This window comes from Euphorbia lathyris, chromosome 9 (assembly GCF_963576675.1).
Source record: "Euphorbia lathyris chromosome 9, ddEupLath1.1, whole genome shotgun sequence".
Classification (NCBI taxonomy): domain Eukaryota; kingdom Viridiplantae; phylum Streptophyta; class Magnoliopsida; order Malpighiales; family Euphorbiaceae; genus Euphorbia; species Euphorbia lathyris.
The window spans coordinates 24,878,206-24,950,294 of record NC_088918.1 but is presented as its reverse complement, the minus strand read 5'-3'; the positions used below and the strand labels follow the sequence as shown (position 1 = coordinate 24,950,294).

Below are 72,089 nucleotides of genomic sequence, written 5' to 3'. Positions count from 1 at the left end.
TTTTTTAGTGGATAGAAGAGGACGCAGCGGGGGGTTAGCTGTCTTATGGAAGGAGGATATTGGCCTTATATATCCTCCTTCTCTTCATAGCATATTAAGATGATCATTAACGATAAAGAGATGGGTCATTAGAGATGCATAGGGTTCTATGGACAAGCTGGCCAAAATAGGCATGAGGAGTCGTGGGATCTGCTACGTAGGCTCAAACCTTTATCCACTTTGCCTACTGTTATGATTGGTGACTTCAATTGCCTTCGTGATCCCATTGAGAAAGGGGGAGGGGCGTCCTACCCTATTGTGTTTTGTGAGGCTTTCAATCGAGCCATTGACGAACTTGGGCTACAAGACATTAATCTGATTGGAAGTCAATTCACTTGGGAAAGGAGCCGTGGATCACCTAACTGGGTACGAGAGAGGTTAGACAGGTGTTTAGTGGATGAACGTTGGGCGGAAAGGTATCAAAATGCTTCTTTGATAAATTGTATTACTGGATATTCGGATCATAATCCGATTTTACTCAAATTAAAAGCTGCACTGGGAACTAGTAGGAAATGCAGGTTTTGCTTTGAGATGGCATGGATCAAAGAGCATGGTTTTGACGAATTCGTAAAAAATAATTGGTCCAATCAGCGTAATCTGACAGTAACAGAAAAACTGGCGGCTGCGCTGTTTCAATGGAACAATGGGGCAGAACTTATAGGCGGCAATTCTCTGCAAAATTGGCAATGATGAAGCGTCAGATGGAGGTTCTGTGTGACAGGGTGGACACAAGCTCGGTAAACAAGTTCCTTGAGGTTAGAAGTATATTGAATGAATTATTAGCGTAGGAAGAGACTTACTGGCATCAAAGGGCAAAAATTTACTAGTTAAAGGATGGTGATCGAAACACTCGATACTTCCATTCTTGCGCACAGACCCGTCAAAAGAAAAATCATCAGTCAATTAATTGATGAAAATGGCAGCAGCATTACAGTACATCATGAATTATGCGATCACACCGAATTACACTTTCAGAACATTTATTCACCTTCAAACATCACAGATTCAATAGATATAAATGTGCTTGATGTTGTAGTGACGGAGGAGATGAATCGAAATATGGTTAGACCCTTCCAAGAAGCAGAGTTCAAGAAGGCGCTGTTTCAGATGTTTCCTGATAAATCCTCGGGTCCTGATGGCCTCAACCCGGGGTTCTATCAACACTTCTGGTCTACAATTGGTAAGGATGTTGTCAGAGCGTGTAAGAGTTGGCTAGACTGCTGTGAATTTCCGGATGGATTAAACACTACAACTGTAGTTTTAATTCCAAAATGTGATAATCCATTGAAATTGGGGATTTCAGACCTATTTCGTTATGCAACGTTATTTACAAGGTGTTAGCAAAGGTACTAGCAAACCGTCTAAAGAAGATCCTCCCTTATATAATCAGCGAGAGTCAGGCGACTTTTGTCCCAGGGCGATCTATTACTGATTGTGTACAGATGGCTTTTGAATCTTTACACCACATGAAGAGGAATCAGAGAGGGCAGAAAGGCAATGTGGCTCTCAAAATTGACATTAGCAAAGCCTATGACAGAGTTGATTGGAGATTCCTCGAAGCTGTTTTAAATAGAATGGGCTTTCACCCCAAATGGGTTGAATGGATTAAACTCTGTGTCACATCGGTAAAATACCACATTGCTGTAAATGGGGACATGGTGGGTCCTATTTCCCTGGTAGAGGGTTGAGGCAAGGGGACCCATTGTCTCCTTCCCTATTCGTTCTGTGTGCAGAAGTTTTATCTAAGCTCTTATCTAGAGCCGAAGCTGATAATTTGATCACGGGCTGTAAAATCCATCGCAGAGCACCATCAGTAAAACATATGTTCTTCGCTGATGACAACTTCTTATTTTTTGGGGCCACTGTAGATCAAGCAGAGGTGATTACAGACATTCTTGCCCGGTATGAAAAAGCTTCAGGTCAGGCTATCAATTTTAACAAATCCGGTATTTTCTTTAGCCCTAATGTGCATAATGATGTCAGTCAACACATAAAGCTGCTGCTTGGTGTTTCCAATCCTCTGGATACTGGAAGGTATCTGGGCCTCCCCTCTCTTATTGGGAGGTCCAAAAGGAATGTTTTTGGTTTTCTGCTTGATAGGTTGAGGAAAAGATTTAGTAGTTGGGGATTCAGGTTCTTTTCAGGGGCTGGGAAGGAAGTTCTTATCAAAGCTGTTGCTCAGGCCCTTCCAACCTTCTGTATGAGTACTTTCCTGCTACCCTTATCTATATGTGATGAATTGCAGAAAATGATGAACTCATTCTGGTGGGGTATGAAACCGAACGGCAAACGGAATATCCATTGGTTTGATTAGTCGAAGATGTGCCTTAGCAAAGGTCAAGGGGGAATGGGTTTCCGTGATTTACACTTGTTCAACTTAGCCTTCTAGGAAAATAAGGTTGGAAACTGGTTTCTGCTCCAAACTCATTGGTAAGTAAGATATTCAAAGCAAGATATTTTCAGAACAGTACTTTCCTTTCTTCAAATTTGAGTAATAATCCTAGTATGATTTGGAGGGGTGTTTGGAGCTCGATCCCGGTTTTAAAACTTGGGTTAAAATGGAGGGTGGGGAATGGCAAGACAATCCGAATTTTGGAAGATCCTTGGATTGAGGTTAACGGCCAGTCGAGAGGCATCATGAATGCTGATAGTATGGAGATGAACGCTAGATTGAAGGATTTATTCATGGAAGGTTCTAAAATCTAGGATAGGGGTCAAGTGGAATCTCAATTCTAGGAAGTGGAAGCTGCTGCGATTCTAAAGGTGATATTGCCTTATAGGGAGATGGAGGATAGGATGTTATGGATGCATACTAAAAATGGAATTTACACCCCAAAATCAGGATATAAAGCACTCGAATCTTTGCGAGTAAACGAAGTTGATTCCATGGGATGGAGGAGAGTTTGGTAGTTAAATCTACCTCCGAAAGTGAAGCATTTTTTTATGGAAGTTCTGTGCAGGTTGTTTACCTATAAGACATACGCTTCAGGCGAGGAGAATGGCTATTCAAACGGAGTGTTGTCTATGTCTGACCGATATAGAACACAGCTGGCATTTATTTACAGATTGCCCCTTCGCAATTAGCTGCTGGGATGAGGCCCGAGTTACTGCTCCGAATGGTCTTCATGGCACTGCTGCAGATTGGTTCTTCGAGTTATGTGAATCAGCATCTGATACTGACCTTATTAAAACCGTGCTGGTTTTTTACACGATTTGGCAGCAACGAAACGAACTGATGTGGAAGGGAGTGGTGCAACAGCCTGCTGTATGCTGGACGCATTGTCTGGGGTTTTATGAGGAGTGGAAATCGCACAATCTGCAGGTCCAATCGATTACCGATACAGCAGTTCGTCCCTAAGTCCGGTGGAACCCGCCGCCTTCTAGTCATCTGAAATGTAACATGGACGGTGCTGTCTTCCACGAGCAACAGTCGGGGGGCTTGGGATGTGTAGTTCGGGACAGCCAATGTAAGGTAATTGTTGTCTGCAACTCAAAGGTAATTGGTGTAATGGAACCTCGTTTAGTTGAAATTCTGGCAATCTGAAAAGCACTGGTCTTAGCAGCAAACGAGGGTTGGGAGCGAGTTATTTTCGAGTCTGATGCACAAGGAGTGGTCTCTAGTATTCTCAACAACAACGAAGATCTTTCAAACTACGGTTGCATAATACAGGATTGTCGGGATATTTTGATTTCTAAGCCGGGTTATTCCGTCTTATTTATACCTCGGTTAGTGAATACAGCTGCTCATGCGATGGCAAGACAGGATGATTCCTTAGCTAACGATTATATTTCTTTTTCTGAACCGAGTTGGATCGGTGATGCCATTGTAAGAGACATGTTTTTTGAAGTTTAATAAAGTTTCTCTCTGTTTCGAAAAAAAAAATACTAATAATAAACAAGTTACAGTATTAATAGCTGAACCAAATATACCCTAATTATATATTTTATCCGACAAACTCAAAGCTTGAGCGGATGGGGTTTTATTTCTTTTAGCGGCTAATTAAACTAGGCTCATTTTTTTTTTTTGTGATTTCTTATAGTATATAGGACAGATACAGTGGAAGTGAGATAAATTACTCACTCAATTTTAACCACTCTAATAGGTAACTTACACTCATGACCATTGAATTTTAGTCATTTTCACAATATGCCTATTAAATTTTAAAACATAACATAAAAGTCACTCAACTTTTCTAATATTATGGCATTAAACTTCAACCACATTCTCAAAATTATTGTTATTTTAAATAATTTTAATTCTTCAAGTGTTACATATATTGTAATTATTAAATAATTAGTCTTAGAAAATATGTTATATACTAGCTTTTAGTGGTATTTTAGGTTAATTATGATATAGTTTGATTAATCAGTAATTATTTTCGACACTTAATTTTTAATTTTATGAAACGAACACTTAAATCTTATATTATATCATGCCCCATCAAGTTAATTGTCAGTGAACCATTAACTTGCTCCAAAGATGCTAAAACCCAGAGTAGACAACAATTTGTCAACTGTTTGATCTAGTGTGAAAATGTAGCAAACGCATAGTTACTTTTTGGCTAAACAAAATGGAAATCGAGCTCTAGGTGTTTTGAATGATAATGAAATATAGGGTTTGCCATGAGGCATATAAGAAAAGAGTAAAAAAATGAAAAGAAACAAATTAGGAATAGATCGGTAATATAAAAGAGGCATATAAGAAAAAAAAAACATGTGAAATCAGCACCAGAGATACAGTAAAAAAGACATAATACAAACCTCAAAATTGAAATCGCAGAAGAATTAAAGAGGTCTGTAGACTAGTCTGGATCTAGTGGTACCACAAAGACGAAGGACCAAACACATCTGACACCGAAACATGAAAGCATAAGGACACACTAAATAGGAAAAGCCTCTTTTGCCAGCGAGAAAACGTGACCGCCACCATGGAAGTTAGGGTTAGGTCAAGGGAGGTAAAGAAAGAGAAAGGAAAAAAGGAGAAAGAGACGATTGCGAAGAATGAGAAAGAAAAGGGGAATATCGCATCTCTCTCCTCTAGAAATCCAACGACGTTATTAGTGGGTGCTGAAGGAAAAGAAAAATTATGGTGATACCCTTATAAATACAATAACGTTTTGGTGAGGGACTAAGATAAAAGCAAATGATGGTGTTACCCTCCAATTATGAGTGAAATGGGAAAAATATTGAGTAAAATGTGTAAAAAGGTGGATTGCAATATAATTACAAATTGAATAGTGAAATCCAACTTTTATATATCTATACTATATATAATTACGGAAGCAGAGAGAAATGAGAAGAAGTGTTTTAGAGGTCTTTTTGATGAGTTGTCAACGTATTAAAAAAATTAGATTAAAAATATTTAATTAATTAAAAATAAATATTACGGAAGCAGAGAGAAATGAGAAGAAGTGTTTTAGAGGCCTTTTTGATGAGTTGTCAACGTATTAAAAAAATTAGATTAAAAATATTTAATTAATTAAAAATAAATATTTAATTAATTAAAAATAATAAATTTATATTTATAATATATTAAATAATTACTAGCTTATTAATTAAAATAATAAAAGAAAGCAAGAGTTACAGGAAGATGAAAAAACACAAAGCAAAGGAAATCCAAAAGTCACAAATAAACTTCTATATAAAGCATGATAGATAGTATTCCACCATTATATTCATTGGTCACGATAGATAGTATTATATTTCTGAAGGTAAATATTCGATTTTTTCATATGTTGTAGTTATTTTGTTCTCAATTATGTTGTTGTTTTATTTTTAGTAAACAATAGTTGCTATAGTTTCGTCTTTCAGATTCATTTCTGTTGTTACCCAGGTTCTATATCTCTCGCTATCTTATCTATGTTTTCTTTTTTATTTGTCTTTTTTTTTTCAAACTGATAGCTTCAATTGAAGAAATCCGACAGAAATAGAAGATGCATGAACAACTAAAACCGGAAAACATAAAAGTGTCAAAAATTACAAGAAATTCTTATGTTTCTCAAGGTAATTATTCGATTTTTTTTCATATGTTGTAGTTATTTTTGTTCTCAATTGTGTTGTTGTTTTCTTTTTATTAAACAATAGTTATTATAGTTTCATTTTTCAGAGATGAAATTCCATTTCTGTCGTTACCCAGGTTCCATACCTCTCGCTACCTTATCCATGTTTTCTTTTTTATTTGTCTTTTTTTTCAAAATAACTAAAATAAAGATTTTGTAAATTTGTATTCTTTTTTAGTATATGTTGCTAGGTGTTATCGTTTCGATTGTTAACTCTTAACTAAAATTTAGATTTTCGACTTTCTATGAACTCAAATTTTGGCTTTCTCAATTGTGCTGTTGTTTTATTTTTATTAAATAATTGTTGTTATAGTTTCATCTTTCAGAGATGAAATTCCATTTCTGTCGTTATCCAGATTCCTTACCTCTCGCTACCTTATCCATGTTTTCTTTTTTATTTATTTATTTTTCAAAATGACTAAAATAAAGATTTTGTATATTTGTATTCTTTTTTAGTATATGTTCCTAGGTGTTATCGTTTTGATTGTTAACTCTAACTAAAATTTAGATTTTCGGCTTTTTATGAACTCAATTTTTAGTTTTAATTGAAGTTAGATTAATTTTTCTAATTCGGAACATGTTGAAACTCGCTCATTTTTTTAGTTTGAGTTTAGCTAATTGATATGGATTGTATTTTTTATTTTTATGCATTTTGGTACAAATAGATATAAAGTTTCACACGATAGTTGTTCATTGAAGTTTGAGACATATTAAATAAAATATTAAAGAGATATTGGAATATTATACTTACAATGAAGTTTATTTCAATATAAATTATCTTATATTATTATTATTATTATTATCAAGAAGTTATTTTTTCTCAATTTTCTAGACAAGGAGATTGTAAGCGTCTAATACGCTTGATAAGATGTTTATTCTTGAAGAATGTGGATTATGCTAGATACGAATTCAAAATCAAGGTAAATAAAAATAAATTTTGATGCTCAAAATCCTAAAAATGTACATTAATTATAGATATTGAGATAATTGATTTTGCAACATTGGCTTATATAATTTTTAACTATTATATTATGGTTCGTACAAAATTGTTAGTATTTTAAGAGTTTTTAACAAATGAAAATGAAATATGATCATAGGACAAATTATTGAAAAATATTAATTAAGAAAATATTATTATTTGAATCTCTTCAAATTCTCAAATGTTGAGCATAATTATTCTAATTAATATAATTAATTTCATATATTAATTATAAAACGTTTTTTTATACTGAGTGGTTACAATTGCGATTTAATTCTATTTAACTAAAATTAATTTATGGACTTAATACTTCATTAAGAAAAAATAAAATGTCTCGACATTCTCTCTTATTTTTAAAAAAAAAAAAAAAAACTCGACAGGAAGATGGTTCTCTCCTAATTATCTTTTTCGTCCCTTCATTTTTTTTCAATTCTTTTGTTTGTTTTTCTTATTTACAAAATTCAAGAATATATAATTATTAGAAAATATTAATGAAGTCAAATAAGTGATATCTGCGAGTATAGCTGATATTCTATATAGTGAAAGAATGAAGAACAAATTGATCGAATGTCTTGATGAAATATTACGAGATGAAAATAGGAGAATTCATCATCTTAAACTGATTCAATTAGATATATTGGGTTATTGTAGCAGAATGAATAATTGAATTCGAATACTTGGTGATCATGAAATTCCATCAACCAAAATAATTATCATCAAGATGAATTTGTGACTAATTCTTACGAATTTTATTTTTTTTATATGTAACATATTGAATTGATAAAGTTTCTTCATATGCAACATTAGAAAAGTATTGATTGTAATAGTTTATAGAATAATATATTGATGTTGCTTCCATTTTAACATAGATTGTAATTCTTTTGTACCGTAGATATAATATTTAATTTTAATTGTAATTTAATTCAATTTTTGTTTAACCTATATTGTAATTTTTTTGTATCGTAAATATAATATTTAATTTTAATTATAGTTTAATTCAATTTTTGATTTTTTATTATATTCTAATATATTTCTTAATTAATCTGCTATTTTATTATTATTGTTTCACAGAATATTTGGAATATGAAAATGAATTAAAATTCCTAAAAAGTAAAAATCATTGAATTTTGTAAAAATAAATAAATCATTCATCTTTAGTTAAAATTCTATAAAAAAAAGTAGTCAATTATTTTTAAAATTAATTTAATTTGAATTATCATTAAAAAATATATATTAATTTGAAATATACATAATATAAATTTTTTTCATAGCATGATATAAAATTATTTAAAAGTAAATATGTCAATTTATTTATTTATCTAAATTATATAAAAGTTTCATATCCCGTGCATCGCACGGGTTTTCGACTAGTATTAAATGATTATAATTAATTTTAGGTTAAATTATATTTGTAAATTTGTAAGTAGAGAAATAATATCTTTTCTTGTAGAAAAAACACTTACTTTATAAATTTAGCAATCAAAAGAATTTGACTACCTTTATCAAAAAAAAAAAAAAACAAAAAAGAATTTGACTACCACGGTTTCAGTCAAATAAGTCAAGAGTCAAAGAAATCACAATGGACATGCTGGGATTTGAATTTACACGTTTAATGTGTTAAATAGTAAATCTCAACGGATTAATCTCTCTATTTAAAAATATTTAAACCACTATAAAAACCCAACCTCATCAAAATACCACATACGCTCTCTCTTTCTATCCTTTCCGATTCTTGTCAGGAATGGATTGTGAGGGAAACCAGATTCCGGTTACTCAATCGCATCCTTTCCGATTCGTGTCCGGAATCGATTGGGAGAAACCCTAACACCACAAAATCCAAGCGATTCCTAAGGCCTTCTTTCATCTCAGTGAAAATCACTATAAACTCTTTCTTCGACATCATAAGTCATGACCATACCACCACTCTCTCTGATTCTTTCTAGATTTCCGATTGTACTCTCAAAAGTGAGTTTGTGGTTGTTTTCATTGAGAATTCAATTCGAAGACTCTCTTTCTATCCTTTCCGACCCATGTCCGGAATGGATTTTGAGGTAAACCAGATTCCGGTTAGCCAATCGCCGTGATATGCTGTTTGACGACGCCTGCGTCAAAGATATGATGGAAACTCTGTCTCTCAGGTATAAAGTGTTGTTATTTGCGTTTTGATTTTGGTTCTTTAATCTTTATGCCCTAATTTATTTTTGTTTACTTTTTTTTTTCTGATGCATTTGAAAAATTGGCCAAGTTTGTATTCTTTAGGATTATTCTTGTTTTTTTTTTTTTACGAAATGCTGGATCAATTGGCCAAGTTCATATTCTTAGTTCTCTTTAGAATATTGAAATTCAACCAAATCATCAAGAAAACTAAAGAAGTCGAACAAGTGAAACACAGATGATTTTATTCAAGAAATCTTGTTAAATATATATTTTTACATGTAATATATATATATATAAATAATTATATAGAAATTGGTGGTATTCCAACGAGGTTGATTATGGTTCTTATTTAATACAAGAAAATATGAGACTCTCATACAACCAAACAATAAATCCTATCAAGAAAACTAAAGAACACTAACAAATGAAATGAAACATAGAGGTTTTATTGAAATGAAGTGAAGTCCACTATATAGATATGAATTCTATATGTAATTTATTCATACAAAAAAATTATATGTTAGTTTTATTTGTTATATGCTTGTTAAGTTATGTTGTTTCTATTTTCTTAGTAATAAATCTGATTTTGAAATTCAAATGCTCTAATATAATACTCATCTTGCAGTTGAGAATTTTGATAATAGGCTTGATAACCATTTTGTTGCTGAGTTTGAGAGTAAGCACAAGAAGGATATTAACACTAATGGCAGAGCTTTAAGAAGGCTTAGATGTTTGTGTGAAACAGCCAAAAGAACTCTTTCTTCAACCTCACAAACCACCATTGAAATTGATTCACTTTTCCAAGGTATCGATTTCTATGCTACTATCAAGGGAGCAAGATTCGAAGAATTGAACATGGATCGATTTATTGAGAAATGTATGGATCTTGTAGAGAAATGTCGCCTCTATTTCAAGATAGACAGGAGTCAAGTTAATGATGTTGTTCTTGTTGGCGGATCAACTAGAATTCTAAAAGTTCATCAACTCTCCAATATTTCTTCAATGGAAAAGAGATCTGCAAAAGCATAGACAATTTGGGTTTATGCTTTTGCAGAACTCTTTTTCATCAAAGAAATGTTGGAGAAGTTCTTGAACTTTTGGAATTCTAGTTGATCCGTCAATAAGAACAACATCATGAACTTGATTCTTTTCTATCTTTGAATATGAGACATTTCTCCGTAGGCTCCATAATATTTTCTTTATAAATTCATATTCATTCAAATGTTGCTATTGTGATGGTAGTATAGAAATCGATACTTTGGAAAAAGGAATCAATTTCAATAATGGTCTGTGAGGTTGAAGAAAGAGTTCTTTTGACCCTTCCACATGAAGTTCTGAGCCTTCTTAAAGCTCTGACATTAGTGTTAATATCATTTTATCCTTCCTTTTAAACTCAGCAACAAAATGGTTAGCAAGCCTGTTATCAAAATCCTCACCTCAAAGGTAGGAGGGGGTGTTTGAGAGCTTTTTACAGATTGATGGGAACTCTGACTCTCGGGTATAAACATTTGTTACTTGTGTTGCGATTCATAATCCTTATAATTGTTTCTTTAATATTTTTTTTTTCTGATGCATTTGAAAAATTGGCCAAGTTTGTAATTCAAGCAAACCATAAATCCCATCGAGAAAACTGAAGAAGGTTTGGAAGTTAATTAGATAATTTTTCAAGTCCAGTATAAATCAATTTGTATGTGTTAGTTTCATTTATTTTAAATGGGTCTACGGTGCTTGAAACTATCTAATTATGACCTTTCTTATTCAACGTTATCATACTCTAAGAAGTTTATTTTCCGTTTCTGATATCTGCCAAACAATTTTTAAGGTTTTCATGTTTCTATTTTCTTAGTAATAACTATTTTATTGCATATGATTTTGAAATTCAGATGCTCTCAGGCTAAAATAGCCGAAGGACATCTTCCAAAAATACATGTAAGTTATTTAAGGTTTTAGTCAATAAACAAGCTGTAACAAGTTTGTATATTAAATTAATCAAACTTGTTGAGAATTCCGCTAAGTCTCCGGCTGTGGAGGTAAAGGCTGCAGATGCAGTTTCAGGGTCAGGGAAGACCACTGTGAAAGAGCCAGATGATTCACTCCAATTCGGGGTCGATCCTACTGCATGTGAATTTGGCAGCCACCCCTTTCTACCCAAACAGGAGAAAGCTCCTGAGATCAAGAAGGAGAAAGTCAGAGGGGAGAAGAGGAAGGAGCCAGCGTCAGAAATGGATGAGATCATCCGTGACATGGCTAAGCTGATAGAAAACGCAGAGAGAGCTGCAGGGGGTCAGCTTAAAGGGAAGACAGCGAAAGAAATTCTGTCGGAAAAGCAGGCAGAAGACCTGGCTCGTGATCTGGAGGGCTTCATGTTCGAACCAGAGATCGAAGAAGCTGAACCAGAACCTGAAGATGTTATTCAATCTTACCACGCAATAATATAGAAATTTAGTCTTATGGTTATTAGTGGAGAGCAGATTTAGTTTATATGTAGAAAACATTCTTTTCCTTTCAAGAGTCAAATAAACAATAAATCAAGAGTCAAATACTGAGATGCTGGGGTTTGAATTCACACGTTTAATGTGTTAAAAAGGAAATCTCAACGGATTAATGTCTCTATTTAAACCATTATAAAAACTCAACCTCATCAGAATACAACCAATCTCTGTTTTTTCAAGGTTTGAGTTTGTGGTGGTTTTCATTGAGAATCGAATTTGAATACTAGCTCTCTCTTTCTATCCTTTCCAATTCTTGTCCGGAATGGATTGTGAGGGAAACCAGATTCCGGTTACTCTATCGCATCCTTTCTGATTCTTATCCGGAATCGATTGGGAGAAACCCTAACACCACAAAATCCCTCTGATTCTTTCTAGATTTCTGGTTTTACTCTCCAAGAGTGAGTTTGTGGTTGTTTTCATTGAGAATTCAATTTGAAGACTTTTTCTATCCTTACCGATCTTTATCGGAATAGATTCTGAGGTAAACCAGATTCCCGTTACCCAATCGCCATGATATGTTGGAAATTTTGACTCCCAGGTATAAAGTGTTGTTATTTGCGTTGTGATTTTGGTTCTTTAATCTTTATGCCCTAATTATGAATCGCTATCATACTTTAAGAAGTTGATTTATGGTTTCTGATATCTGCCAAAGAATTTTAAAATTTTCCTGTTTCTGTTTTCTTATTAATAAATATTTTATTTATTGTATCTGATTTAGAAATTCAAATGCTCTGAGGCTATAATAGCTGAAGGAAATCACCATGCTCTTGCTATATGTTGGCTTTACAAAAATGTGAGCAAAATACACGAGTTATTTCCCATCTTGTTGAATAAATGTGGTATCAGGTGCCAACTTGCCATTCAGTTTTCAGGTATTACTTTATCATGTCATTCGAGTAAAGGTTAAATATTTCACTGTTTATGTTAACCGACCCCGAATCATTTTGGAACTAAGACTTTGTTTTTGTTGTATCCTCAATCAAGTAAAGGTTATTATTTCCTTTGATCTATTGACAAATTATGTATGCTCAATCAATCAAATAAAGGTTATTGTTTCCTTTGATCTATTGACAAAAGAATAAAGGGTCAAATTCACCGAGGAATGGTCAATTTAGCCTAGATCAATCTTTTTCAGTGAGTTTCGATAAGTTTCTATTAGAATTAATTGTTCGTGACCTATACTCATATTTCGTGGATTTATAGAGATTTTTTTTATTAATGCAGTTTTTGCCTTTATTTATTTTTCTCATATTTTTTATTAGAAAAAAAAATTTAATTTTTTTAGTAGAATTAAAATTAGGCAAAAAGCATCCTGAGGCCCCTGATCTTTCATTGTTTGGTGCATTAAGCCCTCGATCTTTTATTTAGACACATTAAGTCCCTGATCTTTCATCATTTGGTGCATTAAGCTCTCGATCTTTCATTTAGACACATTGAGCCCTTGATCTTTCATATATGAGTGTATTAGGTCCTTCCGTAAATCAATTAATATATATGTTTATTAAGGGCATGGTTAGGTTTATATAACTGTACCGTTTCGCATTTTCTCTGGACACTGCAACATTTTGGAGCTTTTCACGAAAAGCTCTTTTCATGAACAGTTGTTTGTAGTTACTTGTTATTGATAAAATTACCCTTCTTATTTCCACAAAATGTGCTTCAATTTTAACATTATTTTTATTTTTAGAACGTAATTATCGAAAAACAAGGTTTTATTGTGTTCAATAAATTTTTTATTTGTTATTTAAATTATTTTTATTAATTTGTATAATATATTTTTTATTTTAGAATTTGTTATTTTTAGAACATCATTTGTTGTCACACCAAACATGCCCTTAATAAACCTATATATTAATTGATTTATGGAAGGACCTAATACACCCATATATGAAAGATCAAGGGCTCAATATGTCTAAATGAAAGATCGAGGGCTTAATGCATCAAATGGTGAAAGATCAGGGGCTCAATGTGTCTAAATAAAAGATCAAGGGCTTAATGCACCAAATAATGAAAGATCAGGGGCCTCAGGATGCTTTTTGCCTTAAAATTATAAATTCAATTAATTCTTATCTAAAATTAGCTACGTTCTCTTTATAAATTAAATATAATTTATAAATTAAATATAAAGAGAAATTTATTTATGTTATTACTTAATATTATTATTTCATTAGCTAAAAATTTGGAAAAAATAATTATTTATAATAAATAAAAGAATAAATTTTATACAACATGTATCAGTTCACTATTTCAAGGGTGTTTAAAAAAATACTGTTTTGAGGGATTTAGTGAGATTTTTGCTTCTGTTTTGAGGATTTCTATCAGAATTAATTGTTCGTGACTCATACTCCTATTTTAATTAGGTATAAAAAAATATATTAAACATTCAATGCTAATTTTGGCTAGATTGACTTTGCATGCTAATAAGTTTAAGAGCCAATTTGACCCTTTATTCATTGGCTAATGCTTAATGGAAAGGCTAAGAAACTCAAAACACATATGATATATGAAATTGCAACCTGCACAACAGCTCCATAGGCGACTGCTTCATCTAATGCTTTTGCAGAGCTTTTAGATGAAGCAGACACATATGGAGTTGTTGTGAAAGCTGCAATTCCTTGCGGTGAATGGGGAACAAAAGGTTCAAGATTTGTTTCTCCTGGATGCAATTCCTCTAAGCCTCTGAATTGAGACTTCTATGATAGTCTCAGTTCCAAGGCTGAAAGGAGTTACATCTAGGAGAATTAAATTTTGTACCTTGTGATCCTTTTCATCGTAAAAAAATTGCAAACTGCTAGTAACTCCGTAGGCGAATGCTTTATCTAGGTTAATGCTTTTGTAGAGCTTTTAGATGAAGTAGTCGTCTATGGAGTTGTTATGCAAGCTACAATTCTTTGTGGCGATGGGAACAAAAGGTTCACGATTTGTTTCTTTTGGATGTAACTCCTCTCAGGCTCTCCTATGACAGCCTCAGTTCCGAAGCTGATAAGAGTTACATCCAGGAGAAGCAAATTTTGAATATCACATCCTTTTAATTGTAAAGAATTGCAGCCTGTACAAAGCTCCATAGGCGACTGCTTCATCTAAAAGGTTCAAGATTGTGCAAGTTGCAATTCTTTACGGCGAAGGGTAACAAAAAGTTCAAGATTTGATTCTCCTAGATGTAACTCCTCTCAGCCTCGGAACTGAGACTCGCCTATGGAGTTGTTATGCAAGCTGCAATTCTTTGTGGCGATGGGAACAAAAGGTTCACGATTTGTTTCTTTTGGATGTAACTCCTCTCAGGCTCTCCTATCACAGTCTCAGTTCCGAAGCTGATAGGAGTTACATCCAGGAGAAGCAAATTTTGAGTATCACATCCTTTTAATCGTAAAGAATTGCAGCCTGTACAACAGCTCCATAGGTGACTGCTTCATCTAAAAGGTTCAAGATTGTGCAAGTTGCAATTCTTTACGGCGAAGGGTAACAAAAAGTTCAAGATTTGTTTCTTCTAGATGTAACTCCTTGCAACCTCTATATTGAGACTCCTATGATAGTCTCAGTTCCGAGGCTGAGAGGAGTTACATCTAGGAGAATCAAATCTTGAACCTTTTGATCCCTTTCGCTTATGGAGGTGTTGTGCAAACTGCAATTCTTTGCGGTGAAGGGGAACAAAAGGTTCAAGGTTCAATATTTGTTTCTCTTGGATGTAACTCTTCTCAGCCTCTAATTGAGACTCATATGTGATGCTCATAAAATATATAGCAGTTAACAGGACAAGTATATCCTATCGCAACAAGTAATATTGTGCTAAGCACGAGATCGAACCACAAAGACTATTTGTTATAATTAGTAAATCTACCTAGGCTGGTCTAACTATTTAGAGGGTTGAATAATGATTTGGGTTTTTGATAATTAACTAAACGAATTGAAAGCGATAAGATAATAAAATAAAGCGAACAATTAACAGGGCAAAAGGTGAATTAACGGATGGCACAATCTAGGTTGAGGAATTCTTTGTTTAAATCCTAGGTTTAGGAATTTTTGTTTAATTTTAGAAATTAACTTTAGTTGTTGTATTTTTGTGTGTTCGTGGTTTTCTTCTTTTGTAGATACAATGGCAAATCAAACAAGAAGATGTCTCCGCCGATGAACTGATACACTCCCCGAGGAGGTGGAGCCAATTCCAGGCTTCGTTCGTGCACGGATTGTCGATGATCCACCCCGCCCTCCTACTGCCACTGCACCACATGCCAACCAATATCACCCATGCGCATTGTCTCAAAGGTTTAAGTGTCCTTTCATTTTGCTTTCAGTAGACGAGGGTAAATTGTATAAGAAAATCAAGAATTATGACTGTGCAATATCTCAATTTTTTGATTGGGATTGGCTAGAAAAATGTGGGTTTCACGAGCGTTGAACACGCTTATATGCAGAATATGGGTTGGCTTGTTATTGATAGACGTCGTCGTCCTTTGTCTCCCTATTATATCTTAGAGTTCTACACAACTCTTAGTTTAGAGACAAACGACGACGGGGATAAAATTTTACATTTCCGTTTTAATAACAATGAGTGTGCTTGGGATGAGGAAATAATGAACAAGGCCTTCGACTTTAAGGAGGCCGATGTTACTAAGTGGGAAAGAGATTTATCCCACAAACAGTACTTCACTGAAATATCTAAGGAGACACGTTACAGTAAAACCACTGCCACTAACACGAGTTTGACGGACCCAATAGACCGTCTAATGCATAAGTGGATATCATTTAATCTGTATGGTTAGAGGGATGCTGACAAGGTCACTCAAACAGACCTCCTCATTTTGTGGTGTATGAAAACGGGTCGTCATGCCCGGATGGCCCACATCCTTTGGAGCCAAATGGCTAATTTCCTCTTTACTAAGCGGACTGCATTCCCATTCGGAGCTATAATTACACGCATGGTATTTTGCGAAAGGCTTCATGTCGAGTTAGCCGAAAAACCCACTATTCTATTCTTATTACTTAGTCCATCTTATCTGCATAGAGCAGGAATTATTCATAACTCTGGTGTGTGGACTAGAGATTTTAAGGCAAGTGCATGTACAGTTGGAGCCAGTTCTTCTAGTGCAGGTTCAGCCAATTTGATGGAAACGAGTTCTGAGGAGGCAGATGAGGATTACCAACCGGGTTACACTGGCGAATTAGATGAACGGTTGGAGCAGGCCATTGTTGTGGGCGAGAAGAATAGAGCGGATATCCAGGCGCTTAATTATGATTTCAGGATTTCCACTTGGATTTCAACAGCTTGGCGAGTGACATTCGGGGTTGGATGGATCGCCACCCCTAGGGAGTATCTCTATCCTATTTTCTTTCTTACACTTTACTTTATGCTTTGCTTTTTGCATTTCTAGAATAAATGCATGTCGTAAGTGTGGGGAGGATGCAATAGGATAGAATAATTTCTATGGGTGTCAATGGTATTTACGAAGGCTCGGGGCTTGTAATGTGGCTATATGAAAGAAACGGATGAATGATTGGCTTCAAATGGGCTACACTAAACGCAATGTAAAGAGGGTTTTTGGCCAAAACAAAGAAATGGTATGTAACACAAGTGGTAGCTCCACCCGTGTGCCTCACGACACATCCGTGCGCTTTGTCAGTTAAGTATCACTGTCTTTTCCTCCTGGAATCCGAGGCAGAAGGTAAGAGGTTCGAATTACTATCTGGTAAGACAATATCTACCACATGATATTTTGATTTTGCTTTGTTGGAGAAATTAGGCTTGCATGATAGTATTCAGGAAATTGCCGAAACTGTTGGGTGGTTTGATTTGTTGAATTTAGAACTAGACACCTACCCGTTTCTAGTCTGAGAATTCTTTACTTCTTTCGCTTACACTGTTGATGAGGGAGTTAGTTCCATTAAATTCCGTATATTTAACAATTCACATACTGTCACTGAATCTTTATTTTGTGAATTGTTAGGGCTTGACACTGAGGGAATTAGCGATTGGTTGGAGGATGTGTCTGCCAAGTCTTTTTGGTTTGAGATGTCCAGTAGCATTGAGGCAGGGTCTAAGAGTCAAAAAAATAAATTCATCAAACACCCTGTACTTCGTCTGATGCATAAATTCATCTCCTATTCTATTACTGGCAAACATGACAGTCATAAAATAGCAAATGTAGAGCTGTTACTTCTTTATTGCTTGCGGGATGGGATTTGTGTAAACTTGCCTAGGGTCGTGTTTTCCACCATGAATGAGGTGGTGGCTAAACAACGATCCAACTTGGGATTCGGTCACTTTGTGACTCGATTTGCCCAACATTTTGGCTATTCATCTAGGCTAACCGATCTTATCTCTAATAGTTCTCTAACTATGGATTTTAATTTTATGGTTAAATCTAACATTATGAGCAAAGATTGGATTCTCTATACAGAAAGCGAAGATCCTCCGAAAGTCAATAGATAAAGGGCAGCAGCAAGAAGAGGAGAGTCAGACACTGGTCCTTCATCCTCAACTGCACCACAAGGAATAAGCATGGCTCAGTTTGAGGCACTCATGGCCTCCAATGCCCGAATTGAGGCATCAAATGCTAGGATTGAGAAACAGAACGCACGGATTGAAACCGAACTTACTCATGCCACTTCACTTCACCAGCGAAACAGTGAACATATAGCAAACTGACCCAACATCATCCTTCAAGAAAACATGTTCTGGTGTCACATCTTTGTACTTGAAGGTGTCGCAGTATTCCATAAACTTGTTGAGGTGTGCATTGGAATCCTCATGGTAATCCCCACCAAACTGACCCGAATTTTGGATCATCTGTATCATTGCCGGTTTGATCTCGAACAACATCGCGGTGATCTCGGGGTCAAGGATGCTCGAGGTAGCAGTAGGCCTCTTCGCCTTAAGCAACTCCATAATAGATATGTCTGCCATCGGTTCCTCTTCACAACTTTCCTCGGGGATTCCTGTATTAAAATCCTTGTTGGCTCTCTGTCTAATCAAGGCTGCCTGGCGTTCTTTCCTTAACCTGCGAGAAAGACGATCAATATCAGGATCAAACCGTAATGGATAATCACTCCGAGAACGTCGGTTCATAGTAAGCTAAACAAACAAATATACCGATCAAACTTAAACTAATCACAATTATAATAGTCCCCGGCAACGGCGCCAAAAACTTGTTATTTGTTCACTGTTTCATTGGTGAAGGGAGGTGGCATGAGTAAGTTCGGTTTCAATCCGTGCGTTCTGTTCCTCAATTCGGGCATTGGAGGCAATGAGTGCCTCAAACTGAGTCATGCTTATTCCTTGTGGTGTAGTTGAGGATGAAGGACCGGTGTCTGACTCTCCTCTTCTTGCTACTGCCCTTTGTCTACTGACTTCCGGAGGATCTTCGCTTTCTGTATAGAGAATCCAATCTTTGCTCATAATGTTAGATTTAACCATAAAATTAAAATCCATAGTTAGAGAACTATTAGAGATAAGATCGGTTAGCCTAGATGAATAGCCAAAATGTTGGGCAAATCGAGTCACAAAGTGACCGAATCCCAAGTTGAATCGTTGTTTAGCCACCACATCATTCATGGTGGAAAACACGACCCTAGGCAAGTTTACACAAATCCCTTCCCGCAAGCAATAAAGAAGTAACAGCTCTACATTTGCTATTTTATCACTGTCATCTTTGCTAGTAATAGAATAGCAGATGAATTTATGCATCAGACGGAGTACATGGTCTTTGATGAATTTATTTTTTTTTACTCTTAGACCATGCCTCAATGCTACTGGACATCTCAAACTAAAAAGATTTCACAGACACATCCTCCAACAAATCGCTAATTCCCTCAGTGTCAAGTCCGAACAATTCACATATTGTCACTGAATTTAATGGAACTAACTCCCTCATCAACAGTGTAAGCGAAAGAATAAAGAATTCTCGGACTAGAGACAGGTAGGTGTCTAGTTCTAAATTCAGCAAATCAAACCACCCAACAGTTTCGACAATTTCCTGAATACTATCATGCAAGCCTAATTTCTCCAACAAAGCAAAATCAAAGTATCGTGTGGTAGATACTGTCTTGCCAGATAATAATTCGAACCTCTTACTTTCTGTCTCAGATTCCAAGTGGAAAGGGCAGTGATATTTAACTGACAAAGCGCACGGATGTGTCGTGAGGTACACGGGTGGAGCTACCACTTGTGTTACATACCATTTCTTTGTTTTGGCCAAAAACCCTTTTTACATTGCATTTAGTGTAGCCCCTTTGAAGCCAATCATTCATCCGTTTCTTTCATATAGCCACATTACAAGCCCCGAGCCTTCGTAAATACCCTTGACACCCATGGAAATTATTCCATCCTATTGCATCATCCCCACACTTACGACATGCATTTATTCCAGAAATGCAAAAAGCAAAGCATAAAGTAAAGTGCAAGAAAGAAAATAGGATAGAGATACTCCCTAGGGGTGGCGATTCATCCAACCCCGAATGTCACTCGCCAAGCTGTTGAAATCCAAGTGGAAATCCTGAAATCATAATTGATCGCCTGGATATTCGCTCTATTCTGCTCGCCCATAGCAATGGCCTGCTCCAACTGTTCCTCTAATTCGCCAGTGTAACCCGGTTGATAATCCTCATTTGCCTCCTCCTCAGAACTCGTTTCCATCAAATTGGCTGAACCTGCACCAGAAGAACTAGCTCCAGCTGTACCTGCACCTGCCTTAAAATCTCTAGTCCACACACCAGAGTTAAATGGTGGGTTTTTCGGCTAATTCGACATGAAGCCTTTCGCAAAATACCATGCGTGTAATTATATCCCCGAATGGGAATGCAGTCCGCTTAGTAAAGCGGAAATTAGCCATTTGGCTCCAAAGGATGTGGGCCATCCAGGCAGGACGACCCTTTTTCATACACCACAAAAGGAGGAGGTCCGTTTCAGTGACCTTGTCAGCATCCCTCTAACCACACAGATTAAATGATATCCACTTATGCATTAGACGGTCCATTGGGTCCGTCAAACTCGTGTTAGTGGCAGTGGTTTTACTGTAACGTGCCTCCCTAGATATTTCAGTGAAGTACTGTTTGTGGGATAAATCCATGTCCCACTTAGTAACATCGGCTCCTTGAAGTCGAAGGCCATGTTCATTATTTCCTCATCCCAAGCACACTCATTGTTATTAAAACGGAAATGTAAAATTTTATCCCCGTCGTTGTTTGTCTCTAAACTAAGAGTTGTGTAGAACTCTAAGATATAATAGGGAGACAAAGGACGACGACGTCTATCAATAACAAGTCAACCCATATTTTGCATATAAGCGTGAACACGCTCGTGAAACCCAAATTTTCTAGCCAATCCCAATCAAAAAATCGAGGTATTGCACAGTCATAATTCTTGATTTTCTTATACAATTTACCCTCGTCTACTGAATGCAAAAGGAAAGGACACTTAAACCTTTGAGACAATGCACGTGGGTGATATCGGTTGGCATGTGGTGCAGGGGCAGTAGGAGGGCGGGGTGGATCATCGACAATTCGTGCACGAACGAAGCCTGGAATTGGCTCCACCTAGGTGGAGTGTATCAGTTCGTCGGCGGAGATGTCTTCTTGTCTGATCTGCCATTGTATCTACAAAAGAAGAAAAACCGAACACACAAAAATACAACAACAACTAACCCCTAAAACAAAAAGCACAAAACACAAGCAAAAATGAAAAACTTGTAAAAGGAATTAGTAAAATTAGCCCTAACACATGCAAATCCTAATTAGGGAAGTTAGCACTAAAAACAATCAAATCCCTAATCTACCAAAATCAAAAGAAGAAATAAACATGGTAATACCTAAAACATGTAAAATCCTAATTTTCCAAACCCAAATCAAGAAACCAACAAGTAAAATCACAAAAATTAAACCAAAAGAAAAACTTACCAACTAAAAACCTTGAAGAAATGAAAGGGAGATGATGAGAGGTGGAGAAGGTTTGAAGGAGTGAAATATTTAAATAGTTGAAATTAGAACGGATTTTGGGTATTTTAATGGTTGGGAGATGAAAAGATGGGAGTTAGGAAGTTGTATGGGTAGGAGAGGGAAGAAGAGAGTTAGGGTTTAGGAAGAGAGAGCAAATGAATTTGGATGAGAGAGAGAATTGGGTGATATGGTGGTGGTAGGGAGTAGAAAGGTTAGTAAATAGGGTTAAAAATGAGGATTTAGAGGGGTTGGTTCGGCCAACCTCTTTATGAGCGGCCCAAGATTTGCCTTGGGCGGCTCGTCTCGTCGAGACACCGTGGCTGGGCAGAAATGCCGCCGCGGCGTCTCGTCGAGACGTCCCGCTGTCTCGACGAGACATCCTTTGTCTCGGCGAGACAAGTTCTTATCTCGCCGAGACAAGGACGAAAACCCTTTGAATATATATATATATATCTATATTTTTATTTATTCTATTCTGTTCATAAATAAATACCTGTAATAATGAAAACTAAATTTTAATAAAAACTAAAAGAGAAAAAATAACTAAGGATAAGTAAGTCCTAATAAAGAGAAGTTAATAAATGAGATAGTTTGATAGGAAATTAAAATGAAACAAAAAGAATTGTTCAAAATTGTACTCATCTTTGGGGTGCCTCCCAACACCGCTCGATTTTATAGTCTTTAGAGCGTAAGACTATCCTTCCCCCTCAGGGTGCTGGTGTTGTTCTTTCTCTTAGATTTGGCTCATTGTTCGGTGGCAGTTGCCCTGTTGCTCGTTTAGAATTCATATTTGCCAGCTGGCTTATCTGAGTTTCTAGGCCCTTGCAGAAGGCCTCATTGTTGGCTAACCTGCCTTCCATGGTTCTAAGAATCTTCACCATAACAACTATCTTTTCCTCCATTCCACTCTTGGGTCTCTGCCGCTGATTCTGGTTCTGCTGAGGTGGTGGAGCTGCAAATCCTGGTGGTCCCAAAGCTGCTTGATTATTGGACCAACTGAAACCTGGATGGTTTTGCCTCCAATGAGTGTTGTATGGTCCAAACTGCTTGATATAGTTCACAGACTCGATGACCATTGGGCACTCTACGTTCTTGTGCCCGCCACTGCAAACCTCACACTTAGCAGCCACTTCTGGTGTCTTGAACTGAGCTACCAGGAGATCCATCTTTTCGGTCAGTGCTGCAATCTGTGGATCAGGTTCTGCAGGTGTACTCAGGGCAGCAACAGCAAACACTCCCCTGCTCTGACTTGGCTTCTCTATCTACCAATGTGCACTCCTCTCGGCCAGCTCCTTTACCAGACTGTAAGCTTGAGCTGTCGTCTTGTTGAACAGATTACCTCCCGCTGCTGCATCAAGTGAAGCTCTGCTAGCTGAAGTGATGCCTGAATAGAACAGGTCAACAAGATGGTGCACCTCGAAACCGTGGTGGGGGAACTTCCTCAAAAATTTCTGGAATCTCTCCCAAGCCAGATGCAGGTTCTCACTCTCAAACTGCCGGAACGATGTGATGTCGCTCTTGAGCTGTGCAGTCTTTGACAGAGGGAAAAACTTTGCCAAAAATGCGGCCATTGTGACATCCCAATCCGTGAGAGATCCTGGTGCAAGTGAGCTCAGCCAGTCTGCAGCATCATCCTTCAAAGAAAATCTGAACAGCTTCAAGAAAACCTGTTCTGGTGTCACATCTTTGTACTTGAAGGTGTCGCAGTACTCCATAAACTTGTGGAGGTGTGCATTGGGATCCTCATGGTAATCCCCACCAAACTGACCCGAATTCTGGATCATCTGTATCATTGTCGGTTTGATCTCGAACGACGCCGCGGTGATCTCGGGGTGAAGGATGCTCGAGGTAGCAGTAGGCCTCTTCGCCTTAAGCAACTCCATAATAGATCTGTCTGCCATCGATTCCTCTTCACAACTTTCCTCGGGGATTCCTGTGTTAAAATCCTTGTTGGCTCTCTATCTAATTAAGGCTGCCTGGCGTTCTTTCCTTAACCTGCGAGAAAGACGATCAATATCAGGATCAAACCGTAATGGAGAATCACTCCGAGAACGTCGGTTCATAGTAAGCTAAACAAACAAATATACCGATCAAAATTAAACTAATCACAATTACAATAGTCCCCGGCAACGGCGCCAAAAACTTGATGCTCGAATAATATATAGCAGTTAATAGGACAAGTGTATCCTATCGCAACAAGTAATATTGTGCTAAGCACGAGATCGAACTACAAAGACTATTTGTTATAATTAGTAAATCTACCTAGAGTGATCTAATTGTTTAGAGGGTTGAATAATAGTTTGGGTTTTAAAGTAAACTAATTAATTAAATGAAATTGAAATAACAAAATAAGCAATAAAGTGAATAATTAACAGAAGGTGGACAAACAGAAGGCACAATCTAGGATGAGGAATCCTTTGATTAAATCCTATGTATGGTTCTGGGAGTTTAGATTTAAGTTTTACCAGTGATTGACGGTACTTACCCTAATGAGAAAGACAAATGTGATCAAGATTCATCTAACCTATTCACATGCATTCGGGTGACGGCTTGATTAGGCATATACCCTAGGTCAATAAGGATGGTAACGGGTAGTGTACCCGCGGGTACCGGCACTATCCGACCCTAATGGGACTACCCGTACCCTGTATAAAAGGATATGAGAAAGGTATGAGATCAAAAAAAATTACCCGTTAGTTTAATGGGACGGGTATGGGAATACACCCCAGGGTACCCGGTACCCGTCATAATTTTTTTATATATTAAAAAATATATTGTTTTTTAGATGTAATATTTGAGATTTTAAACCACAACCTTTTGTTTTTCAACCATTGAGTGATACCACTAAGCTACTTATTCTTATTGATTAATGTTCAATTTGTTCAATTTTTAGATAAATGATTTATTAAATTTATAATTTGTTAAATTTGTAATATTTTTTATTTTATTTATTGATTTTTAACGGGTAAGGGTACTCGTGGGTACCCGCGAATTAAATGAGAAGGGTATGAGATGTAAAAATATATCCGTTAGGGTAATGGGAGGGGTATTGGTAATTAAAAAATAAACGGGTAAGAGTTTGGGATTGACACTACCCGCGGGTACCCTACTCGTTGTCATCCCTATAGGTCATGCAAAGCATTAGGCCTTTTGACAATTAAGACTATAGCCGTAGACCAGTCACAAAGCCTCACTCCTAGTGGTCTCTAGCGGATCAGATTAACCCAGATTCCATATAGACAATTCTGTGGTCAGATTCCATTAAACACATTATTTACATTAAACAGACTAGTTGTCATCGATTCTCATTCTAGCATAAATCTTATTCCTCACATTATCTAGGCATTAAGCATGCATAAACTGATCAAATCAAGAGTGAAAACAATAAACCCTAAGCCCTAATCATACTTAATCATTCAACCAATTTCATCCCCATCCTAGATTGGATGGGGATTAGCTCATAGACAAACTAGTCATATTAATCATGCAATTGAGAATAAATGAAAGCATTCTTGATGAAATGTAATAAAGATAAAGGGATTGAGAAAGTGATTCTAAAACACGTTCGTCTGATTACAATGTAAACAAGGTAGATCCTCCACCCTTTGAGCTTGTTCTTCAAAGAATTAAAGCTAAACTACAAGACATGAACTAAAATTGGAAAGCTGAAATATATTTAAAGTAGCTAAAGAATAAAATCTGTCTAATCTCTCCGAAGAACTAAGATTAGCTCGCTATTTATAGACATAGCGAGAAACCCTAGGTCTCCGGGGGTACATAGGTCATTTCCCATAGTTAAAAAGGGGTTTTCGGACTTTACATTCGAGATTTCAGCAAGGGAGAGGCGTTTTTGCGTCTCTCCCGCCTCGTCTCGTCGAGACAAAGACGAGTGCCTGTCTCGTCGAGACAGTCAGTGTCTCGACGAGATAGGCACTAAATTGGGGCTGATTGTCCGGTTTTTCTTCGTTTTGGTCCTTCGGCTTCCGAAATTTGCTCTAATGGTCCCTGACGAATCCCAAAAGTGCTCCGACGGTCCCTGAATTGTCCGGAAATGCTTTTAAAGGCTCGGGTCTGGTTCGGAAATGCTCAAATAGTCCTAAAAACACATGAAAATACAGAGAATGCCATAAATAACGGAAATTGCTAATTTTAACTAAAAGATAACAAAACGATACTGAAATTGAATGGAAATAAAGCAAAAACGAACTAAAACGATCATTAAAACACTATAAAAATGGGAGCTATCACTATGACAGTCTCAGTTCTGAGGCTGGGAGGAATTACATCCAGGAAAAGCAAATATTCAACCTTCTGATCCCCTTAGGTGCGAAGAATTGCAACTTGTATAGCAGCTCCATAGGCGACTGCTTCATCAAGGTTTATGCTTTTGCAGAGCTTTTAGATGAAGTAGTCGCCTATGGAGATATTGTGCAAGCTGCAATTCTTTGCGGTCTCGGTCTTTGAATTGAAACTCCTATGATGGTCTCAGTTCCAAGGCTGAGAGGAGCTACATCCAGGAGAAGAAAATCTTGAACATATTGATCCCCTTCGGCGCAAAGAATTGCAAACTGCACAACAGCTCTATAGGCGATTGCTTCATCAAGGTATATGCTTTTGCAGAGCTTTTAGATGAAGTAGTCGCCTATGGAGCTGTTGTGTAAGTTGCAATTCGTCGCGGCAAAGGGGAACAAAAGGTTCAAGATTTGTTTCTCCTAGATGTCACTCGTCTCAGCCTCTGAATTGAGACTTCTATGATAGTCTCATTTCCGAGGCCTAGATGAGTTACATCTAGGAGAATCAAATTTTGAACCTTATGATCCATTTCATCGTAAAAAATTGCATCATGCACAGCAACTCCATAGGCAACTGCTTACCACTAGGAACAGTAAAAACAAATTCTAAGGAATCAAAAAAAGTGAAAAATTGAATCTATCTTCAACGAATCACACCTACCCAAAAAAAATATTTTGTTTTGGTTCGACAAATAATCATATATGAGATAGCGAACGATATCAATTTAGAAACACTTCTCCCAGGATCTATTGCAGGAAATAGATAATCTGAGTCTCAATTCAGAGGCTGAGAGGAGTTACATCTAGGAGAAGCAAATCCTGAACCTTCTGATCCTCTTCGCCGTAAAGAATGCAACCAGCACTGAAGCAATCGCCTATGAAGATGTTGTGAAAGCTGCAATTCTTTGCGGGGAACAAAACGTTCAATATTTGTTTCTCGTGATGTAACTCCTTTCAGCCTCTGAATTGAGAAACCTATGACAGTTTCAGTTCTGAGGTTGAGAGGAGTTACATCTAGGATAAGAGAATCTTGAACCTTTTGATCCCCTGCATCGCGAAGAATTGAAACCTCCACAATAGCTCCTCCATAAATGACTTGTTTATCTAGATTTTTGCTTTTGCAGAGCTTTTAGATGAAGCAGTCGCCTATGGAGCTGCTGTGCGGGTTGTAATTCTTTATGGCGATGGAGATCAGAAAGTTGAAGATTTGCTTCTTTTAGACGTAACTCCTCTCAGCCTTTGAATTGAGACTGTTCCAAGGCTGAGAGGAGTTACATCTAAGAGAAGCAAATCTTGAACCTTCAAATCCCCATTGCCGTAAAGAATTACAACATGCACAGCAGCTCCATAGGCGACTGCTTCATATCTAGGTTTATGCTTTTGTAGAGCTTTTAAATGAAGCAGTCGCCTATGGAGCTATTGGGCAAGTTGCCATGCTTTGTGGTGAAAGGGAACAAAAGGTTCAAGATTTGTTTCTCCTGGATGTAACTCACTCCTCTCGGTCTCTAAATTGAGAGTCTTATGACAGTCTCAGTTCCGAGACTGAGAGGAGTTACATCTATGAGAAGTGAATCTTGAACCGTCTAATCCCCTTCGCCCCAAAGAATTGCAACTCTATAAGTGACTACTTCATCTAGGTTTATAGCTTTTAGATGAAGCAGTAGCCTATGGAGAGGTTGTACAAGCTCTAATTCTTTACGGTGAAGGGGAGCTAAAGCTTCAAGATTTGTTTTTTTCTGGATGTAACTCCTCTCAGCCTCTGAATTGAGACTCGTATGACAGTCTCAGTACCGAGACTGAGAGGAGTTAAATCCATGGGAAGAAAATTTTGAACCTTATGGTCCTTTCGTCGTAAAGAAAGAGTTCTTTTGGCCCTTCCAAATGAAGTTCTTAAATCTTTGACATTAGTGTTAATCTTATTCTTAAACTCACCAACAAAATGATTAATAAGCCTATTATCAAAATCCTCACCTCAAAGGTAGGAGGAGGTGTTTGAGAGCTTTTTGCATATTGATATTCTGATTTTGAAATGCATATGCTCTCAGGCTAAAATAGCTGAAAGAAATCTTCCAAAGATGTGAACAAAATACATGAAAGTTATTTTAGAGTTTGTCAAGAATAAAGCTATTAAGGTTATTGTTATGTATAGAGTTATAGAGGTTATTGTTTGTAAAGTTGCAACAAAAGGCTAATTCTTCACACTATGTTGCATTGACATAGACATACACAGGAAAACATTATTTTTAAAACACAACTTTCATAAAATAGTCTTCAAACAAAAACAGATACGAATATGAAAGGTACTAAAGAGGAGTGTCCGTGCAATATAATTGCATACTTGGTCCAGGGTGCTTGAAACTATCTAATATTCTAAGAAGTTGATTTTTCATTTATGATATCTGCCAAACAGTTTTGAAGGTTTTCATGTTTCTATTTTCTTAGTACTAACTATTTTACTGTATCTGATTTCGAAATTCAAATGGTTGGAGGGAATCTTCCAAAAATGTGAACAAAATACATGTAAGTTATTTCAGAGTTTGTAAAGAACAGTATAGAACTATCAAGGTTATTGTTTTGTGTTTGTAATTTAAAATATTTTCTGTTTATGTATAGCTTATTGTTTTTCAAGTTTGTATATTAAATTAATCAAACTATTATTTAATGTTGTATTTTCTTTTCTTTTTTTTTATTGGGCAACTAATCTATATATTTGTTGTAGAGTTATCTGAGATTCTACTTCTAGGATGACTGGACTTTCTACTTAACGCAATAACCTATATAACTCTAATGGTTTATATTTAGATTAATGGTTATAATCTGATCTAAGTTAATTCAATCTTATCACGAAATAATGTGCAAAAACTTAGTCTTATGGTTATAAGTGGAGAGAAAATTTAGCTTATATGTAGAAAATATTGCAATTTTAAGTCTAATTGTTTACAATTGGTGCAATTTCAAGCCTAAATTGATGAACAATGATTTTTTCATTAAAAAAAGATGTGAGTTTCAAGCATTGGATGACCAGAAACATTGGAGTTGGAAGAGAACATGAAATTTATTTAAATCATGTACTTAAACCGATTACACGACAAAAAGTTTTAATGTTTGGATTTCGGTTAACAAGCAATGGGTCATTTTTAGGTACCCAAAATGAAATGCTAATTTTTGTGCCACTCGAAAATGTAATATATAATAGGTTTGAGAAGCTTGCAAGTGTGAAAGTTGATACGAAAATAAATACACTAAGGAAAAAAGTAGACCTATAGTAAGAGCATCTCCAAGAGACTCTTAGTGCACTTTCTAAAAATAATATAAATAATTGACTCTTAGTGATTTAAGAGTGGTTAAGATATATCATCTCCAATAATGCTCCTTATATTTTCACTCCTTATCTATTATTTTATTATTAAGATTATTATTTATTGTTATATTACTAATAGTGTGAGAAGAGAGACTCATCAATAATAAATTATTAATAAAAAATGAAGTTATGAGGCACTAAGAGGTGGAGAGAGGCTCTTTATTAATAGAGATGATGGTGAGACTCTTAGTGATTTAAGGAGCCACTAGGAGGCTGTTGGAGCTGATTTTTTATTCTCACTCCTCAAATTTTAACTTAAGAACCAATTTAAGAGGCTGTTGGAGAGGCTCTAATCCATTCGTTAAAAAAATAAAAATGAGTGTACATATTCTAAAAAAATACTATTAATTCTTCCTATTATATAGGTCCATCAAATGATAAAAAAAATGCATTGAATGATAAAAAAAATATACAACATCACAGACGGTAGTTTAGTGCTAATTATTTTATTTTTACATTCAATAAGTTGTTTTTGTCGATTAATACAATTAGGACATTGTAGAATACGATATTTAACAATATATATATATATATATATATATATATATATATATATATATATATATATATAATTTAACATTAGGATTCTAATAATTTAACATTAATTTCAATATATAGAGAGAAAGTCTAATGTATTAATTAAGGAGAGAGAAACATGATGTGTATTTATTAATGAGTTATTTTTAATATATTAATTAAGGAGGGAGAAACATAATGTGTATTTATTGAGTTATGATATATTGGTTCCATGATATGAGTTGATATCATTGAGGACAAAAAAATAAATTCATAATAAAAATAATTATTTTTTTTGTTCATCATCACTTAAGCGGTCCCAAAACGGTCAAGGTGGCCTAGTCGGAATACAGGTGGCTAAAAACCGTCTTGAGATTAAAAAACGCCTAAAGAAAGTAATCGGAGAAAATCGAAACGAATTTTTGATTTTAAACACCTAAACGGTCGGCCTTGGTTTTGAACAGCAGCTAAATCCTTTAAAACCGCAAAAATTAAAATGTTTAATTTTATGCTTTGGTGGACTGGTTTGTTTAGCAATTCCAATTAAACCGGTTTCACCCAGCCGAGTCAGTTCTAACAACATATTTTTACAAAAGGAAGAAAGAATTTAACTTCCAAGATCAGGCCACACAGTCAAGAGCAGAAACAGAGAGCAAATTGATTCAATGGGCGTCCAAAGCGGAGCCACTATCCAGTTATCGACGGAGTCCATTCCGATAATTCAAGAAGGCATTTATCTGATTCTCTCCAGATGGTTGGCTCTGCAACTCGCCGTTGAAAATGGGTGAGGCGGCCCAAATTCCCGCTATTTAGCTGAGCACCTCCGCTCTGATATATTCTCCTGGTTCACGCACTCCAAGGTAACTCAGCCTTTCGCTTGAGCATCACAATTTTCTGCTCTAGAATCTTTTAGCTGAAAATGCACTTTTAATTGCCTGATTGGCCTTTAATCCATCATTTTGTAATTGATTGCTTGTGGTTTCCGATCCTTAGCCTTTGTTTGGGAGTTTGGAGGTTAATGGAGGTGAGAGTTAAAGGAGGTAATGGAAAGGGAAAGGAAGTGATGAAAAGGAAAGTTAACAAAAAACTTGTTTGGGAGTTTATAGGATGTAAACGAGGTTAAATGTTTAACCTCGTTTGGGAGTTTAAATTTGAAGAGGAAGGAAGGTTAAATTTACTCTGTAGAGACAAGAAATTTTAAAAAAGTTTACGTTACTCCCATTAACCCCCAATTTGGAGGTTAGAGGGAGTAAAGATTTAACCCCATTAACCTCCATTTACTCCCAAAAAATAACTCCCAAACAAGGTTAACTTAATACTTTAACATTCTATTACTTCCATTTACTTCCATTAACCTCTTCCCAAACAAGGGCTTAATTCTAGTATAAACCACGAAGTTTTCAGTTTTCTCGTGATTGTTCTTTAATTAAAGAAATGTGTAGAGTTTATTGTTCTGTAGTGTGTGAATTTCGTGTAGAAATGTAGACGTATTAAATTCTATAAATCAAGAGTTTGTAGCTGCAAATCACATATAAATGTAGATGAAGTGTGATTTTAGCTGTTTTTAATATGATGCAAGTTCTTTTTTTCACTCTGACAGATCCACTTTACATCGATGATTTTTCTGGGATGAAGGTTTGCTTTCTCTCGTTACAATGATTGAGGATGGCATTGTGGAGGAGGTATGCCTTCTTTCATATTATTTGTCGTTAAATGTGTATAAATTACAATTGTTATACATTTTGCACTCTGATGATGTATGCTCGCTCATGTTACATGCTTAAAATTAGGGATGTCAAATGGATCATTATCGTGTTATGTGATCCATATATTTTACATGATTATATGATTATTATAACATAAATGGAACGAAAATGTGTCAAAGAATCGTGTGAAACGGATTATCTCCGTAAATATGATCTTTTCGTGTTAGAATTGACAACCTTAAGTCACACAAAGGAAAGAGGGCTACAGTATTGTTGTGTATACCAGGCCGATTTTTCTAAATGTTATTTTCATTTATACATGTATAGATCTTTAATTTGTTGCTAATCTCATTCAAAAGTTGGCCCTTTTTAATTCACGTATCTGAAACTTAGTAGACTTGTAAATTGCTTATGTTACTTATACTCCTAAATTTATTTTTATATATAAATGGTTAAGACACTGCAATTTAACTCTGCTAGTCCTGTTGCTGCAACTACTACATGAAATGGATGCCAAGATCATGTTGGTTTCCTCATTTATTATCTTAATGTTTCAATAACATTTGTATTTTGTACGCTGTTTCAATCAATTTGAGGTTGCATCAACTAATCTTCATATATTTTTTCTGAATTCTTCTGAAACACAATAAACTATTCTATCTGCCATGATCTGAACTTAATGCCACTCTATGCAGGTACAGAAAAATTAATGATCATGCATGAAGAGTGTTTCACGGGCAATTACAACTATATTGGAAGGTTGCGTCAAGCAGCTCCTAGAACAAGTGGTTATTAACATGTCAAACAGGTGATAATTAATATGTTCAATTCTATGCATAGAGTTTAGTTGTTTCTTTTGTGTTCTTCTGAAGTGTACATGAAGTCCTAGTTGCAGTACCATAATTCCGAATTTTGCCAAGGATAGTACTTTAACAGTCCTAGTATAAATTCATTCATATAGTGCTATTATTATATGCTGAATTTATATACCAAATGCCCTCTAGTTGAGTTGAGATTAGAAATATGAATTTGTTGATGTCTTTCTTTGCTATTTGACTTCTGAAGCATCCGTGAAGTCCTAATCGAAGTTTTTCATTGGAACTTCCTTTGATTACTGGGTATTTAGTGATATGGTATGCCAGAATTTGGAAGTCAGATGATAGCTTTTGCTTTGGTTTTCTCTTATAATTTGGCTTTTGTACTTGTCAGGCCACTGATGATGATGACGATGACGATGACGAAGATGAAGATGAAGATGAAGATGACAATGATGAAGAAGAAGATGACAGTAACATTGGGGATAATAGATAAAACATGATGGTGTATGCACCAGAATTTCAGGTTGATAAGCCAAGTGGTCAGGAGGCTCAAGAAGAAGATGGATGGACAACAGTTAGAAGTAGAAGGACTTAGGTTAAACAATTCAATTCATCATGTAATTTATCCTTCTTTTTCCTTTTCTGGTTCTTCTATATTACAAATATTCCTATGAAATATGCCATTCCGGGATTCCGGTTATGCAAAGATAGCCTCTATATCAGAACTTCAATGTCAAGCATAGATGCCTAGATCTTATTCTTGCCCCATTTATTCTAGTATGAAAAACAGCATTCCAACCCGAGTTTCTTGACCGGACATGCTGACATCCGGTACCCGAGGACATAACATCCTCGAGCTACCCTGTAATTAAAGAGTCTGTGTTTCTTGACTTTCTAGTGCATGCAAGAAATACACCCTTATATCCTGCAGCTCATAAGGCCTTCCCAAGATTACTGTAATACTTTCCACCAATTCCTACAATTAATAACATATCAAGATTGGCCTAAACTATATCTCATATTTTTTAATCAAGTGAACTAACTGTTTCTCTTCCTGTTTCACATTGCATCTCAAAACTTTTGTCCAACAATAATCACTCTTACCCCTCTCTAGAATGACTTCTAACATTGCCAAATTCCTCCTACTTTCACTCTCACTCCTCACCTTCCACCCTCCATCAACATCCCAATCCTTTTCCCCTTATCTCGGCCGCCGCGGCCAATGGCAACTCTTGCAATCAAACATAGGCATCTCAGCTATGCATATGCAGCTAATGCACGATAACAAAGTCATGATTTTCGACCGAACAGATTTCGGGATGTCTAACATCTCTCTCCCGGACGGCCGTTGCCGGTTCGATGCCAACGACCAAGCTCTGATTATAGATTGCACAGCACACTCCATTCTCTACGACATTCCCACCAACACGTTCCGCCCCCTAATGCTCCAAACCGATGCTTGGTGCTCGTCCGGTGCTATTCTCCCTAACGGAACTTTAATTCAAACCGGTGGATTCAATGATGGTGATCATGTTATTCGCTCATTTAGTTCGTGTTTGAATGAGCAATGTGATTGGATTGAGTTTCCTAATTATTTATCACAAAGAAGATGGTATGCAAGTAATCACATTTTGCCTGATGGAAGAATTATCATTGTTGGCGGCAGAAAACAATTCAACTACGAGTTTTTCCCTTCAAATTCTCGCACTTTTCGGCTAAAGCTTTTGCGACAGTCTTACGACTATCGCGACGAGAACAATTTGTATCCTTTTCTACACCTCTTACCGGACGGAAACTTGTTCATTTTCGCTAATACAAGATCGATTTTATTAGATTACAAACGAAATCGTGTGGTCAGAGAGTTTCCGATGATACCTCACAAGGTTCCTCGCAATTATCCGAGCAGTGGATCCTCTGTTTTACTTCCGATAAACGAAAACACCGACGGAATCGAAGCTGAAGTTCTGATATGCGGAGGAGCTCCGAGAGGCTCGTATCACCGAGCGGAAACCGGAACCTACATTGCTGCAGCATCAACATGTGGCCGGCTAATGGTCAGTGATCAAAACCCTAAATGGACAATGGAAACCATGCCTACAAGCAGAGTAATGAGCGATATGATTCTCCTACCTACCGGCGATGTGATTATAATAAACGGTGCTCAATCCGGCACGGCAGGGTATGACGATGGCCGTAATCCTGCAACGATTCCACTCATATACCGTCCGGAAGGCCTCTCGACCTGGCGTTTCTCAACCATGGCGGCATCGTCGATCCCGAGAATGTACCATTCGACGGCGATTTTACTTCCGGACGGACGTGTTTTGGTCGGAGGAAGTAATCCTCACGCCAAGTATAACTTCACTGCATTGTTTCCTACTGATTTAAGTTTAGAGGCGTTTTCCCCGCCGTACTTGTCACCGGAGTACAGTCCAATTCGACCGACGATTTTATCTTTGAACAATAGATTAGGATATGGAAACAGTCGATTTGTGGTGAGGTTTCATGTTGAAGAGTTTTTATCAGAAGAAGTTTTATCTGTAAGAATAGTTTCGCCGTCTTTTACTACACATTCGTTTTCCATGAATCAAAGGATGGTGATTCTCCGGCTGCTTTTGGCTTCATCTGAGTCGTCTAATACGCATACTGTGGATGCTCTTGGACCATCAAAGGCTGAGATTGCACCACCTGGATACTACTTGTTGTTTGTGGTGCATGCTGGTATACCTAGTAATGGTGCATGGGTGAAGATAGGGTAATTAATGGTGATTGTATGATATATAATTTATCTAAATATATGGAATTTTTTCTAAGTAAACTTTAGTTTTGCAATTTATCAGTGTTGGGTGTTGGGTGGTAATTTCTCACATGAAAGCATGGTTTATGACTAGAAACTGTTTTTTCCAAAGATTTCAATCATATACATGAAACACGAAATTACTATCTCTAATTTTATATAATATAGTAATATTATACATAAATCCAAGAGTTAGGAATTTAATTTAGTGCTTGATCGAGACGGTCCAAATGTGTAGATTGCTTCTCATACTTTTTGTATTGGGTACAGTGGTGGAGCCAAAAGCCGAAGTTCGGGGAGACTGTGTTGTACGAATAACATTTTTTTCAATAACGATTTATGACTTTGATTCTTACTGAAAATATATTATATATAAAAGATACTCTGTAATTTTTTCGATATTATTTCACTAGTGATTACTTGAGTTTTTTTTATGAAAATGCTTATACTTTCAGTAGATAGAAAAAGAAAAACAAGTACAATAAAACAGTAAGGAATAACACCTCACAAGATCCACGAAGGAATAAAAAAAACTACAATGAGCAAAACAAACCATTAAAGGTAAAAAGAACACAAAAAAAACAATAAATCATATATTTCCTGGAAATCCAAATCTACAAAAATAGCATCTGCATTCCAATCTTCATCCTTTAAGCCCTTCCGAACATTTGAACGTGAGTCCTTTCTTTTGTTGCAACCATATTGATATATTGATCTACGGACAAAATAAATCGTTTCCGCTCTTGCTAAATCTGAAAAAGGTATAAATAAAATAATTATCGGGAGCAGATACACTTCAGATGGATAAAGAGATCTAAAAAGATATATGAACACCAATTAAAAGAAAATAAGAACAAAAAAATGAAAAATCTAACCTGGTGTGAGGAAGAAGAAGGAAGACAAACTTCCTTCTTCCTCCTTAAAGTAAAACTAGAAGAGAGAATAAAGTTTGAAGGAGAAGAGAAAAGGAGGTAGTTATTGTTTTGTCTTTTTTGTTGCAGAGAAAGAAAAGAGGAGTTCGTAATTACTTGAGTTAAAATCTAGAAAAATTTAGTCCAATATGACTATTAAATAGCCAAACCAATATTTTTAAATTTTCGATAACGTATGAATAAAATTGATATTAATTAAAAACTTTAGAAATAAATTTATATCAATTCATATATTAGGGTCAAATGTACAATTTTTCAAAAATGTTACCTCATTCCAATACAAATAAAAAAAAGTAAAAGGACTAGAAATAGAAAATTCTAGAAAAAAACAAGAGATTTCTTGTTTTTCTTTAAGGGTAAATTACATCCATGGCCACTGAACTTTACCCATTTTCACATTATGGCCACTCAACTTCATTTCTTTCCGGTATGGCCACTCAACTTTATACTTTTTTAACACTGATGGTCACTTAACGCCTCAAAACGACCATTGACGGCTAAAAACAAAAATCCAAAGCATTAATGATATTCTAAAGAACTTTAATTCTTGAAAATTTTCGTTTTGAGGTTATTTAGGTGTTGTTTGGTTATGAGAGAGAAAGTGAATTTTTAGATAGAGAAAGCTCCAAAAATATGATTTTTGAAAATAAAAAATGTGGTTTCATGGTAAATATCGTTCTGAACAACTTTAATTCTTGAATATTTTCATTTTGAGATCGTTAACGATCATTAACGGTCATTTTGAGAAGTTAGTTAAAATTGAGTGGCCACCGTGTTAAAAAGTGTAAAATTCGGTGGTCATAATATAAAAATGGGTAAAATTCAGTGGCCATGAGTGTAATTTACCATTTTCTTTAAGTTAAAGAGATTTCTTGATTTTGTTTAAGTTAATAGGATTTCTTTCTATAAAAAAGGATTTCTATCTTTAAGAATTAGGGTAAATTACATCCATGGCCACTGAACTTTACCCATTTTAACATTATGGTTACTGAACTTCAATTCTTAACAGTATTGTCACTGAACTTTACACTTTTTAACATGTGTGGTTACTCAATTTTAACTAACTCCTCAAAATGACCACTAACAACCTCAAAATGAAAATATTCAAGAATTAAAGTTGTTCAGAACGATATTTACCATGAAACCAGATTTTTTATTTTCCAAAATCATATTTTTTGGAGCTTTTTCTCTCTAAAATTTTACTTTCTCTCTCTTAACCAAACAACACCTAAATGATATCAGAACGAAAATTTTCAAGATTTAAAGTTCCATAGAATTGAAGTTCAGTACCACAATGTTAAAATGGTAAAGTTCAGTGGCCATAGGTGTAATTTACCCTTAAGAATTATGTAAACAATTTAAAACAAAAAAAATTACAAATAACAATAGAATAAAACTTCTATATAGGAATAACCTTTATTTTGTTATAAAAAAACCCGGTCCCAACTTGAACCAGTTATAAATAGGAATAACCTCCCAAACGTTATTTGTTATACATTTTTCAAGTTCCACCTTTAGAAACTATGTCTCTATATAGTAATAGTTATATATTTATATGTATATATATGTATATTAAGAATTCAAACTAAATTATAAAATATTAAAAAAAACTATTGAAATTATACAACTTGAAATTATAAATATTTAGTATTCTCATTGGTGTTTACATTTTTCCCATAAAACTCTTCCAATTATCTATATATTGAAAACTTAAATTCTAAATATTTAATTTGTTCCATTAATGTCTATTGTTATACATTATATATAAACCATGCATGCCTATAATAAAAATTGAAAATTTTATGTGGTGAGAAATTTTATTATACCAAACTCTATTTAGTAATAACCTCTCAATTGTTATACAAATAGTCTGGTCCCAAGTATATTCATATATAGAGGTTTTACTATACATATTAAAAGCAAAAAAACAGTTTCCAAAGCAACTTATAATAAAAAAAAACAGTTTCCTCCTTCTTTTACCTTCTCTCATATTTATAGGGAGCAAAATCGCGTGGCGGATCGCTTGGCAGCTGCTGGGCATGGGGTGATGTTAGGTGTTTCTACCATTTCCGTTTCTCCTTCTTTTCTGTTACCTTCTCTTCTTGAGGATAGGATTGGGGTCAGTCTTCCTAGACTGATCCCGGGTTAGGTTTTTGTTTGATTGTTTTTTTTTCTTCTCTTCTTACAAAAAAAAAAAAAAAAAAAACAGTTTCCAAAGCCATTAATTGAACAACATAAAAAGAATAATACTATAATAAAAAAAAAAATCATTGTTTATCTTCTGGGCATCATCATCTTATATTTTTCTGCGTCTCCGTCAGTCCTTCTCTTCTTCACCTCTCCCTCATTTTTTCTTCACCTACGTGAGTCTTTCTTGTGGCTGCAATATGAAATAGGCAGATGTATTAAAAATGTATTCCGCCATGGCTGGAGGGGCTCCAGCCATGGTGGCTCATGGCGGAGCCCGGAAGAAAAACTCCTCTCTAGAGTTTTCCAGTGAGGCCGGAGGGTCGGTCGAACCTCCCTGCCCCCTCTGGCTCCGCTCCTGATTGGATAGATTTCTAAATACAAAAATTATTTTTATACTTTACGTAAAATTGAGCATAATGTCTAAAATTTCAAATTGAGCCTCTCGAATTTATCTGTTCTAATTTTTAGACATTTTCGTCTTTTGTACTTTCTTCACCCGACTATGTTTTTACTTTTTGGCTGCCCGCTTGCCATTCTCTATCGTTTTATAGACTCATGGACCCAAGACCTTTGTCAACATAATTTTGAAAACACCCTATTACGCTTACGACGGATACCCGAATGACGTTGGCTTTCCAAACAAAATGTCGAATTGGGTTGCTTCCACTACAAGAAAAAGGGGTATTAGTAAGCAAAAATTAATAAGAGTATTAAATACCATTGTTAAAAGTATATTATCAATAAATCTAATAAGAGTAAATCCTATAATTATATTATTAGTAAGCAAAAAAATTTTTTGTTAAATTTTACTAAAACTTCCTCTTATTAATTCATTATAAATTAAAAAAATATATTTTTATTTTTGTAGGAAATTAAAAAACCCCTTACTAATTGTAATACAAAAAAACAAACACTTATTAAATTCTAATGGTAAGAAGTAAACCCCTTAACGAAAAAAATTTCATTTACCGCCCATATTTCCCCCTCAAATTTTCGTTGCCCCCAAAACGCATCTCGCTCTTTTTGTTTCGGGAAACCCAAAATTTCAAAACAAAATTTCTTCCCTCTCCCCAGACTAAAATGCATCGATTGTATGCAAAAACCTCCATATTGAATAGAAACCCTTTCAATTTATCTTTGCAGAAGCCCTAGAAGAAGAAATTATTGTCTTGTATTGAACGCCCAATTACCTCCGCCGGTGGTTGGGTGGCCGAATACACTAACTTGATAGGCCTTGTCAAGCTTTCAGCTCCAAATTCGACATTGTAACTGGTTCAACAGTTAATTTTCACTCAGGAATCTGGCTCCTCTTCTCACACACATCTTAAGGTATTTCTCTTTAACTATCCCCATTCCTATCTATTTGGTTATTGTCTCAAATTGAAGCTTTATAATCGAAAAATTATTCAAATTAGGGTTATTGTGTTAAGCTCAAGTTGATGTGTAGGCAAAGTTTGTTTTGATTTTTATCCTCGTTTCCTTTACGGTCGTAATTTAAGTTATGCTCTGTTCTGCCCTTTGGGTTTGATATGACTTGTGCATAAAATTATTTCCAAGCATGTAGGCTATGTTATGTCCTTTGGGTTTCAATATGAGTTCTGCCCTTTGGGTTTCTTTTTAAATCTGATCTATGTTCTTCATATCCAGAATATTAAAGTGACCTTCCTAGATGATTTTTTAGACACAAATAGATCTGAAAATGAGGTAACTATCATTCTAGCTCTGTCACCTGGTTGCTATTTTGCACAAACACTTCTCTTTAGTAGCCTTATGTGTTTCTTCTTGGTGTCTGTTTTGGTTTCAAGGCTCGCTATGTCATAGAAATGACCATTTTTTTGTACTTGCAGCATTGCCTGGCTATAATATGGACATATGGACTAATAAATAATTAGATGGAAGGAGTATATCTTTTTTAATCATGTTGAGGTATAAATTTGTAGAAAATAAGGTAACTTTCCAGTTGCTTGTCCTCAATATAACTATATATGAGGCTCTATAATATTTGTTTGGAGGAGCTCTCAAAGTTCTTCTCATTATATTGCTTCCATAGTATAGTGGGATTTCAGATTGGTTCTTGGAATGGCTTGGTCTTCAAAGTTCTGAAAAGAACATTAATTAATTTGTATCAGTGAATGAATTCTAACCAATTAAGTGTTATGATGATATCTGCTTTTCGCTTATGAGGCTGCTTGTGAGGTTACCTTATTGTCTATGTTTGTTTCCTTTTCCTCAATGATCTAATATCTTTCTATTTTGTTTCATGATTTGACCACATAAAACATGAGAATTGAGGCTTACAGTTCGGAATTCGTAATCTCTTCTTTCTTTTTTTGGGAAAAATTATGTAATTGCCTATTATTCATCATGTTTTTTTCTTTCATTATAAAAAATGATGATAAGTGGATTCAAGCAGAGGGTCTGGAGTCTCTTTCAAACGGTGAGCTTTGTGAAGATTGTATGGTACGTGGCATACTTTGTTTGTTATCTGTTGATGAAATATGACAACAGGTTCTAAGATTAGACTTTTGTGTATTTTGCTTCTATAGATGATTTTACATGTTGGTGTCTGCTAATGTTGATATGTTATTCGTTAATATGAATTTCAATATCTTAATTTATCAGCTTCCTGAATCTTAATTGCAGCTTCGTGACTGGCTGGATCTCTCTCGCAATCACTCTGTTCCATCTTCTCTTTTGATCATGTCAAGCTAACCTAGAGCCCCCTAGTAATCCTTTTTACTCCTTTTTCTGCCAGATAAACGCATCACGTGTATATGCTAGATTTCAGTTGCATGTGAATCTTCTGGTTTGAAACCTTATGCATGGCCTTTACTGTGTCTGGTAAGTTGAAACCAGAGGAAGATGTTCAAGCAACACTATCTTCTGTGCCTAATGAGCTTGTAGATACTTTTGGTGTTACATCTTTACCATCAGAAGATTCTATTTCTGAAATGAGGAAATTGGAGTACCTTGAGATGCAGGAAGAGCTTATCAAAGTTATTATGTTTTTTATTCCTGTTCTTGGCGACATCATATCCTCAACTGCTCTCTTAATGATATGGGAATACAGTGTGATGAGTTTTCAAGATTGTTTGTGTCTATGTTAGATGTTTTTGCTTTTATCTTGTTGCACTAATGTTAGCCCATGTGTGAGCCATATAGGTGATGATTGCTCTCATGTTTTTTTTGATTTAGCCATGATTCTGTAACTACCAATAATAGTTTAACTCATATCCCATCCTATCCAACCTTGTTCATATGCTGATATATTACTTTTCTGATTTGGTTTTCCGGATTTATGTATCTCTATCAAAAGTGTCATGCTTTAGTATTTGTTTATATGTTCTTGGCAACTTTACTTCTTGGATTTCCAACTTTAGTTGTTACTTAGCATTACTGCTTGCAGTACATTCTTGTTTCTCATACACTATTGCAGTTTTTGTATAACTGATAGAAATTAAGTTGATATTATGTAACTCTCTTTATAGTTGATTGATAATATCACTTCTTAATTTTTAGTAGTTATAACCCATTCTCACCATGCTCATTGTCTGATTTAAATTTCTTTCTACTGCACTTGCTATGCTCCCATGATTCATTCTTTGTTGTACTAATGCTATTCTGAATTATTATAACCTCTGCTTGGTGTTTTGGAGTTGTTCTTATTTAACTCTTCATCAATGATCGGATACCCATTCACATCTTTTGAATGTTTCATTGTGCTCTATTATATTTGTTTCTATAATGTCTCCTCCTCCCGCAGTTAAAATGGGCTAATCTAAATCCTTGGTAATTTCCCTACTCTTGGGTGAGGGAAGGAGAGGTAGACCCAACTCTGGTGACTGAAGTACAGGTGAACCAGAAGTAACCATTTCGAGTGCAACATGTAATGACTTCAAACAATAATTTGATGGATTTCATGTGTCTGTACAACTCTAGGACAGAACGTACAGTACTTGTGTGGATCTCTAGTACTCATGTTAATATGTTTTTGCATTTTAACGCAGAGACGCATAGGACTTGCTCCTCTCCAGTTGTTCAAGATGAATACGGTTATTGCAAAACCAGCTACTGAGCCAACATTGCAAAACCTCAGGGCAGGACCGTAGTTATAAAATTCGATTGCTGCCTCTTTATGACACATATTACTTATATTGTATTCCAATCTCCTCTTATCGGAGGCAAATATAGATATGTTTATCAGATGGTGGATTGATATGTTTTATTTCATATCTAAAGCTATCGTTTCTGTTAAGTGATGGCTCTTGTGAGTTTAACTGTTCAGAGAAACTGGTTCAGGAGAGAGTACACATCTCTCTTAAATATTTATCTTTCGTGGTACATTCCTTTTCCAGTTACTTTGTGGTGGATATGCAATATACCTTATGACTATATGAAAGAGAAGAAGCACAAATACACTAGACTACTGGTAGTGTTTTGCTAGTGCATGTTATCTTTAGTCTTATTGGGTCTATTTTCTTGACATTTTTTTGTTCTATTGCCTTTTGGATTTCAGGGTCTTGACACATTGAATCCAAGCTGAAGCTGGTGATATTGCTTACTACCATGTGATATTCCTTCCGACTTGATGCATGTTCGATTTTTCTTGTTTCAGTCTATGACTAATGAGGTTGATGCTACATTTGTAAATACAAATTCTCCCAGTTGATGATTTTTCTTTTCTTTTCCTTTTTTGGGGTGACAGATTGGAGAATACGAAGAAACAATAGGAACATGCTTGGTTTTCTCTGAAGATGGTGAGTAAGCTTGTTCTTTCCGTTAATAGTTAAATGCTAGTGCATGTTATCTTTCTAATCATGCGTTTATCATGCTCCAGTTACTGAGATTAGCAAGAGATAAACTACGAGTTCCATCATTTTATAGATTTCCTATTTGTTCATTTACATATATGATAATAGAGAATCGAAATATAAATCCCCCATATCGGATTAACAACATTACTCACACTAATACACAGACACAGAATTAAGAAATACATAAACTAGGAAAGGAAGAACGTACAAGGCAAAGCCTCTGCTCAAAGGCAGTCAGACAGAAATTACCCAAAATATCAATAGCCAAAACATACTACCAATTCCTACTTATATTCAGCCTATTACCCAAACTATCCTCCAGCTCATCTTCCTAAATAACCAACTACTACTACCATGCAACTCATTCCCTGTTTTGACCTGGTCCTAAGACGTTTCCTTTCTGGTCTGAAAGTCTATTCTCTTCTCCCTTGCCCTGCCACTAGCCTAAGCCTATGAAAAAGTTTAGCGCTTTAATCTTGTCTTCAATAAGGCTCCAAATTCATTCAAATCCTTCCTTTTAGCTCAGCTGGTTATCATCTCCTTTCTCGAAACCTGAAGTCTCTACTTTAGGCCACTACGCGCATATCCATTGCCTAAGAGGATCAATATAACATAAGAAAAGATTGGTAGACATTGTTACTGATATCGAAAGAAAAGTTGGAAAAATTGGGTAATTTCATGAATTCAAAACCCTTCTTCTGTGTGTGTGTGTTTGTATATAGCTTCATGATAACAAGGGAGAAACTTCTGATCGGAGCTCGTCCCTGTGGGGGGCGTCGTTGGGTTCAACGGGGGAAACTCCGATGCTAAAGTCAGTATAGAATATGGAGAATAAACTGTATTGACAAAGCTTAGAGAATATAGAAGAGTGTGAGTACCTTGATAGCCCAGGATAGTAGGCTATATATAGTTGAGAAGTTCGTAACCTCTAGGTAACTAGAAAGTCTCCATTAATGCTCATTTAATGGCGGTTACAAGTTATTCTTAACCTGGTGGGTAAGACAATTAATGATCCATTTAATGATCCTTTATGGCCGAACCGGCGACCAGCCGTTACCAAGGTGAATGGAGAGGTTCGCCTTAGAGATCCGCCAGCGGATCTCCTAGAGCTAATCCAGGGAGATTTGCTAGCCGACTTCCTTTGCTACGTGGCATACTTAAAGGCGAATATCTCTTTTAGTCCTCATGATAATATCTCGATGTTATCAGAAGCCCCCCCTAAAATGCCTTTAAAGTCCTTTAGGGCTTTTGGACTTCTGCGCGCCGTCATATGCTCCATCATTAATGTGCACTCTGTTCAACGCCATTTGATGGTCGACACGTGTGGTGGCACACTGTCCTAGGAAAGTTCAAAAGAAACCTTTTTCCTCTTCTAATTTCTCTTTCTTCTTCGTTTCTTCATCTCTCCCCGTCTTCGAAGCTTTCCTTAGAAGTTTTTCAGAGATCTTCAAACTTCTACGTTTCCATGTAAGTGCATTTTCCTTTTATGTTGAATGTTTAGAAGTTCATCCTCATCTTCTGGGTCGACTTCTGAACTTTTTAACTCGACATCTCCTCCTAAGATTGAAGTAGATTTTAGTTGGACCACTTCATCGTCGGAAGACTCCCAATCTTCTGTAGGTGCGATTAATTCCGGTTTAGCTGAGTTTAATAACTCGGCGCGTAACCATTATCAGACTCGTTCCACCAGAAATCCCTCTTTCTTTTCTTCTGTTTCCGGTGCCGTTCCGGCCGGTGCTCGTAATCGGTTTCTGGATTCAATGGCCACTTCTTCCTTCCTTGTTAGGAAAAAGAATCCTCGAGCGGAGTCCACTCCATCTCGTATGAATGCTGTGGATCTGGCGAATCTGGTGGATCGCTTTCCGTGGATCAAAAATTACGAGACCCAACTCGCTGCTTCTCATCAACGTCCCTCCAATCCGCCTAACGGCTTCCTTACTGTATTCTATAGTCATGTATAGAGAGGGTTTCGCCTTCCTCTTCCCAAGATGATGGCGGATATCCTCTCATACTTTGACATTGCCGTCAGTTAGCTCCATCCTAATGGTTGGCTCGACATGGTCTTAGACTGCTATCTCGCTTCAAATTTAGGCGTTGTTTATACGGGCCGTATCTTTAGAGCCTTTCATAAACCTTCCAAGAGGAAGTCGGAATCCTATCTTACATTTGCCAAATTTGGTGTCTACTCGCCCTTTTATGACAAAATGTCCAACGTTCATAGCTGGGATGAGAGTTTCTTCTATGTGAAGATAAAGGGTGATGAACCGTTAGGTTTCCCTTCAGTTTGGAATTCTCGTCCGCTACATATGGCGGGTGACATGCGAATCTTAACAAGCAGTGATGAAGAGGTGGCGGATCTCATGAAGCAGATCAAGGCGGATGCATGGACTTATGCGGATGCCTTAGCCTTCATGATGAGTGACATTCCATTGATTCGCCGAGAAGGGGATCAATTTATTTATTCAAAAATTACTCAGTTTGATCAAGGTACCTTTCTGTTACTTCAGGAGTCTTGATTATTTTGATGTCGTCTTTTGCAAGGGTGTATCTAAGGCCAATCACGCTTTTGCAGAGACGCGCAGGAAGCTTTTGGAAGATGAAGCGTGCAAGAAAAGTCAAGCGGCTAATCCTCAAGCCGATACGGGCAAACGTCCTGCAGAGACAGCTGTCGATCCGCCATTGAAGAAGAGGCGGCCCAACACTATGGGTAGTACCAAGATTATGGCGGACGCGATACGATCCGCCAAACCTACTGAGAAGATTGCTCAGGTAATCCATCTCTTAATTTCCTTTGTTGCTCATCCGATTCTAAAGCGGTGTATGACTCTTTTCTGTTTGTGCAGATGGCGAAGCCCGATATTGGAGGATACTGGTCCGCCAAATTGGGGGCCCAAGGTTCTTTTGAGAATGATCCCTTCTGAATGATCTGGATGAGGCCTTGGGTCAGGTGGGAGAGGTACAAAGGAACTATAACCAAATCCCTGGACCAATTCACGTCCAGAAGGGGAAATCGGAGCTTCTTTCGGTGAGTTCAAAAAGAATGTAGATAATGGTAATTCCTTCACTTCTTTTTCGCCCTTGGACTAAATCATTTTGTCTTTTATAGTTGTATGCCCGTCTGCGTACTTTGGAAAATGGGCTTCTTCAGAACGTGGCGGACAGGGCAACTATTGGACTGAGGATAATAAACGGAGGCGAATCTGTTCAGGATGCCCAACCCCTCACAGAAAGCCTTGAATTTGCCACAGTTAAACTGTGTTTCGTTGTCAGTGATGATGGTGTGTGGAATGCCATATCTTCCCACGATGTTGTCCTTGACAAACTCTACCATCTGTTCTGCTGTAATAGAGGAAACAGCCACGGCTTCTACCCATTTGGTGAAATGGTCTACTGCCACTATTACGTACCTCTTTTGCCGGCGAGTTGGGGGAAATGGGCCAACGATGTCTATTCCCCAGAGGGCGAATGGACGTCCCTCAATGATTGGCTTTTGGATATGTTTGATAGTATGTGACTCATTTGCGTGAATCTGACAATTGTGACAAGATTCTACCAAACTCTGCCATCTAATTCAGCTGTGGGCCAGTAGAAACCTGCTAACCTGGATTTCTTCAAGATCGTGGCGGATGCTTCATGTGACCCACAAGATCCCTCGTGTAGCTCCTTGAGGATCTGCTGCCCTTCTTCTGGCAGAATGCATTTCAGCCAAGGATGACTAAAGGATTTTCTGTAAAGACCATCATTGATCAAGGAGAAATAGGCTGATTTCCTAACTATCCTCCGTGCCTCTTCCTTGTCCTCAGGTAACGTTCCATTCAACAGATATTGGCGGATGACTGACCTCCAATCATCTTCCACCGTTGTGAGTAGGGACACTTCTTCAGAGGCAAATGCTGGAGCCATTTTGGCCAATTGATCAGCATCTGTATTGGATTCCCTTGGTATGTGAATCAATTCCCACTTAGTTTCTTTAACTTCAAGGTGATCCAGCAACTTTTTGACTTCTGCTACATATTTGGCCAGAACCTCGTCTTTCACCTCGTAATTCTTGATTACTTGGTTGACCATTAGTTTTGAATCGCTATATATCACGATCCGCTCTGGGGTGATTTCTTGAAGTAGACGTAATCCCAGTATCAAAGCTTCGTACTCAGCCGCGTTATTAGTGGCATGGAAATTTAATTTTGCTGCGTATCGCAATCTTATGTAGTGGGGACCTTTGATCACAACTCCCACACCTGCTCCATCCGCCGAGGAAGCTCCATCAGCGTACATCGACCATTCTTCTAACGGAGGCTTGGGATGAGATATCCCTTCGTCAGTGAATTCATTCACGAAGTCCGCTAGGACTTGACTTTTCAAAGATGATCTGCTTTCATATCTTACATCAAAATTCGCCCAGGCGAATCGCCCATTCCATCAACCTTCCTGAAGTGTCCGGCTTCTGCAAGGGAGAAACTTCTGATCGGAGCTCGTCCCTGTGGGGGGCGTCGTTGGGTTCGACGGGGGAAACTCCGATGCTAAAGTCAGTATAGAATATGGAGAATAAACTGTATTGACAAAGCTTAGAGAATATAGAAGAGTGTGAGTACATTGATAGCTCAGGATAGTAGGCTATATATAGTTGAGAAGTTCGTAACCTCTAGGTAACTAGAAAGTCTCCATTAATGCTCATTTAATGGCGGTTACAAGTTATTCTTAACCTGGCGGGTAAGACAATTAATGATCCATTTAATGATCCTTTATGGCCGAACCGGCGACCAGCCATTACCAAGGTGAATGGAGAGGTTCGCCTTAGAGATCCGCCAGCGGATCTCCTAGAGCTAATCCAGGGAGATTCGCTAGCCGACTTCCTTTGCTACGTGGCATACTTAAAGGCGAATATCTCTTTTAGTCCTTATGATAATATCTCGATGTTATCACTTCAGTTTCTCTCGTATATGCTACTATTGATACCCATATCTATAAATTGGTGGTGGTTAGAGTATGATTCCCATATGATGTTACTTTGCATTTCGAGTGAGGGCTACTTATTAGTCGTTAATTCGAAATTAGAAACTTTTAACTTGCTATCAGCACTGTAAGAAAATGGGTAATTATTTTTTCGGTAATCTCCAAATGAATTGAGCAGGTGATTAGGGTTTGGGAAATTTGTCCTTATATAAATGCACAGGCAATGGAGTCAGACTTGAATCAGCAACATCATCTAGAGGATGAAGAAAAATATGTTGTGCTTGATATTCTACCAAATGCACCATATGTTTTATGTGTATGCTTTGAACTCTACAATTTGCAGCTCTTTAGATATTTTCACTTTATGTTTGGCGTTCTAGAAATTTCCACCATATATTGCTGCTTAGGATTGAGATGTCAGCAAGTTTTAAGAGAACCTTCTTTAGCTACCTGTTTGTCATTACAAGCATTTGTGCTCATTATTTAGGGATTTGATACAAACCACAAGACAACTTTATCTTCTTTGTGCTCCATACTTGCCTCCAAATTTGCTTTCTTGTTGGCGAAATAGAGTGAATGATGGTATCTGCAATTTTTTGGAGTGTTTTTTTTATCAACTCTATTACTCCCTCTTTGGTCTTATATTATTGGGTCTATTTTCTTGACATATTTTTTTGTTATATTGCCTTTTGGATTTCAGGGTCTTGACACATTGACTCCAATACTGATTATGGATGACAAGCTGAAGCTGGTGAGATTGCTTACTACCATGTGATATTTCTTCCGACTTGATGCACGTTCGATTTTTCTTCTTGCGGTCGATGACTTGTGAGGTTGATGCTACATTTGTGAATACAAATTCTCCCAGTTGATGAATTTTCTTTTATTTTCCTTTTTTGGGGTGACAGATTGGAGAATACGAAGAAACAATAGGAACATGCTTGGTTTTCTCTGAAGATGGTGAGTAATCTTGTTCTTTCCGTTAATAGTTAAATGCTAGTGCAGGTTATCTTTCTCAGAGCCAAATCAAAACAAGAAAACTCACTGCAGGATTTACTAACTTCATTCTGGCTCTGAGAAACAACAATGACATATTCCTTTTTTTCCAAGCCTAATTTAGATGATCCATGGTTTTGTGTTGTTAATGGCATATGACAGATTATAAGTGTTTGTTTATGTATATAACAGAGTTGAGGGTGCCAATAGATAAAAGTAGACAAGTTTAAGTGTTTGTTTATGTATTAAGCCCGTTTACATTAGATTTGAATCGAAGTACTTGACTGATATGATTTCTTTTTTGACATTAAAATTGCATTTCTAAACTAAGTATAAGTGTTTGATATGGAGTTTCTGAAAAATGCTCTTTCTGTTCATCGATACTGCATTTTGTGGAGGTTTTTCCAAGTGTTAATCTCTGTTGGTATTATCATCTTGAACTCATCACAACCATTCAACCACAACAAAATCTAATGGTTTTATCGCATCAATCTGATTTGTTTCTAAATATTTCTATACTATACTTTCCTCAGGTTGCAACGAGTCCAGATGTTATTGATGAAATACTTGATAAGGAATTGGGAGAGTGCAGCATAGAAGAGGTGAGGGAACTCGCTAAAATTGCTCAAGTTGCTTGCTGAAATTGGAGAGGAAGCGACCTTGAATAGTGTTAGCGATATTTTATGAATATGCTAATTTCAACCTTGTCACGTGTGGTTAGGGTGCGGGCGTGCCAGAGAAGATTACTTCTCAATTGAAATGGTTAAGTTTATGGAAATTGCGCGCCAAAAACTTGAATTCTAAACGAAACGATTGGCGAGGGACGCAAGGATTGACAAAGTCCCTCTTGGGTCTCTCGCGCCGTTATAGAAACTTTGCGAGATAAATTGTTTTTATTTAAGCTAATGCGGGTAAATTGAAGACGAGAAAATAAAGGAATTTAAAGTGCGAAATTGACACAAGATTTGGTGAAAAATCGGTATTTTATTGATTGAATAAGTGTTTGAAATATGAAATTGGAAATGAATTACAATTGAAGTACTTCTATACTAAACATATAGCTAATTCAATTGAATTGGAAAGGCAAATCAAATACAAAGAATTGAAATGCAATTAAAATAAAAATTGGAATTCAACAACAAACTCAGAGCCACAATAGCTATCTCGGATTGATGTTGAATTTTGGTGTCGGCGTGAGGTCCTTGGAGAGCTGCAATCGGTCGGGCCCGCACGGTATGTGCTTGGTGCAATGGCAAAACATTGGTAGGCAAATGGGGCAGATTTAGACCTTAGCTTCGGGAGGTTCGTTTGGGTGTTTAAGAACGCGGAATTGGAAGAGTAAATAGTGTAAATTGAACTTCAGAATGTCAGGAACAACTTTGTATAAGGGATCGAAGGCTAAAACGGACTTTAAATAGACGTAATTGAGGATTTAAAATGACTGGACGAATTTGGAAAAATCTGGGCAGAATAGCTAAAAGAATTTTGGCTGGAAAGATCAGCTTGTAACTATGGTTTCTGGGTACGGAATTGGGAAATTAAACACACTAGATTGAAATTCAGGACGTTAGGAACAACTTTGTCGAAGGGATCGAAGGCAAAAAATAAAGTTAAATGGACGGAATTTGGCTTTGAAAAAGGTTGGACGAATCTGGAAAATTAATTTGAAAACAGAGCTTTAGCTAGGAATTGAGCAAATTAAAGGCTTGGAATGCTAACTTGAATTGGGAAACTTGAAAAGAAACTTGAATTATGGCTAAAGGAAGCTTAAAAGAGGGATTGAAGCTAAGAAAAAATGAAGAACAAAAGGAAGAACTTGAAGAACTTAAAGAACTTAGGAGCTAAGAACTTGAAACTAAGAACTAGAAAAGAGAGAGAGCAAAGGGATCTTTAGAGAGGGGTTTGTGTTTGTGTTTGTGTTGAGTGTATTTTTTTATGAAGGGGAGGGGGTCTATTTATAGTATTTTGGAGTGGCATTTTGGTAATTAGTGAGTGGTATTTTGATATTTAGTGACCAACTAACTTAACTAACTCCTTAACTTCCTCAACTTCCTCCAACTACCAATGCCACATCATCCCACTACCTCAACTTCCATTAACTTCCATTGACCAATTCCAACTGCTGCCGAGAGAGAGTTGACGCCCCGCGTATGTCCGACTACGCCCCGCGTAGTGCAGCTTCTAGAGTTGGCGCGTTTTGTTGATGGTGCATACGCGTGGCGTCTCTTGTGTCACATCCCGCGTAAAATGAAGGACGCCCTGCGTATCGGCAACTACGCCCCGCGTAGTTGAGTCTCTGAAGCTGAACGTCTTCGGAAGTGGTATACGTCCTGCGTATAAAAATATACGCCTCGCGTATTTGGAGGGAATTTATTAATGTATACTTTTTATTATTTTCCAGATAAAATGTAAACTATATCCTAAAATTAAACCCAAGCTTTCTATATACATGAAAATAAAATTTATTTTATTTTGGGCCAACAATTGCCCCCCTCTTTTGTGTATAAATTGACTAGAATTGAAAATTTGTACACAAAAGAATGTATTTTTGAACCCTTTTTTTTTTTTTGAAGATGTGAGTCATAAAGCAGGAAAATTACAAAGCAATATGTACGCCGAAATTATTGGAGATAATTGTACAAAAATAAATAATAACAAACTTGACCTCGTGACCGACGAATGGTTTGAGATCAAAACAGTTATTCAAAACAGTTGTTTGATGGGATTAAATTTGATTCAGATCAAATAAATACCAAAAGCTTGGTTCTGAGATAATTGGTACTTTAGAATCACGGATTGCTTTTGAAAAAAGTATGGAAATGGTTTGCAACAAGAGAATGGCTCGTAATAATGAAAAATAACTTGAAGCTATAATAATGATTAATTTGGACACAACTGGCTCGAATTGAGGAGTGGATAATGTTTATCTAAGCTAAATGGACTTCTAGAATAATCAGATTGGAATTTGTCGAATTGGAGAAATTGGACGTGTCGGAATCATTTTAAAATTTGAATACACGAGTTATCCGATGTAAGAAAAATCAAATGGCAATAGGGTGATTTCAAGTGAGAAAATTGAGGTTATAGGAAATCGTTTTGAACAAAATGAAAGTTGAGAGTTATGATTTGGATATCAACGAAGAAATTGAGATTGGTTTTGAAGGAAAAGGGGGTTTATGACGGATGAAATCAATTTTGGGAAAAAGCTAACCAGAACAGTTGTTTGATGGAAATTATGATTTTGAGATCAATAATTTCCAAAAGCTTGGTTCTGGGTATTTTAATTAACCGGAATCAACTAATAGATTGCAAATACGATTTAGAAATGGTAATAACGGAGTGTTTCGGTTTGTGAGTTAGAGTTTGAAGCAAATGAAGAAGATGCGAAAACAAAAGTAGAGAATATGAACCAAATGGAAGTATGAACATAAATAATTTATTTTGAAAACTGAAATGTTTTTTCATTTTCTTTTTTTTTTCTTATGTTTTTATTAACCTGGCAACAATGCCAACTTATTTTGACCATGAATGGTCTTATGGGCTATGTTGTAAGTACAAAATCATGTTATAGCCTCATATAATAAGATGCTCAATAACATTTCTGCAAGAGGGATATGAGTTTTCATGTCTAGATTCTTATTTTCATGACTCTCTTTCCGCATAATAAAAAGTATTTGTAAACTAGAGTCTACATAAATAAACAAGGTTAAGAAGTAGAAACCTCGTGACTTGTTCGGATGGTAGGAAAGTTGAAGTAGACTGGCGAAAAGAAGAATCATGGTCTGCAAACTTGGTCCCCAATTTGAGTTAACAAACTTCATGGTGATCATAGGCTCTGGAAAAACATGAGTTGTTGGAAGAATCATTAGAGGTATTTCTGGTGTGGATTCTCGATTAATCCCTTGATCTTGACTGCCCCCCAAATCACGATCATAGAAGTTTTCTTCATTATAACTGAGTTGCGAATTACAATCATAGAAAACTTCTTCATGTGTTTCTGAAGCCACTTCTTCTTCGATATTACAACTTTTCATAAAGTCTTCTGATTTTAAAGACTTCACAAGAATGAGAGATTCTTTCAGAATAAATTCTTGTTGAACCTCTTCCAGTTGGATGTCCCTTGGGTTGGATACCTCATCGTCTTAACTGGATTCTGAATCATAGCTCCAAGAAACATCTTCCTCATCTTCTTGAATTTCTACAGGTGCTTCATGGATGCCCCCCGAGTTAGAAGTGCTTGACGGGTCATCACCCTCCCGACTGAAATCCGAATTGAGGTTATGAGATATATTTTCCTCTTCTTCCTGGGCTTGTACAACTATTTCTTTGTTCATGTCAGGACTCCATGGAAATTCTATTGACTTTGGTGGATCTGCATCTATGGGCAATACTTCTAGAGTGGGTTCTTGTTGAATTGCTTCCTCTTCGATGCCCCCCAAACCAAGATCACTAGACACAACATTGTCCTCTTCGTTGGATTTTGATTCATGGCTCCTAGAAACATATCCTTCTTCTTCTTGAATTGCTATAAGAGTTTCGTGGATGCCCCCCGAATCAAGATCATTGGAAGCGGCGTCATCCTCTTGCGTGGACCTAGAATCATAGTCATAGGGATCGTCTCCCTCCTCTTGACTTCCTATTGCCGGTTCACTGTTAGGAATCTTCGTTTTTGGAAGAGTTGGGCGTGTGGTGTATGCTTCTAACTTTGCATTATGATGAAGTACTGCATCTTGGATGGCCTCGATACAGCCTTCAATGCAGGTCCTGAAAGAAGCTGCTATATTAGCCCTCTGTTTCTCGAGTTGATCCGTAAGTTGTTGATATGCATCGTCTATTGATCGCTCCTCCTTCATAAGTAATGATTCCATTTCTCCATCATCCTCAACAACTTGGACTGCTTCCACCTCTACCACATGACTGGAATTCTCGAAAGAGTTTTGGTCGTAGCTCATATTAGAGCACACAACATCTTCATATGTCTTATGTTCGATTGGAGCCATGACCGTACTCCTTTCAAAGCAAGATTGCCGACAAGGACGATGAAAATGGAGGTTTTCATCCCTATAATTGCAAATATAGCTACCTCGGCAATGAGGATTACTCATCCGTAGGTGCTCCACATAGCAACCATATTGATCATCATAGAATGACGTGGTTTGAACGTAAGCACAACACTTGCAATCAATATTATGTTCATCGCTATGAATAAACTGAACATAGCCATCGTCGTAGCATCTAAAGACGGTGTACCAATGGACCCACAATCCAGTTGTACTTATTGTAAAATGTCGATCTCGATTGAAACCACCAAAATACACCGGTATCGTAGCATCTCTTTCATTTTCGTATGTCGTCCTCGTCATGGTTTGATTGCTTTGCACTCATTGATGTTCAGAGGCATTTTGGATAATAGAAAAAATGATTAAGTCAAATTTATTATGAAAATAAAACGAATAAGAATTGCATAAAGTAAGAGCATGGAATAATAATAAACTAAATTGAAAAGCTGAGTGTGAGAAAAAAAAAACGTGTGTGATGGGTTTTGCAATTTTTGGCTAAGCTGAAAACAAAAGGTACCACTGGGCGTGCCAAAAATTGTTAGCGTTAGCTAATAAATTTTGGTAAGGTAAAGTGGGGCGAGAAAAAAAATGAGTCGTGTTTATATAAAAAGGGTATTGAAATTTTTGGCAAAGCTTAAATAAAGGTCCCACTGGGCGTGCCAAAAATTGTTAGCGTTAGCTAATAAATTTTGGTAAGGTAAAGTGGGGCGAGAAAAAAAAATGAGTCGTGTTTATATAAAAAGGGTATTGAAATTTTTGGCAAAGCTTAAATAAAGGTCCCACTGGGCGTGCCAAAAATTGTTAGCGATATTTTGCGAATATGCTAATTTCAACCTTGTCACGTGTGGTTAGGGTGCGGGCGTGCCAGAGAAGATTACTTCTCAATTGAAATGGTTAAGTTTATGGAAATTGCGCGCCAAAAACTTGAATTCTAAACGAAACGATTGGCGAGGGACGCAAGGATTGCAAAAGTCCCTCTTGGGTCTCTCGCGCCGTTATAGAAACTTTGCGAGATAAATTGTTTTTATTTAAGCTAATGCGGGTAAATTGATGACGAGAAAATAAAGGAATTTAAAGTGCGAAATTGACACAAGATTTGGTGAAAAATCGGTATTTTATTGATTGAATAAGTGTTTGAAACATGAAATTGGAAATGAATTACAATTGAAGTACTTCTATACTAAACATATAGCTAATTCAATTGAATTGGAAAGGCAAATCAAATACAAAGAATTGAAATGCAATTAAAATAAAAATTGGAATTCAACAACAAACTCGGAGCCACAATAGCTATCTCGGATTGATGTTGAATTTTGGTGTCGGCGTGAGGTCCTTGGAGAGCTGCAATCGGTCGGGCCCGCACGGTATGTGCTTGGTGCAATGGCAAAACGTTGGTAGGCAAATGGGGCAGATTTAGACCTTAACTTCGGGAGGTTCGTTTGGGTGTTTAAGAACGAGGAATTGGACGAGTAAATAGTGTAAATTGAACTTCAGAATGTCAGGAACAACTTTGTATAAGGGATCGAAGGCTAAAACGGACTTTAAATAGACGTAATTGAGGATTGAAAATGAATGGACGAATCTGGAAAAATCTGGGCAGAATAGCTAAAAGAATTTGGGCTGGAAAGATCAGCTTGTAACTATGGTTTCTGGGTACGGAATTGGGAAATTAAACACCCTAGATTGAAATTCAGGACGTTAGGAACAACTTTGTCGAAGGGATCGAAGGCAAAAAATAAAGTTAAATGGACGGAATTTGGCTTTGAAAAAGGTTGGACGAATCTGGAAAATTAATTTGAAAACAGAGCTTTGGCTAGGAATTGAGCAAATTAAAGGCTTGGAATGCTAACTTGAATTGGGAAACTTGAAAAGAAACTTGAATTAAGGCTAAAGGAAGCTTAAAAGAGGGATTGAAGCTAAGAAAAAATGAAGAACAAAAGGAAGAACTTGAAGAACTTAAAGAACTTAGGAGCTAAGAACTTGAAACTAAGAACTAGAAAAGAGAGAGAGCAAAGGGATCTTTAGAGAGGGGTTTGTGTTTATGTTGAGTGTGTTTTTTTATGAAGGGGAGGGGGTCTATTTATAGTATTTTGGAGTGGCATTTTGGTAATTAGTGAGTGGTATTTTGGTAATTAGTGACCAACTAACTTAACTAACTCCTTAACTTCCTCAACTTCCTCCAACTACCAATGCCACATCATTCCACTACCTCAACTTCCATTAACTTCCATTGACCAATTCTAACTGCTGCCGAGAGAGAGTTGACGCCCCGCGTATGTCCGACTACGCCCCGCGTAGTGCAGCTTCTAGAGTTGGCGCGTTTTGTTGATGGTGCATACGCGTGGCGTCTCTTGTGTCACGTCCCGCGTAAAATGAAGGACGCCCTGCGTATCGGCAACTACGCCCCGCGTAGTTGAGTCTCTGAAGCTGAACGTCTTAGGAAGTGGTATACGTCCCGCGTATAAAAATATACGCCTCGCGTATTTGGAGTGAATTTATTAATGTATACTTTTTATTATTTTCCAGATAAAATGTAAACTATATCCTAAAATTAAACCCAAGCTTTTTATATACATGAAAATAAAATTTATTTTATTTTGGGCCAACAAATAGTTATGCTATATATGGGTTGCAGTGAAGATAAAAACGTTTAGAACAATGACTGATTTTAGTTATTATACATATTTTAGAAATATTTATCATTGTAATTCTTAATTAATAAGATGTTCTTTTACTATTCTTAAATTTTTTTAAGGTGTTTTAAGCATTATAATTGTTCTTCATTAACAGGGTTTTATCATTATAATATGTTTTAATAAGTGATTTTTTTTATCATTACAATATGTTTTAATAAGGGTTTTTAATCATTATAATTAGATGTAATAAGGGGTTTTTAATCACCTAAACTAGTTTTTAATAAGTGTTTTTTATGTTATTATAATTAGTTTTAATAAGCGGATATTTAATTATTATAAGCATTTTTAATAATGGTAGATTTCTCATTATTGTAAAATTAATAATAAGCGGATTTATTTCCGTTATTAAAAATAATTAGCAAGGCAACGTTTAACAAGGGGTCCATAAGGGGTTTTTTCACTTATTAAAAGTTTTTATTAAGGGTTTTTGGACTTTTAATAACAAATTTTTCCATTATTAAAAGTGGTTTTTTTGTAGTGTTCCATCCCGATTATCTATTTCTCCTTTTATGCTCCTCCTCCACCCTTGCGTTCACTTCTCTTATTCCAAAATCTTCCACATTGTGTTGGTTTCCGCGGTCCTCCTCCCTATGGCACAATTTTCCCACTCCGTAAAAATTAGTATTCCACTTAAAAAATAGTGTGATCCAAAACCTTCGCTCATCACAAACCATGTGATATCGAATATCTATCGATTGGTTACTCCCCAGTAATGTCATCACGTCGTATAATCAGCGTGCATCGAGACTTTCCCATACGCAAATAGATGATACCTCCCGAAGTTTTTTCCATTCCTACATATCGGTTCCACGACCTTCGTCTTCCGTTAAATGGTTTTAAGGTCTATCAGGTCCATTAAATACATTTTTTACACATTTTACCTATTTCGTGTTGCACATCTTCTATCTAATGTTTTTTCTTTGTTTAGCTAGCCGAGCTACTTACGAGCTTTCTAATACGTCATTGGTATTACCGAAATCATTTGGGACTTCCTCACATGCATGTAAGATTTGAATGAGTTGGAAGTGTATCAAGTCCTTTAATTATTTTCTTGCGTATGCTAATTTAATGGCTTGTACTAGTGTAGCAAATTAGACTACTCATGAGTTTCCTCATACGTCATTGGTAGAGTCGAAGCCATTTAGAACTTCCTAATATGCCGGTAAGGATTGACTAGGCTACTTTCCTTTTATTTATTTCCACTAGTGGCATAGCCCATATGTATTATTTGTATGCCACATTTCTAAGAGTGGCAATGGGGCGGGGATTCTCCGAATCCCGTGGGTATTCGAATCGACAGGGACGGAGAATCCCCAAATAGTTGGGGATGAGGTTGGAGACGAGGGACATTTTGTCCCTAATGTTAAAACGGGGATGGGGTGGGGAGTACTATCTCGAATCATGGGGATCTTTCCCCCGTCCTAAAAAAAATCTCCATTGGAATCCCATAAAAAAACCCTCAAAATATAATTATATCTTTATAATTTTAATATGTGTGTGAGAAAGAGAACTAAGCTTGATGAATCCTCATAGTGCATGAGATAAGACAGAAAGGTGGTCAAATAGGGATCGGGAACCGGCAAACCCGCTCTGATACCTAAGTGAGTGATGGGAATAGATAATAAGAAGTACGTAAACTTAGTTGAGCAATAGGAATGAATTGAACATCTTTTGTAAACTATGTACCTTATATTTAGATGAGATCTAGGTTGTGTGCCCTAAATGTGAGAACATGACCACGTGGTAGACAGTCAATGGTAATGTCAACAACAGTTACACCTATGATTCCGCCAATCGCGGTGCTGGATGTGGGTAAGAATATGCATGATATTAAGGCCTCTTTTGACTGGTCCACATGGCTCTGGCGGTTACTATTGAGGGAGGAGGTGTCTCATTGGTCCACGTGTATTCATGATGAATAGTGTGATATTAGATGTCCCCCCCTAAAGCTTCTAGATCGAGGTGCTCTAAGGCTTCAATATATAGGATGGCTGAAGGATGAATCCATTTGTGCGCGGATCTAAATATCGCCGAAGGCAGCATTTGGTTGAAGGCCAGTTTTTTCTGAAAAAAGGATTTTTTTATAATAGGACACGCCATCTTAAGATTCTTTCTTCCTCTATTTCCTTTAAGGGAGGGTAGTAAGTGGAAACGCGGTATGGCATCATCAAGTTCTAACAGGCCACGTGAATGATGAAGCATGATATCAAGTTTTGACAAGTGTCATTTCCACATATCGCTTCTCATCAATCAATGTTATTATTACTGTCGTTTTAAACGTTTGGGATACTTTTTGGATAGGGGTGATGATTAGAAAATCTTTTATTAATTGTGCCATCTCATCATCTTCCTTAGAAGCCTATAAAAGGAGGAGAAAAGGCCTTTGAGAATTTTCCCTCTTCCTACTTTCCTCTACCAATTCTTCAGAGTTTCGAAACAGTAAGTCTTTGCATTTTGCTTTTATTTTTTGTATGGAAGGTTTGAGATCAAAGAACTCAAAGAAATCTCCTAATCTTGAGTGTATTGAAGATCTAGCTCCCTTTGTGAACGTACACAATATTATTATGACCTTAAAAATTCAAGTCTTCTAAAGTTATTAAAAATACTCAGACCGCTGAAAAAGCATCTTCTTCCAAACAAGTAAACCATTTGGTCTACGATTAACCTTCGACTATGATGGCTAGAGAGCTCATAAATGTTGTGGTTGCTTATCCTAAATGAACTAGATGGATGCATGTCTTCCGACTGAGTAGCGAAGACCACTTGATCCTCCCAAAGGGTACTTGGGGGTCTTTACCGAAATTTAAAGTGGGGACTAAGGTTTCCTCTTTTTGAAGGAATGATGAACGTGCTAGCTAATAATCTTTATCCCTGTCAATTTCTCATAACGCCTGGTTGGAGTTTCTTGCTTTTGCCGAACATTTCATCACATCCATCCATGAGAGAAAAACCATGCAAGGCCTGAATTACTTAGTATAGGAACTCCACGAGGATCTTCAGGAGTGGGTCAAAAGGTTTCAAAAGACGACAACTCAAAATCGTGAAATAAATGTAGACGGAGCTGTAGTGGGCATGGCTTCTAACTGTCGAAACAAAGACTTGTCAAAAGATCTTACAACTAGATGGCCCAAAACATTTTCTGATCTCATGCGATTGGCCAAGGACTTCATGAAATGGGATGTCCACCACTTAAATCCATTGCTAAAAGATAGGCTATGAACGGTAAACACTCCAAAGGAATCTATAAATGATAGAGGCAGATCAGTTAAGATCATAGGAGTAAGTGGAGCGAGATTTTACACCATTGAATGCTCCCCGAAAAGAGATTCTATAGTGGGCTGAAAAGAATAAGCAACACATCCAATACCCTCAAAAGCTAAAAATCTCTAGATGTTGCATGGCGAATAGGTGGTACATCACAATATCGGTTGTTGTGTTAATATCCATGGGTCAACTGGAGCTTTGAACGTGGGTAATGGGTTCTGTCGTATTCTTTCAGTAGCGGTTACTTGAATCCTCGGGGCATAAGCTCCCTCATGATGGGTATTTCTACCTTTGTGATATCGAGGTGCTCAACATTGATCCTTGCCTCGGTGATGGTGCTCTTGAGATTGTCAGGCTCTTTTTGCATTGCTTTGATCTTAGCCTTGGCAACCTCATTCTTGACCAAGAGGTTCCTTTCCTTCGGTTCCCACTGCTCCCAGGTTCAAGGCTCAACTACTCTTTCGTGGCTGACATATCGAGATTTAGCTGACCGATGATGGGTCATGATTGGAGTACGATGTCCTCCTGTTCAGGGAGGGCCATCTTCCTTTTCTCACCCGCACTAATCTTACGGGGATTGATCAACGTCTTTTATATTACACACAAGGGGATTTTCCGGACCGATGGTTTCGTATTGAGGAGTCATTTCTCCCCTTAACTTGGTGTCCAGATTTCTTATTTGGCTCTTCGACAGTCCGTCTTATTGACGATAACAGCTTCGGACAATGTGATGTCCGATCGAGCAATTGGTATTCTTAGGTTTGTTCACATATCTGATAGTTTCTTCTGCTATCTTTTCACTTCAGCCATTTGAACATGCTCTTACCTCATGACGCTGACGACTTCGTGGACAGATCCTCAGTTTTCTGCCAGATGTCGGGAGATTGCGCCCAAAAGCCTTTGTTGTTGGGGCTCTAGTGCTTTGTCTTTTTCTATAATTTCCAGGGTTAAATCGTGATTGATCTGTTGAATTTGACATGTTTCTTCCTCCGTTGTTTTCTGGATCCCCGTAGGGGGGAGTGCACCGGTGGAATGAAATTCAATAGAACTGTTTAAACGAGTCATCGTTATGTCAGTCCACGTTCCACCGCACCAATTTGATGTGGTTGAATCCTAAGATTCCACTTGTCAACCTGTGACTGCACATAAACAAGGTCAAAGAGTAATCGTTGATCGACTAATCCGCTCTGATGCCTAAGTCAGTTTATGAAAGAGCTGGAGGATGAACACAATCAGTAAACAAAAGTTGTTATGCAAACTTAATATAATGAATAAACTTGTGTACATTGAGTTAAACTTACTCTATTTATATTGATGTCCAACTACAGAAAACAATTATGAGTTGAGAAGCGGGATGGACCACATGTCTCCTGTTGATAGGAGGAAGTGTATTAAGATATCTGATACCCCTCAAGCTTATTATACTATGATTCTCGGGATCGAACGTAATCATAATAATAACAGGATCCTTGATTGGATCTAACAAAACTTTCGAATCAAAGTTCTTAATACGTAAAGCTCTACTTCGCCAATGAGCTGCTACACATTTTCTTTCTCCAAATGTTGGTTTAGATCTCTTAGTTATTACTAGCAGAAGGCCCGTGCAATGCACGGGTTGCATTATTTTATCATTTTAATTAAGTCATTTATATATAAAATTTATATAGTAAATTTAAAGTTACAATACTCATTTATTTCTAAAAAGATACCACATTTTTTTAGTCCATCATAATTTATAATTGGGAAAAGTACAAAAATAAACCTTGTGGTTACACCCATTTTCGAACAACACCCATGTGGTTTAAAAGTTTGCAAAGTGGTACCATGTACTTCATTCCGTTAGCAAACACATACCAAATTGACTAACGGTGTTAAAAGTCAAAGGGAAAAGAGTTAATTTAATCCTTATATTTATTTATTTTGTAAATTAACCCTCTTTATTATCTAATTATCACAAATAAACCCCAAAATAACAAATAAAAACCAAAAATACCATCTTCTTCATCTCTATTTATTTTTTTATTTTTCTCCTTCTTTCTCTCTCTTCTCTCTCCTCATTGTTAATTACTCCCTCCAAAATCAATTGTATTAGACTTTACACACAAATTACTCCATTAAACTAATCTTATTCCCGGTTTAATCAAAATTAAGTTAAGTTCAATCAGCATCTTCACGAAGCTCAATCCTTCTAACATATCCATTTTCCCACCAATTCCCACTTCTCCGGTCTCCTTCCCTTTCTCTTTGCTACTGCTTCCACTGCCCGCTTATTTCCATTATCTTCCCCTTTTCACCATTAACTCCAATTCCCACTGTGCTCAAAATTCATTTCATTTCTATATACAAATTCACCCAATAATTAATCAAATTCACAATTGTTTGAGAAATAAAACGTACATGGCAATTCTGATTTGAGTAGATAAGCATCATTAGTTTCAGACTAGTCAATGTTAGTCTTGGAAGAGCTTCTGGTTTGAGGTGGAGCCAATTTAAGATGAAGAACACGTGGTTCGGCTACAAAGACAGGCTCCAGACATGATTGGAGGCCTTGATAAGAAGTTGAGCTAGACATATTAAATTAAAAACAGAGGAAGAAGTTTGTTGGGTTGGGGTAGAATTTAGGAAAATGAAGGAATTAGAGAGAGGAGAAGGAGAAGAGAGAGAAGGTAGAATTTAGGAAAATGAAGGAATTAGAGAGATGAGAAGGAGAAGAGAGAGAAAGAAGAGGAAAAATAAGAAAGTAGAGAGAGAAGAGAGAGAAAGAAGAAGAAAATAAGAAATTAGAGAGAGATGGAGAAGAAGGTGTATTTGATTTTTATTTTTAATTTTGGGGTTTATTTATGATAATTAGATAATAAAGGGGTTTAATTTACAAAATAAATATATATAAGGATCAAATTAACTCTTTTCCCTTTGACTTTTAACACCGTTAGTCAATTTAGTATGTGTTTGCTAACGGAATGAACCTCAATGTACCACTTTGCAAACTTTTAAACCACATGGGTGTTGTTCGAAAATGAGTGTAACCACAAGGTTTATTTTTATACTTTTCCCTTTATAATTTACACTTTTAATTTTTTAAATTTTCAATTTCTCAAATACACTTATTATTATTAGTATTATTACTATTACTACTATTGCATACTATGAAATATATATTAATTTATACTTTTAACCATAAATTAGCCAATAATCACCGTCAAATTTAATTTATACTTTGAGCCCTCATATACTTTTGAACTATAAATTATGTACAGGTTACATAATTTTTATTATTATTATTTTAATTGAATAGTTAATATTATATAAATCTATCAGTTATAAGCATATTAAATAATTAAGTAAAATTATGAAAATATAGAATTAATACTAAAAAAAATGGTGTTGTATATAAATATTTATATACAACACCTGTAAACATATTTATTTTTATAGTATTATATATAAATTTATGTTTGGTTAAGTTCACCTAAAAATTTCATAAAATCAAATCAATAACTAAAAACCAAAAATTTCATAAAACACTAAACTTTTATGACCTAAAATTAAAGAAGCAAGTTTCATGTTAGTACGATCATTTTTTTCATTATGACTTCTATATAAAATTCATTTTCTAATTATTAGTATTTTCTATTATTAATTCTGAATTTTTATATGTTGAATACCGAAAATGATGTGTAACAATAAAAACAATGAATAGAAAAAAAAAAAAAACAATGTAAGTGTTAATTACAGGGATGTCTTAGTAAGTGATAAGTTTTTTTTTTTTAATCAAGTGATAAGCCTTTTAGATAGTTAAGTTTTAGTGTTCTTGAAAGAAAATTGTAAAAAAATTAAAAATTAAAATAACCATAAACAAATTGAATAATAGAAGAGAAAAAAATAAAAACAAAAAATAACTTTCGAAAATTTGGGAGCTTTGAAGTTATTGACCAAAGTTTACTTGGTGCGAGCAATTTGAGAGCTTTGGAGTTATTGACCAAAGTTTTACTTGGTGCTAGCAAAAGAGACTCGTTTCATCTTCAATTAAAGTACTTTTAGTAAACAAAATTAAAGTACTTTTCGTAAATAAAATGGTTTCAACCTTCACTTATGAGGTGTTTGGTTGCTATTTTTCATGCTCCAGTTTGCCTTTTCACTTCAAAATTGAGAATTTTAGGTGTTTAGTTAGTGATCTCATGTTTGCCTTTTACATCTGAAAAGCAGCATTGGATGTTTGGTTAGTGACCTCCTGTTTGCCTTTATACCCGTAAAGCAGCCTTTTACAAAAGGAGAGAATATCTGCTTTTTCAAAAAGAAGCTTTTTCCAACAGCAAACAGTAAACCATAACAGCAAAGAGCAACAGTAGGTAAAACAAACGGACACTTGAAGTATTTTTAGCAAAAAAAAATTGCACTTTGTCCTGATGAAATGTATGATAACATGAAAAGCTCAAACGCATAAAAAATACATATATCAAGATTGCAATATTGAACCAGAAAGTATATACGTAGATTATCTTTTATAGTCATCATAATTCCACTACTTTTTTTATATAAAAAAATTCTATATTACAACATTCTTTTTTTTAGTTCACAAAGTTAAAGATTCAAAGAAAACCTAAAATACTCTTGCAACTACAATTCAGACTCATTTGACACGAATGCAACATTCTTCATTCCTAGTTGAAATTCACAGTATAATAAATATCATTTCTAATTTAATATTCTACAACTTATTAATCCATATGTCCAGGCCAAGCTGCTTTAGAGGATGTCCAAGTTTGGGTTTCCGATTTTGAGGACACATCCATTTCCAAGTGATTGAAACGGCTTCGACCTGCTCTAAATATCTCAGAAATCTTTTTCCTGTACTTTCTGACATAATCCTTCTTTCCATAGCCTTAATTCCACAATATCCCATAACTCTTCTTTTCTTGCTTTTCTTTGCCATTGATTCCACAAGATTTTGTCTTCAAATATCCATAATCTGCAGGGGTAGATCTATTTCTATTTGACCTTTATTTCCAACTTTTGTGAAAGATCCTTCCTATTAACCAACTTTCTTTTACATACTCCATCCTTCAACATTTGATAACATCCAACAATTCAAGACAACATGATAAAACAAAACCAGATTAATTATCACGGTTACAATTCAATATTACCTCTTAAGACTAATGCTATTGCCAGTAATGCACTGAATTTTTTTCTCCCATTTCTTATAGCCAACAGTAAATGAAATTTTCTTTGAGATCTGAACATGCAAATGAAATTTCTAAGGGAAGGAACCACATATGCAAAAAGAAAAGAAAAAATATCACGCATGCTAAAATGGAAGATCAGAAATTATGCTCAAATGAAATTTATAAGGGAAGGCATCTCATATGGAAAAAGAAGAAAATCACTTATGCTAAAATGGAAGATCGGAATTTCAATCTTCAAATTATAAACCAAACATAGAAAGCACATGAATCGAAGCAAAATCAAAGGAAAAAAAACATGAACAATTAGAAATTGGAACAGAGGAAGAGCCCGGTGGTTCTTCCGTGAAACTTTGAGATCAAAAGATCTGATCTACACAGATATATATAGATAAAAATATTGCACGGAGTTGGAGAAGAGAAAGTAGGACGTGTATGGGTATAGGACTGTTAGAACGTGAGAAGAAAAAACTGTATGGAAAATTGTGAAAAGGTAATCTATAATCCAGGAAAAGGGAAAATGAGATGAAGTGGTTTAAAATAGTGGTTTGGTACAGTAGAAGCGAGTTCGTGGAAATTAACATAGTTACAAAAATTATAAATACAATTTTAAATTTATTAAATAAAAATACAGTTGCTAATTGCTAGCAATTCTAAAATAAAGACATGTAAGCAAAAACTCTAAAATCACGTCACGTCAGCAACTATAGTATCTTGCTTTAGTATACGTAATAGATTAGAAATTAGGTTCAATCAATCAAAATAAACCAAAATAATTGATAAGTCTCCCTCCATAGCTAAATTGAACTATAGAAATCATGGTCTCTGGTTTATGCTATAAAATCTGGTACATTCGAAAACTGTTTACTATGGCATTTCCACCAATTTTCATCTTGTTTAAAGAAGCTTAACTATAAATATTTGCATGAATTTTGAATAGATCAATTATAGCCTCATCATGGATGAGATTGAATTATAATAGCCTCAAATCATGCATAAATGTTTAGTTAATTTAGACTTTGAAATAATGCAAGAGAAACAAAACATATTCCGAATTAACTGAACTCATTATGATCTACACACCACTAAAGAATTTAAGAAAGAAGAGTGCAGCCTACACGGGTAAATTACATACGTGGTGTACAACCTTTACCCGTAATCACACTTTGGTGTACAACCAAAATTTTGTCACACTAAACTGTACAACCTTTTAGTGACCTCCCACTAAAGTGTATAGCAGGTAAAAATGACCGGTTAATGCTCAGTCAACACGCCACCTCAGCTTTGACCGGTCAAAAAGTCAAAAAAATTCAACCACTTAATATAAAATTACTTCTATACCCTATCTCTCCATATCTTCATCTTCTTCCTTCTATTTCTTTCTCTCTCTTCGAATTTCTTTCTCTCTCTAACCTCTCTCTCTTTGAATTTCTTTATCTCTCTAATCTCTCTCACTAAAATCAATACCATCAAATCCTTGTAAGAAACTTCAAATTTCTTTCTCTCTCTAACCTCTCTCTTAAAATTTCTCTCTCTAACCTCTCTCTCCATGATGACAGGTTCAGAACTGAACCAAAAACATAACTATCTAACAATCCACTCTCCATGGCACCCCTAGGGGAACCAATAAGACCACTACTATCATTTGCATTCTTCGCCTGTAGAACAGCACTACCCAGGTATTGGCGCCTGAATTAAGAAAATGAATGAATCATCAGATGATAATTGCTCCATGGAAAATACATAAAAATTGAATAAGGAAAAGCGGAGAGTTGTTGTGATACAATTTGAGCTAATGTTTATTTCTCGTTGACTGATTGGTTCCACAATGAAATGGAAAAACAAATTCAGAGCTAATTAACTCAAGAAGTGTTCTGCATCAGCTCTCATTGCCATTTTTATCCTAATATATTTGCATGTCTATGTGGCCTTACATCTGGGTTTTAATATAAGAATTTCCTATAGAAGTTAGGTAAGATTATAATGAACTCTCCAGTCCAAGTTAATACAGAGAACAGGACCAAAGGGATTAACACCAACTTCTTGCTGAGGAGATAGACAACGATAAGAAATACATAAATCCACAATGAAAGGGAGACTGCTGACCTTTGTTCAAGACTAGGAACATCTCATGCATCCATTGAGCGTCTTTCAGCTAGTCTAAGCAATATGTGAGCAGCAAGCGTATGTTGTCGCTTCATTACATAATATCGAGCCAAAAGCTCAAAATATTTTGCTTGACGAGAAGTTACAAGAGCTCCTGAATGACCAACAGGAGAAGATGCAGCAGTTATTGCAGAAACAGCTCGGCCCTACAAGATAACAAAAAATTTACTAGATGATGTTAAATGCAAAAAAAAATCAGAAACACAATCCAAACGTCCACGCACTTTAATAGGACCAATGAGAGTTAGGAACTAACAGATAATGAAACGAGTCTATGTTGCCAATAGACAACCTTTACCTCTTGTGATGATTCACAACCTGCATGTTGTAGAAAAGGCACTAAATCAGGGCCTCCAAACTCCAAAAGCTCATTCTCAAGACCCAAATCAATCATAGTTCGATACAGATATTCATGAAACAGTCTATCAGATGACTGGACACCAAGCTGAACAATCTGGCAAATATATTTCCTTCGAGAAGCCTGATCAAAAACTGGTCCCGTTGCAACAGGCCTCACTGGAGAACCAAACTCCCTTGTTGAGGACTCACCTAACTTTAATAGGTCCACTATGTTTTTGGTTCAGTTCTGAACCTGTCATTATGGAGAGAGAGAGGTTAGAGAGAGAGAAATTTGAAGAGAGAGGTTAGATAGAGAAAGAAATTTGAAGTTTCCTATAAGGATTTGATAGTATTGATTTTAGTGAGAGAGGTTAGAGAGATAAAGAAATTCAAAGAGAGAGAGGTTAGAGAGAGAAAGAAATTTGGAGAGAGAGAAAGAAATAGAAGGAAGAAGATGAAGATATGGAGAGATAGGGGTATAGAAGTAATTTTATATTAAGTGGTTGAATTTTTTTGACTTTTTGACCGGTCAAAGCTGAGGTGGCGCGTTGACTGAGCATTAACCGGTCATTTTTACCTGCTATACACTTTAGTGGGAGGTCACCAAAAGGTTGTACAGTTTAGTGTGACAAAATTTTGGTTGTACACCAAAGTGTGATTACGGGTAAAGGTTGTACACCACGTATGTAATTTACCCCAGCCTACACATATCATTTTAAAATATTCATTTTATCACCATTTTAGTCAATAAAACTAACTTAACTTTCAATTATTGAATGCATATATATTAATATAAAAATATCTGTCAAGAACCTCAGAAATAGTAAAACTATACTTAAGAATGGAATGAATTGCAAGCCAAAGGAAAAACTTGAAAATGAATGCCAACCAAAATCACCAAGTCCATATATATTATTTGTTTGGCCTATAATGACGAAACAAATATATCAACAACATACTCATTTTGTGTTTGCAATGAATGATATAACTACTTTGTGTTTGCAAAGCCATGGCTAGCTTCAAATCAAGGTATGTAAGCTAAAAAATATTTAATATCATAAGAACCAAACAATCAACAAAAGACACCTAACCCCAAGTGCATTTAATTCCCGAATAAGCTCTATATATTCTATTTTGTTAAAAACATGGATTAATCAGCTTTTTTTCTAATAAATCAAGAAATGAATAAGATTAAATGAAAGAATTTGAAAATGAGGAAAATGCACCTTTTTGAGGCCGGGAACAATGGTCTTGTGAATTTTAGTTGGTTTCTCGGAGCTGGTTTAGTTGAAAGGATGAGGAGTTTTCAGAAGAGAAAGATCTTTGAAGGTTTTCCTTTTTTAGAGAATTTCTATTTCCAATGTTTTCTGAGGTCAACTCAGTAAGAGACTTCATATGATATTCATGGATCAGACTGTAACCATTCAAATAAAAGCATTCCAACAAATTAATTACACATCTAATTAGATATTAGCTACATAATTGGATAGTATAATGTATCTATGCTATGCATGCATGTTCTGCAAACCATCTTGTTGATTCTATTTCCATTGAGGCAGCTCAATGATATACTTTTAGGAGATCACTTATTGTGTTTACTTCAAGCAAATAAGCTGCAAAATAGACCATATTTGAGATTAATTGATTAAGTAAATTTGAAAAATTATATGCTATTGTATAAGAAATTAAGGATTGAAAAAAAAGGAAAAATATCATCAGAAAGAAGGAATTGAATAAGGTATCTGATAGATGAAAAATTATTTTGTGTTGTTTTGCCTTGAAAACAACTTTGAAGCAATGGAAGTACAACAATTATGATAATGTCTAAATGTTTCCTGGAATGGTAAAGATAAGTGAATGTCCAAAGACTACTAAATTCTTTTCACTTCAAAAGATCTCACCCCATGATAGTACTCAGGTTGTTTCATTCACCAAAATAAAAGCAAGCATAAAATTGAAGAATTAAGAGAAAACATAATCCATACCAATTGAAATTTCTCACTCAATGTGAAGGATGAAAACAAATCCAAGTTGTGCATCAAATTCCATTAACCTTAATCCGATAATAATTGCTCACCTGTTAATAATTCCATTAAGATTTTTTTTTCAATTTTTTTTAAAAAATACTCAATTTTGTCTTTTAAAACATTGAATAAAATATTAACAATATAAAATAATATAATATAGCCCGTGCAATGCATACAGAAAGAGATGATGAAAACAAACCCATACAAAAAGCAATTACCAATTATTCCTTAAACATTGGGGAAAATGGCGAGATGTCGATGGGTGCTTGATGTTGAGAAATGATATGCGAACACATAATGTAAGAATCTAATTAAGAAAGGAAAAAACTCAGGGATTAACCATGAATGATAGAAAGATGAAAATCAATAACTTCAATAACACTGATTAACCATGAAGGATAGAAAGATAAAAAAAATTGTTTGATGGTGAGAGGATAAAATTTTCAGTTCAACATCTAAAGACACCTCAGTTACCTTAATTCTAAACTTCATTGCTGAAAGAAGTTAGAAGAGTGCCTTAAGAATCCGTAGAAAGACCCTAGAAAACAGAGACCTCAAACAATCTCGGAATTTTTATTTTGAAATCGAAAAAGAAAAATATTATCAAATGTTAGATCAGACATAAATTTAATCAAATACATAATGGAAGCAGAAAATAAGGTTAATACCGCAATTACAGGATAGAGTGGAGCTTCTGGTGAACCAAATAGAGGAAGACCTGTACGAATACAATTTTGTAGCAGCCAATATCAAGGTAAACCTTGATTCTGTGAAGAACATGCAAATCAGAAAATGGAGAAGATGGTGGTGAAGATGAGTACATAAGAGAAAGAGAGCAGTTCTTGAGAGAGATGGATTAAGGATAGGCAGGTGAGTGAGGGTTGAGACTGAGGAAGTGAGAGAGTTTTAATGGATGATAACCGTTCAAAGTAGTGGAGGAGAACGCCGTTGAGAAATTAAGAGAGGTAAATTATTAAGTAAGAATTAAAAGATTTAATTAAAGTAAGAATTTTATAAAATTGACACATCAGTCAAAATTTTATTAGTTTGACACATGGCAATTAGGTTGCTGCTTTTATAGTAGTAATAGATAGATAGATGTGACATAGTTATATTTATCTATTGAAGTATTTTTTTTTAAAAGTTATCTAAATTTTTTCTGTTTTGAAGTTGGAGTTAAGAGCATCTCTAACAGCCTCTTAAGTTGGCTCTTAAGTTAAAATTTGAGGAGGGAGAATGAAAATTCATCTCCAACAGCTTCTTAGTGGCTCCTCAAATCATTAAGAGCCTCTCCATCATTTCTATTAACAGAGAGCCTCTCTCCACCTCTTAGTGCCTCATAACTTCATTTCTTATTAATAATTTATTATTGATGTGTCTCTCTCCTCACACTATTGGTAATGTAACAATAAAAAATAATCTTAATAATAAAATAATAAATAAGGAGTGAATATAAGGAGCATTGTTGGAGATCATATATCTTAGCCACTCTTAAATCACTAAGGCCTTGATTGGATGGGGGGTTTAAGAGGGTAAATAAAGGAAGGGAAGGGAATGGAGAGGAAGGGGAAGGAATGGGAAGGGAAGCACTAACCTTACCCTTGTTTGGTTGGATGGTAATGGTTTATAAAAGTTTGTACCTTTCCCTTGTTTGGAATGAAGGGTTTGTAAGGGAATGAAAAATTATAAAGTGACTAAAATGTCTCACTCAATTAATTATGCATATTAGTTACTTCCCATATAATTAAATCATATTACTTACAATTGTTTTTAATTACATATCTAAATAACAATTATCCAATTTCATATATTATTTATTTAAAAATCTAATAAATTATAGTATAATTTAAATTAAATTATAAAATATATATTCTATTATTTTATTATATTTATATGTTAATAATATTAATAAAAATAATAACTATTTAATTTTTATATCTATTAAATTATAATAAATTCTTAATGAAGTTAACTTTTAATATAAATGAATTATGAAAAAATACATTGGTATTGGTATGAGTTTGTTTGATAACCACAAATTGGCTTTTTACGGTAATGCATCCAAAAAAAACAATGAGATAAATAATGTGTTTGATTTGGTATTAGTTAATTTTAACAAGGGTAATAATGGAAAATGAAATTTGTAACCCTCCTAAACCCTCCAAATTGATGGGTTTGAAAATTGAAAAAATATACACAAATCAAACCTTTCCAAACCCTTCCCAAACCCTTCAAAACTCTTACCCTTCTAAATTTATATCCTCCAAACAAGGGTTTCCACAAACCCTCCTAAACCCTTCCCTTACTATCCCTAAACCCCTTATCC

General features: G+C 35.9%; 2 protein-coding genes and 3 long non-coding RNA genes across 16 annotated transcripts; all 5 read left to right on the top strand.

Moving 5' to 3' along the window:
- Positions 1 to 8,738: 8,738 nt before the first annotated feature.
- Positions 8,739 to 12,361, top strand: LOC136205491 (uncharacterized). The gene is made up of 2 exons (XR_010675975.1): positions 8,739 to 9,215; positions 11,118 to 12,361. It is a non-coding gene; the product is annotated as an uncharacterized lncRNA (long non-coding RNA).
- A 17,926-nt stretch (positions 12,362 to 30,287) lies between these two features.
- On the top strand, positions 30,288 to 33,022 carry LOC136207468 (uncharacterized). The gene is made up of 4 exons (XR_010676624.1): positions 30,288 to 30,682; positions 31,423 to 31,504; positions 32,224 to 32,336; positions 32,738 to 33,022. It is a non-coding gene; the product is annotated as an uncharacterized lncRNA (long non-coding RNA).
- Positions 33,023 to 33,156: 134 nt separating this feature from the next.
- On the top strand, positions 33,157 to 35,105 carry LOC136207467 (aldehyde oxidase GLOX1). Its single transcript, XM_065998723.1, has one exon. It carries the CDS (start codon positions 33,462 to 33,464, stop codon positions 35,103 to 35,105), a length of 1,644 nt encoding a protein of 547 aa, XP_065854795.1. The 5' UTR covers positions 33,157 to 33,461.
- Positions 35,106 to 39,243: 4,138 nt separating this feature from the next.
- LOC136205977 (uncharacterized) lies at positions 39,244 to 43,018 on the top strand. 11 transcript variants are annotated; one of them, XR_010676161.1, is made up of 4 exons: positions 39,244 to 39,594; positions 40,679 to 40,725; positions 40,909 to 42,151; positions 42,273 to 43,018. It is a non-coding gene; the product is annotated as an uncharacterized lncRNA (long non-coding RNA). The 11 variants fall into 11 exon arrangements; XR_010676158.1 differs by having other exon boundaries at positions 40,666 to 40,725; XR_010676163.1 differs by lacking the exon at positions 40,679 to 40,725 and adding an exon at positions 40,113 to 40,191.
- Positions 43,019 to 45,100: 2,082 nt separating this feature from the next.
- On the top strand, positions 45,101 to 50,213 carry LOC136205976 (uncharacterized). 2 transcript variants are annotated; one of them, XM_065996854.1, is made up of 6 exons: positions 45,101 to 45,566; positions 45,652 to 45,848; positions 45,923 to 46,104; positions 48,733 to 48,865; positions 48,941 to 48,992; positions 49,562 to 50,213. In XM_065996854.1, the coding sequence occupies exons 1-3, from the start codon at positions 45,137 to 45,139 to the stop codon at positions 45,998 to 46,000; spliced, it is 705 nt and encodes a 234-aa protein (XP_065852926.1). In that variant the 5' UTR covers positions 45,101 to 45,136; the 3' UTR covers positions 46,001 to 46,104; positions 48,733 to 48,865; positions 48,941 to 48,992; positions 49,562 to 50,213. The 2 variants fall into 2 exon arrangements, with proteins under 2 accessions (XP_065852926.1, XP_065852927.1); XM_065996855.1 differs by lacking the exons at positions 48,733 to 48,865; positions 48,941 to 48,992; positions 49,562 to 50,213 and adding an exon at positions 46,186 to 46,960.
- Positions 50,214 to 72,089: the final 21,876 nt, after the last annotated feature.

What these genes read in the sequence shown, in the direction of transcription:
- LOC136207467 (XM_065998723.1), top strand. Translation starts at nt 33,462, where the DNA reads ATGACTTCTAACATTGCCAAATTCCTCCTACTTTCACTCTCACTCCTC.
- LOC136205976 (XM_065996854.1), top strand. Translation starts at nt 45,137, where the DNA reads ATGGTCTTAGACTGCTATCTCGCTTCAAATTTAGGCGTTGTTTATACG. An exon ending in AATTACTCAGTTTGATCAAG is followed by an intron (nt 45,567 to 45,651) that starts GTACCTTTCTGT and finishes ACGCTTTTGCAG; the next exon opens with AGACGCGCAGGAAGCTTTTG. An exon ending in CTACTGAGAAGATTGCTCAG is followed by an intron (nt 45,849 to 45,922) that starts GTAATCCATCTC and finishes CTGTTTGTGCAG; the next exon opens with ATGGCGAAGCCCGATATTGG.